This window comes from Trachemys scripta, chromosome 8 (genome assembly GCF_013100865.1).
Source record: "Trachemys scripta elegans isolate TJP31775 chromosome 8, CAS_Tse_1.0, whole genome shotgun sequence".
NCBI classification, from domain to species: Eukaryota; Metazoa; Chordata; order Testudines; family Emydidae; genus Trachemys; species Trachemys scripta.
The window spans coordinates 18,534,550-18,598,072 of NC_048305.1; the positions used below are offsets into that span (position 1 = coordinate 18,534,550).

Below are 63,523 nucleotides of genomic sequence, written 5' to 3' on the forward strand. Positions count from 1 at the left end.
ATTGGCTTTAGCGCTGTGTTCTTGTTTACTATTTTAAAATTCAAGCAGCCTCGTTACCTCTGTTATTTATAAACTCAATACATTTTTTTAACAACTCAGCTGAAAAATTTCACCGAGGAACAGCTCCCCCCATTGTTTATATAACATCCCCTGTCATATTAATTCCTAACAAAAATCAATACACAAATGCATTTCAATCATTTCCTTGGTTACAGCACATTCATTACCCACAACTACCCCGGCCTCTAACATAGGAGGACAATGCCTGCCTGACCCGGTTTCCCTCATCACTTGGGGCATTTTGCAGAGGCACCCTCTCTGGCTATCCAGAGCATTCTGAAAGTCTTCCCTTGCTCCCACCCGCCATCCAGGATTTCTCCCTCACTCGCACAGATGTTGTGAAAAATACAGCAAGTGCTTGTCATGCTAGGCACATAATGCTGAGAAACATCCAGCCCTGTCATGAGGCACTGCCACCTGCCTTTCAGTCTTCCAAATGCATACAGCACTGTCGTTCTGCAACTATGCAGGGGTTAGTCAAACTGCTCCTTTCTCTTGTCCAAGTGTCCGGTGTATGGCTTCATGAGCTGGGGAAGCAGAGAGTAAGCTGGGTCTCCTAGCATGACAGGAGGAATTAATGTTCATAGGGATCCTGGTAGCAAAAATTCCATTGCTCATTCCAGCAGACTGGCCTGAGTTTTTAATGATCCTGGCATCATGGACCTTGCCAGATTACCCAGATTAATATTGGTGAACAACCAGCCTTACAGTATCATGGAGAAATATTCTATCCTGTTGATAAAGTCTTTGGCCTGGTGTGGGGACAAAGAGTAGGCATATGTCCCCCATCAATAGCCCTTGCACAGTTCAGGAATCCCATCTGTGCAAAGCCACGAATAACCTTCTGTGCATTGCTATGACCTGCATCCTCCTCATAGCATCACAAACCTCCATGACAACAGCCTTAACTGTTAATCTACCAACACCAAACTGGTTAGCTACTGACCAGTAGCAATCAGGGATAATGAACTTCTAGATAGTGACAGTTCCTTATGCTGTGGGAAAGCATGTGACTGTCATGTTGGTATTCTGCCACAACACCCGTGAGGTGAGCTCTGCACTGATCTTTAGGAAGTTCTGAATCACTATCTGTGTTTTCCCCAGAATTTAAATTAGGGGTGTGTTCAAAAATACGGGGAGGTGAGGGGGGTGGGGGTTGAGGACTGGTGAGGGGTGAGACCATTAGGGCAAAAGTGGGCTGTATGACACCATGGTAAAAACTGAAAAATGTTTCACGACCATTTTATTAGATTTAACTCATCTTTTTATATCATCACACAAATTAAAGTTGGCTATGCAAGCCTACTGTGAAGCACTATATCTGCATCCTTCTTGGTTTCTTGTTGTAATTTTGCACCACTCTGTAAATGAACTTCTCAAATGCAGTGCATTCATGTGTTCAGTCCTTCCAGTCCTTCATGATATGCTCATGATCAGGCAGAAGGTGACTTCTTTCAGAACACAAAATTCTATTCAATGAGGAAAAAGAACGCTCAACTGTAGCTGTTGTGACTGGGAATAGAAAGAGATGAATTCCTACTTATTTCATCCCAGGAAACATAGCACAAAAATTGTATTGAACCACTAGTGATGATAAAAAAAGAAGTTGAAGTCAAATCTTCATTTGTTCATCGTATGATATTCCACTCTGTGTTCAAATTCTTTATTCTGTCCTGGTCACATGGCAGCCCCATTGCCTCACTCCACTCAACTGTTGGTGTTTTATGACAGGCATCTGTAAAAGCTACATAGAGGTTGATAGAATCCATAAGTTGCTGTTGTAGAGATGTAAGAATCAAGTCTGTGCACTTTACTTTTTCAGCTGGCTTAACAAACACTACTTGTCCTCTTCATTTAACGAGTTAATATAAGTGCCCCAATTAGTCAACTTCTGAACTGAAGTCTTTACTTCTTCCAGTACTTTTTCAGTGGATAGCTCTCTGGTTGATCTAAATGTAGCTTCCATTGCTGGATAGAGATCTACTACTGTTGTAGTAGATGCCTGGATGGTATTGTTTAATGACCCACGTGGTTTCAACAGTAGACTTACAGGTGAGAATGAACTTAGGCTAGGTCCACACTACCCGCCTGATTCAGCGGGTAGAGATCGATCTTCTGGGATCGATTATCGCATCTCATCTGGATGCGATAAATCGATCCCAGAAGCGCTCCCCCGTCGACTGCGGAACTCCTGCTCACTGAGAGGAGGAAGCACTGTTGACGGGGGAGCTTGCCTGCGCCGTGTGGACCTGCAGTAAGTAAACTTAGTTCGATCTAGGAAACTTCGACTTCAGTTACACTATCCTTGTAGCTGAAGTTGCGTTTCCTAGATCGATCCCCCGCCCCAGTGTGGACCAAGCCTAAATAGCAAAAGTAGTCCACCAGCCTCACTCCTGAGAGCTGTCCCATCTCAGTAGATACTTTCCAAAGCCAATAATAATGGTTGCAGTAATTTTAAGACAACAGCCAAGGAGCGCTCATGAGAAAGCCAGCGGGTTTTCCCAGGTTGGTCTAATTTGAACTTCAGTCTATTTTCCAAAAACATTCAATCCTTTTGGACTCTTGCTGAAAAAAGAGTATAATGAAGACATTTTAAATGCCCTTTGAAAATTCTGCAGCTCGTACTAATGCTAGTTGGAGTAGATGGCCTCTGCGCTGTGTATTGGAGAGCTTAGAGTTACACTTTTCTCTGAGTAAAGCTTGTACTCCACTTCCAGAGAAGTTTGCAGCTCCATCAAATGCACAAACAGCCATCTCTTTGGGGTTCAATTTACAGGCATTTAACTTTTCTAAGATGTGGGTTGTCAATGATGCAGCCAATGTGTCTTCTATAACCTGAACATCTAGAAATTAATCTACTGGCCTACTACTGACATCAAGATAACATACATAATGACTTAATACTTGACACCCATTTGCTATGATGCATTCATCAGTCATGTATGCACATTTTCTGAATGCTGTGAGAGTTTTTCACTTTTTCAATTGCTGGTTTACTGCATGCTTCTAACCAGCCAGTTGAATTTCTTGCAGAAAGATAGTGAGCATTTGCTAGTCTTGGTTGGAACCAGTGTCCAACTTCAGGATTAACAAATGACAATGTATTTAATATTGCCCTCCAGTTTGCAGTGTGTGGTATCTCTTGCTTAAAGAGAAAGTATGATGTGACAGCCATGTGTATTTGAATAAACTGTGTTGTGTCTCCAGCATTTTTAACAGCCTCATTAAGTACTTCCAAAATTGGCTTTGACAATGACTGGCTTATAAGGCTTTCTGAATGTTGATGAAGTCCAGAGGATTGGTGTTTTCCAGCCTTTTCACATAGTTTGTCAGCAGTGGCTTTGCTGATCAGTCTGGCAAACCAAGCTCCTCCACTTTTACTATATAAATGCATGGTATGCTCCCATCTTGAATACTGCGTGCAGTTCTGGTCGCCCCCATCTCAAAAAATAAAAATAAAAATAAAAAAAAAATATATATATATAGGAGTTGGAAAAGGTACAGAGAAGGGCAACTAAAATGATTAGGGGTATGGAACAGCTTCCATATGAGGAGAGATTAAAAAGACTGGGATTTTTCAGGTTGGAACGAGAGGACTAAGAGGGGATATGATAGAGGTCTATAAAATCTTGACTGCTGTGGAGAAAGTGAATAAGCTCCTTCACATTACACAAGAACTAGGGGGGTCACCCAATGAAATTAATAGGCAGCAGGTTTAAAACAAACAAAAGGAAGTACTTCTGCACACAACGTCCAGTCAACCAGTGGAACTTTTTGCCAGGGGCTGTTGTGAAGGCCAAGTCTATAACAGAGTTCAAAAAAGAACTAGATAAGCTCATGGAGGATATGTCCATCAATGGCTATTAGCCCGGATGGGCAGGAAGCAACACCAAGCTCTGAGCGCCTCCGTTTGCCAGAAGCTGGAAAAGGACGACAGGGGATGGATCACTCAATAGTTTTCCTGTTCCGTTAATTCCCTTTGAAGCACCTGACATTGGCCACTGTTGGAAGACAGAATTCTGGGCTAGATGGACCTTTGGTCTCACCCATATGGCCGTTCTTATGTTCTTATGAAAAAATTTAGTATAATAAAAATGTTTAGTACAGAAACTCCCAACACCAACCAAAATTGATCACTTGGGCAACACAGCTCTGTCTGCTCGATACCTAGGCAGAGTAGGTGAGTTCATGAAAATACCATCTGGTCCCGAAGCTTTCCCCCCACCCCTGGCTCATCATTAGCTGTCCAGGGGAGAGCTCATTCAGACCTTGCTTACAAATCATAATTTGAAATTATAAGGTTGGCCAACATCGCCAAAATGAATGCGCCAACATTAGCTGTTTTTTTTCTGACGTGTGACGCTAGTCTTCGTTCACACTTTTCAAACCTATTATACTTTTTCAGGTACAAGTATTATATCATACATTGTATCTACTTTTAAAGTGTGTATTAATGTTTCAATTTCAATTCAAATTTCCTACCAGGGCCGGCTCCAGGCACCAGCCCACCAAGCTTGTGCTTGGGGTGGCACCTGGAGGGGGGTGGCGCGGTGCTCCGGCTCCGCCTGCCGGGGAGAGCGGAGCCCCGGCCTGGCTTGCCGCCCTCCTCCCGCCGCTCTGGCCGCCGGGGAGAGCGGAGCCCCGGCCTGGCTCTCCGCCCTCCTCCCGGCACTCTGGCCGCCAGGGAGAGTGGAGCTGCGGCGGGCTCGCTGCCCTCCCCACAGAGCCCCAGCCGGCTCTTCGCCCTCCCCCCGGTGCTCTGGACACCAGGGAGAGCAGAGCCCTGGCCTGGCTCTCCGCCCTCCTTCCGGGGCTCCAGTCGCCAGCGGAACTGCGGTGGGCTTGCCGCCCTCCCCCCGGCGCTCCGGCCGGTTGGGGAGAGCGGCCCGCGGCCGGGCTCAGCGCCTTCCCCTGCCGCACTCCAGGGGGGGGAGGGGGGTGGCAGGAGGCTTTTTTGCCTTGGGCGGCAAAAAAGTCAGAGCCAGCCCTGTTTCCTACCAATGACTAAATTGGCAACACTGCGCTAGTTGACCATTGTGGGGGTGTTGGGGAAATGGTGTGTGTGTGTGTGTGTGTGTGTGTGTAAATCCTTGATCACTATTCTGTTCTGCTACTTGGCCGAGCCCAGAAGTGGCTCTCCACCAAGTGAAGCTGTTCCAGATAAACGCCTTGCAGAAGTAACTGCTCAGTTTCATTCTCTTGCTCCTCCTCTACCTGTAGTTGTATTGCTGCAGCCTTGAAAGCCAGAGCCAGATCCATCTGGTTGCACAACTGATAATTAATGACTGTCGCAACTGTGGTGTTCAGCCGTGGGTCCTCCATGCTGCCTGACAGCAGTTCAAAAATGGCACTGGAAAAATATGGGTAAATTATTGGATGCCAGGAGAGGAATCATGGAAGTTTGTTAGTCTGACCACAAGTCCCAGAATTCCTGCAGGTTCTGGCAGACAACCCACAATGCACTACCTGAAAACTCCCAGAGCTCTCTAGAGCTGAGTAGTAGAACATTGCAGCAGGGGATAAATGCCCAGAATGCTGCACAGTTAACTCAAACAAACATAGCACTCTGTGGACTTAATGATTAATAAGGACAGTGCCTCAAGCCAGCATAACAAAGTGGTTTGAGTGAACTTCAGTTCAATATAGTTCATTTGTTGCACTGGGTGTAAAGTAATCCAGTGTAACATCCTCACGTAGACAAGCCCTAAAATGTACTCAGAGCTGGATTACAGCTGCAGAAACAGATCCTATTTTAGCTGATTTAAGCAAGGTGAAAGCACCCCTTGTCCGCACCCCAAGGAGATGCTACTTTTTCAGAGGAAGGCACTGAGCTACTTGGTTCAAGGTTTTTAAATGCAAGTCTGGTTTGCTTTCTTCCTCCATCTGTCCTGCACTGTGTTCTCAAGAGACACTGCCCTTCCCTCAGGGGAGTTGCTTTTGTGAGGGTCATACTTTCTAGGGACCTGTAGCATTCTCAGTGATCCCTGTAAGTGAAAGCTTCATTTCTTTGTCTCTTTTATTTATTAGAATGACAGAAGACATTTCCATGGGTGATGGCATTCTGCCACTTGGATGAGTTCTCAAACAGCATGGCCAGAAACACACTATATATAGAGACAGAACATTCTTCATTCCCTCTAACAGTTGGTGTAGTGTGTGGCTTGGAAGTGTTCTGTGATTCCAGGGTTGACTGTAGGTAGGGGTGAACTTATTTAATTTTTCCTGTTGGTTAATTGTTTTCTTACATAAAGTAGGGCTGTGGGAAATATTTGCTTGGAACCCTGAATCATCTGAAATAGAGTGAACTTAAATTCTACTGATACCCATAAATCTTTGTGCACAGCATTAGCCTCACTTGGGACCCTTTTCTGAAGCTGGACTATATTATATCGTTCTCCTCACAAACTCCCTCCAGCTGTCTCCCTTCCCTATCACACCTTGGAGACCCTTACCCTCAACTTACTATTTGTCTCCTTGGGATATCCCTTAGCCGGTTTAGTCCTAGGGCTTGGGGTCTACTGCCACATGTGGCTTAGGCAGTGCCAGTTGGTTCTGTGTGCTAGAAGGGGTACCAGGTAAAGATCCCCTCAATCCTTAACAGCGTTCTAGGGGGTAGTATGTGCTTGCTCCTTGCTCCCCTAAAATCCTGCCAACTAGATCCTCAAACACCATCTGGACCAAAGTTGAAGCAAAGAACAGGTCACAAGAGTCACATAAGGACATCAAAACATGGAGAAAATGCTTGGCTGACCATTGGGGTGGAGCAAGGAAAGGGGGTTCTTGAATGTGCAGAAGGTGTAGAACTTGATCATCTGCCATGGTTAGGCTCACTGTTATTCTCATGGTACAAAGCACCATAAAATCACATTACAATGAGCAGTAAACAGCACATGGGATTATTGGTCAGCAATCTTTCTCCACGTTTCGTGATCTTCAAATAGCCTTGAAAAGAGTACCGTACTGCATCCTGTCCAGTGAGCCACATCATCAAACCACACCCGCTGCGGGCCTCCCCTGGGCTGGCGCCCGCCCCTACAAAGCTTGTTGCAGCAATCTTCCTCACCCGACCCACATGTGCTGCCAACTGACGTTTTCTTCATCTGACTGTCTTGATATCAGGTGTCGCTCCAGTTAATTTGGGAAATTACCTCTTAGCCATGTATGATGTAACATGGAGCAATCACTTGTGGCAGTTCAATTCAAAAGGCAGAAAGCCTCTTAATGCTCTGTTTTCTTCACACCCATGTCCCGCACGCATATATCAAGATGCTGAAGGCAAGAGACTGCAGCAACTTCATTTTCCACTTCAGAGTAATACATTTGCTTCTCTAAATGTGGCTGAATGTCATTAGAGTAGCAGTTGTGAGTCCAATTCTGTGTGAGATGTCCAAGGTTACGTCTACACTTGGAGATAGAGGTATGATTCCCAGCTCATGTAGACATCCTCTCATTGAGCTCGTGGGCTAAAAATAGTAGTGTAGCCATGGTACTATAGGCTGCAATGAGTGGCGGGCTAGCTGGCCCATGTACATACCCCATGGGGCAGCTAGTCCACGCCACTGCTTGCTACTGCCCATGATACTTCAGCTACACTACTATTTTTAGCAAGCTAGCTCTCATCGAGTTAGCGTGAGTATGTCTATGCATGCTGGGAATCACACTGCTGGCGCCAAGTGCAGGTGTAGCCTAAGGGATGTTTAGCATCCCTTAGAATCATGCTACCCAGATATCTGAAGGACTCAATGATTCCTCATATTTGGGTAGGAATATCTTCACCGTTTTAACAGACTTAGGGCTGGTCCACACTAACCCCCCAGTTCGAACTAAGATACGTGAATAACGTAGCTGAAGTCGAAATACCTTAGTTCGAATTACAAAGTACTTACCGCGGGTCCACCCACGGCAGGCAGGCTCCCCCGTCGACTCTGCATACTCCTCTTGCAGAGCAGGAGTACCAGTGTCGACGGCGAGCACTTCTGGGATCGATTTATTGTGTCTAGACAAGACGCGATAAATCGCTCCAAGAAGATCGATTGCTTACCACCGAACCCGGAGGTAAGTATAGACGTATCCTTAGATCTTTTGTCTTGTCTTTTCATGCGAACAGGCTGTATAGTGGCGGCTTTGTGTAGGCCATGCAAACTGAACACGTTAAGAGCAGCAGCCTCAGGTGTGGGACAAAGCAATACCACTGGGTCTGAGGATTTGGCCCATATTCTAGACAATGACTGTAATGTTCCAGGTTTATGAATACCTCTCACATTTGTTCTGTTTACAAGTAAAAAGACGATTTCTCTAGCTAACAGCACTGCAAACACAAGATGTGATCAGAAAGACAAGCGGTGTTCTTTGACAGCAGCAATGACAAAGGTTCTGCACCTGGAGCGTAACAATGGACAAATCATACTGGCATCTAGCACTTTTCCCACAGCACTATAAGATTTGCCATGTAAACAGCAGAAAAAATTTGCAAAGAATAATTTGTCAGAAAATTATACAGATTCAACTCAGTACACACCTGAAGAGCAGGTCTATTGAATAGGAAGTTGACATTTTATGTCCTATTTCTCCCAAAGCCACACTAAATAGAGGAAGTTAGATTAGGGAAATCTTAGTTTGAGGCAAAGGGGCTGTAGCAGTGCGCAGGTTTCAACTCTCTCTTTGGCCATAAATTTAATCATCTAGTTCATGCATATACACATCAGGATTTAGGACACTTTTATTGTTATGCTGCGGTAGCACATTAAACACCTACCTGAATCTGCTCTGCCTTACACCTTCTGTGTCATCAACAATTGTGCAGAAAGGGTCCAAAATGCAGCAAAATCAGAATTTTTCATCCACTTTGATGATAGCACCTTTGCATAGGAGGAAATGAAGGTGCAAAGCACAGGACTGTTGGGCCTTTCTTTTATTTGGATTATTAACTATAACTTTTTGGGGGGTGGGGAGGGGGAGCTTATTTTAAACATTCCAATGGAAAACATGTTGGATAGGCAGCGAAATCTGCACTAGCAATCCCAGCTCCAAGAGGCAGCCACCAGTCATTAAACGCTAAATTATCCTTTAGGTTTCCAGGGCAATATAACTTGACCTTTAACTAGAGCTCTATCTGTATTAGGAAACAAGGGTTTTGCAGGTCCCTGGAGGGATCTTCCAAAGGGAAGTTTCACTGCATTTTGTTTTTCAACGTGCAATGTGTGAAAGACATTTCAGACTATTTTGTTTCATAAAAACACTATTAAGCGACATGCTATTTAGATTTATTTCAGTTTCCTTTCATTTGATATATACCATTAATAAATGTCAGTTAGGGTTATTTTGTCTATTTATTGCACACGCTATTTAGGTCCTTTCCCTATCATAGCTCAGTCAATACACTTTATGCTTCCAATCACCTCACATTTCAACCTGCCCATGCAGAACCTAATAGCCATTGCTGGACCTATCCTCCATGAACTTATCTAGTTCTTTTTTGAACCCTGTTTTATTCTTGGCCTTCACAACATCCTCTGGCAAGGAGTTCCACAGGTTGACTATGCATTGTTTGAAAAAATACTTCCTTTTGTTTGTTTTAAACCTGCTACCTATTAATTTCATTTGGTGACCCCTAGTTCTTGTATTATGAGAAGGAGTAAATAACACTTCCTTATTTACTTTCTCCATACCAGTAATGATTTTATAGACCTCTATCATAACCCCCTAGCTGTCTTTTTTTGAAGCTGAAAACTCCCTCTTTTTAATCTCTTCCCATATGGCAGCCTTTCCAGACCCCTAATCATTTTTGTTGCCCTTTTCTGAACCTTTTCCAATTCCAATATAAAATCATGCCACCTGTTATTAAGCTTGCCTAACATTTCATATTATAAGACCTTATTTTCAATTGCTTATAACTTTGGCAAATTTTAGCTGAAAATTTTCATGGCAGGTGTCTGCCTCAAAATGTGTTTTTTTTTTTTTTTTTTTTTTTGGAAAATTTCAGTTACACAATTTAGCTGTTTCTAAGATTGAAGCCTGAGAAATGTACATTGTTTTGGGTATGTTAAAAATTTCTAGTGACCTTATCTTTGAATAGCTGTAGTACCCCCATGCTGTGGACTAGAGACTTGAAATTTGACAAGGGGGTGACCTTTGTGTCAGGGATGTGCCTTTTACCACCCATGTGAAAATCTGCCTAAATACAGCCAAGTTATAAACGTCTAAAAACATTGCAGTTTGCAAATACTCAGAGACTTCATTTTAGCAGCTAAAAACCCAGCCTTCAGTGAGCATGCTCCTAATGTTGACCAAAGTGAATATGCACCATCCCCACTGTGAGCAACTGAGCATGCTCCAGCCCAGAACTATATAGGTGAAGTTGGACTTTCCCTGTAATTGCATCTGCATGTGTAATGAGTTTGGTGAAGACAATAGCTAACATCAGGCAGTCTTTTCTTCCCCCTCCCTGTACCTCAGCTTCTCTTGTTGTTGTGGTACGGACCAGTCTGTTTCAGGACTATATATTATACAGAGTTAAATCTCTGATAAAAAGAGAGTTACAAAATCTCTAAGAGAAAGTTTACTAAATTTCTCTCTCCACATGCAGATGTATGTGACTGCATAAGTTTACTTATAACCCTCAAAAAAAAAAAAACCTATTATCAGTAATGCTTCTAAAGACACTGTCATGACTTCCCCCCACAAGTTTTAGTCTTGTTACTATCACAAGTTCAAATGCAAAATATAATTATGCATGTGCATGTACACATACTGGGCTCTTCTCTGGGAAAATTTATCCTTCTCAGTCTCTGTGGAATGGCATCACACACAGAGCTGGCTCCAGCTTTTCTGCCACCCCAAGCGGCAAAAAAAAAAAGACGAGCAGCGACACTTCGGCGGCAGCTCAATCGCGCCGCTTCTTCGGCGGCAGTTCGGCAGTGGGTCCCCCTCTTTTGCTCTTCGGCAGCAATTTGGCGGCAGCTCAAAGAGGAAGAGAGGGAATGAGGGACCCGCCACCAAGTTGCCGCCGAAACCCGGACGTGCCACCCCTTTGAATTGGCCGCCCCAAGCACCTGCTTCTTATGCTGGTGCCTGGAGCCAGCCCGGTCAACACACCATCTGTAAGGCATGCAAGCTCCTTAACATCTGGGAAACATGCAATAGTCCTACACTCTCCTTCAGACTCCCTTTGAATACATTCTGTTCAGAACCACCCTACCGCTGAGATTCTCAGCCTGTCTCCCAGTTTTCCTCTTTATAAACTCCTCCCCTTGAGTTCCCACTCTTTCAACATTTGGAGAGTGACTCTGGGTGTGTCCTGCCAGGCTGCTTGCCCACAATGGAAATCACCCAAGTAGCTTCAAACACTTAATGAGCATGCCCAGTACTGGCCATGCCCACTTTCAGAATGATTCTGGAATTACTGGCCCATCCAGCAACATCTGCAGGCAAAGTGTCTGCAACCAGACAATCCTGCACAAATCCAAACCAAGAAATTATATTAAGGAGGGTGGTGGTGATTACTCCTTTGGGGGGTCAGAGGGAAACATGAGGTGACATCATCAATAGCAGTACTGTAATTAAAACAAAAATGGAAAAAGTAAAAAAACAAAAACAAAAAAACAACCACCTTTATTTCAGAGCTATTGTCATAACTAAGCCCTGGAAAAATTAATGATGCAACTGAATGAGCCATTTCCTGGAGTCGGAGAGGTGGTTTTAATTACTTCAGTAAAGTATCTTTTCAGTAGCATTGCTGCCTTTTCACATGTATCCAGAGCTTCTAGTACTGTAGAGTATGGTCAGTTTCTAGATCAGTGGCTCTCAATCCTTCAGACTACTGTACCCCTTTCAGGAGTCTGATTTGTCTTGTGTCCCCCCCAAGTTTCATGTCACTTAAAAACTACTTGCTTACAAAATCAGACATAAAAATACAAAGTACACAATTAACGGAAAAATTGCTTACTTTCTCATTTTTACCATATAATTATAAAATAAATCAACTGGACTATAATTATTGTTCTTACACTACAGTGTATAGTATATAGAGCAGTATAAACAAGTCATTGTGTGAAATTTTAGTTTGCACTGACTCGGCTAGTGCTTTTCATGTATAGCCTGTTGTAAAACTAGGCAAATATCTAAATGAGTTGATGTGTCCCCCAGGAAGACTTCTGCATATCCTCAGGGGTACGTTTACATGTACCCCTGGTTGAGAACTGCTGCTCTAGATGTATGTATAAGTCACATGCTTGCAATGCAGCATTTACTGGTGTAAATATGGGAAGAAATAATGCCCAGTGGGGAGAATCCATAGTTTTCCCTTTCTGCTCCTTTTATATCTCCTGCATTCACCCCCCTCTTTTGCTTAAGAGGAAAAAACAATACATAATCAGTATGCTACATATTAGCTTAGTTTTGTGGAAGATGCTGCCCTCTAGTGGGCCTCAAGAACAAGAGAAGAACAGGAGTACTTGTGGCACCTTAGAGACTAACAAATAAATTTGTTAGTCTCTAAGGTGCCACAAGTACTCCTGTTCTTCTTTTTGCGGATACAGACTAACACGGCTGTTACTCTGAAAAAAGAACAAGAGAGAATTGCTTCTAAATTTTTTAAGTAGCAATTAAACTGAAATATGGGTAGATGCAATTGTGACTTTTTCTTTCTATTTGTGAGTGTGCTTAGAGCGTATCTTAGGGTTTTCTATTGCTGCCCATCACTGTGGTGTCTGTCTGCCTTCAGGCACAGGACAAATATTGCCCCCAAAGAGCTCTGCCAACACATTCAATCCTGACCTCCAATACAACTCAGCTAGGAGTGAGCAAGATTTTTCTGTTCCCACCCTGGGTGGTAGTTTTGTGACATGCGAATGGAAAGGGCGTTTGATTATTAATTCTTATGTGACCCGATCAAAGATTTGAGCCAAATGTCCAGAGAGTAAATGTGAGTGCTTACAACTTAGTCTCTGTGATACCCACTGTAATTTTTAAAAAAGAACTATTTATAATCCTTATATATACCATAAAGCTGCACGACATAGTCATGTAAACATTAAGGGCACATGTTGGTTTAACTCCACTTTAGTATTATGTTCTAACTGTAATGGCACAGTTCATGTTCTGAATGGAGAGTTATGTTGATTTTCTTTCAGCCTGTCTCTATTAAGCGTAAATGGAGGTGTTCATTGAATGTACAATATTCAGCATAAAAAGCGCTGCAAAAATACATGTAATGTGAATATAGATTTGAGTTTTTCCAGGTTTTATATTATATATATCATCTCTCTCTCTCTCTCTATAGATAGATAGATACAACAAAAAAGAAAATATAGAGGTCAGAATAAAGGAATGCACTGCATCAAACACACAAACAAGAGAGACTATAAAACTATAAGCAAGTCAGAAGTCCCAGTTAAAAGTTGTAATGTTGATAAGGTTCAACCACATATATTTAAGTGGGCTAAAGACTTCAACAGTCCAAGGTTTTAATCGTGTATAAAGACAGGATAGATTCCATCTAGCTTTCAATGTAACTGTGTGTAACCATGTCAAGAGACAACCGTTGTAAATGGATCATCTATCTTAGCCCTGGTCTACACTAGGGGGTGGGATTGATATAAGTTACGCAACTTCAGCTATGTGAATAAGGTAGGTGAAGTTGACGTATTTAGATCGACTTACCGTGGTGTCTTCACCGCGGTGAGTCGACTGCTGCCGCTCCCCCGTTGGCTCTGCTTGCGCCTCTCACAGCGGTGGAGTACAGGACTCAATGGGAGAGGGCTCGGGGGTCGATTTATCACATCTAGACTAGACGTGATAAATCGATCCCCGCTGGATCGATCGCTGCCCGCCGATCCGGCAGGTAGTGTAGACATACCCTTAGTTATAATTGCATTGCTAATGGAGCCAGAGAGAGAGAGAAGCCCAAAACAAAGTAATCTACCACTGGTCCTGAAGGAGATACCATTTATGCCCTCAATTTTACCATTTCCATGTGATCAATGAAAGGGGCTCTAGTTAACCCCTCTGGATGTCTAGGTGTGTTCTGATTTTTCTAGTATCTTAATAACTGAGATACAAAGCTGACTAAATTCTGGCAAAGGAAAGAAAAAACTTTCAAAAAAACCTATATACAAAGCTTACGAGTAAGTGGCAGATCCTATCCTACATTTGCCCTAACAGAGTATGTTCAGATCACTTTCAGTAAAGTCAGCATATCAGCAACAGAGACTTGCTGTTAATGAAGGAACACAAGCTAGTTTTCATGCAGTCTCTTCTAGATGGCACAGCAGAATTTATTTAACTAGGACACATCAGGTATCAGGACAGGCCTATTATTCACTTGTCCCCAAAAGAGAAGAGATTATTTTGTTAAAGAAAGCTGAAAGAACTGGAGGAAAGAAGTAACCGTACCAAATAAAATGACAGAAAATACTGAATATAGTGAATATTTATTACTGTTACTTTCTCTTGTGAATTATCTTTGGAAACCTCTGTAGTACAAGAGCCTACAATTTCATACCTCTCTAACACATGGTTAAGTATCACTTAACCTTTTAGCACAAGCCAAATGCATCCAACATGAAATTTTTTTGAAAGTACTATTTCAATTAAGCACCAGTCATTGCTATTTACTCTCACTAAACAGGTTCCCTGGTAGATGTCCTGATTAAATGGGTATGTTGTATTTAAGGCATAGCAGGATCCACTCAATTGGTAACCTAACAGCATGACATGTCTGTTTAACTGGATGTTTACCAGGGAACAAATTCACTTCAATGAATTTAAATTACTCTAAAAATGGCTCAACTTGTCCATTGAAATGGTGCAGCTGTGCTGTCTGAAAATCTAGAATATTTACAGAAATATATGGGCAAGAATGGGCCTACTAGCACAAATAGCCCATAAGAGTCTTTTTAGTTACCTCTTAATGCTTCACTAATGGATTGTTACTGCTAAATTATTTTTTAATTCTTTCCATGTGCTATTTTAAAAACTTTTATTTCATCAGTTGCCTCTCCCAACACAAATGATTTCTAAAATCCATGAATAAATGGGATAACTGGCAAATTTGTTTTGGGAGGAGCACCCACACACAGTGATTTGGTTTTACAAAGTTATGCAAAAGCCCTCGCTTTGCCTGCAAAAAGCTTCAGAAGATAGATATTTTCAAAATGAAGAGGGACAAAAGCCACAGTTCACTGTGATCTGAACGCAAGATTACCAGAGATTTGAAATTAAACAACTTGATTGTCTCATATATAGCCACTATTTACACATAAACAATGCATGCATCATACAAAATAGCTGTCACTGGTAGAGGGTCAGACTTGATGATCTGATGAGTGAGTTTTCTTCCATGGTAGCTTCTATAATTAAGGATTTATTTCGATTGTAAACATTTGGGACAGGGATAGTGTTTTGTTATGTGGTAGTCCGGTGCCTACAGCAGAAAGGCTCTGATCCATGATGAGGTGCCTCTAGGCCAGGGGTGGGCAAACTTTTTGGCCTGAGGGCTGCATCTGGGTATGGAAATTGTATGGTGGGTCGTGAATGCCGTGTGAGGGAGGGGGACTCTATGGGGTGTAGCATGGGGGGTGCTCTATAAGGTATGTTACCGAAGTGGGGGGAGAGGGGACTCATGGAGTGTGGTGCAGGGGGGGGGGGCTCTATAGAGGCGGCACTGGGGACTCCTAGGGACCCTGCCAACAGTGACACCAAGACGGCTGTAACAGGCACTGCCATGGGCGGAGGCACCCTAGCTGGGATGGGTGCGAGACTGGGAGGGGATTGGGTCCCGCTGCCACGTAGGGGTGGGGTTCCGATCCTAGAAACAGAGCGGTGAAGTCGTGCCTGCACAGCGTGGCTCTGCGCGTGCTGGAAGATGATGGAATTGTGAGTCAGGGGTTGGGGAGTGCCAGGTGGGCGGAACGGGGCAAGCCCCCGACCCTGCTCCCCGGAGGGAGCTCGAGGGCTGGATAAAAATGTCTGACTGTCCGGAAGTGGCCTGTGGGCTGTAGCTGGCCCACTTCTGCTCTAGGTACTATCTGCAATACAAATATATGCATCAGTTACACAAACACAATTTCTACCTCTTCATAAAATCATTTTCTTCCATATCACCAGATGGGAGAAAAGAGTAAAACCAAAAGAACAGAGTTTTCACTCCAGAAGTAAACCTACCCAAGTCCCTCCATCCATTGTTTGCATTCCTGCAGGACCTCCACCACCCAGAGCTCTGTGGAGGGGCTTCTTCAGGCTACCAGGAAAAGAGCAAGTTTGCGATGGAGATGGTGTTACTCTCACCATAGACATGCCCCAAATATGCCCAGGACCGGGACAGGTGCTTGAAATCACATTTAAAACATCTCCCTTCTGTACAGAGAAGGAATGATCAAGATCACGATCAAATTCATGAATTTTCATGAAATTTAGGATTAGAACTTCCTTTACCTTATGATCTCCTAGCAGATAAACAATTGTATGTCTTTGAAATAGGCATTTATGTACAGGATACAGGTTTCCATAGGAGAAATGCCACCAGCCATAGAAATTTTGCCTGCTTAAGGACTGCTTAACATTCTACAGTCCCGCCATCCATCCTATGCATACATATCAACTGCAAAGTCTACCTAAGGTACCATGCTATTAAGGAAGATTAAAATCCGAAGAAACCAAAGTGGAACATCTGGGTAACATCATGCAGACAGGAACTTTTGTTTAGTATTGTAGATGACTTCTAGTGCCCTAAATTTGACTTCATTTTTTGGTACTCAGAGATAAATTTTCCTGGGGCAAAGTCTGTTTGCACACGATGAAATGTGACAGATTGAGGTAGGAAAAGACTAGACATATCAGGAAACATGCCAAATTGGTACATGGTTATACAAAGGCTGCTATTGTAAACTGAAAGTTCCAAAATTTCAATTAATTGTGCCACTTGAAAATTTAGAACCTCCAACATGACAGCAGTAAATATGTGGGCTTTTTTTTTGGGTGCAAGTACTGTTGGCATGAAATGTTCTTATATATCGGTAGAGGGTTGACAGCCTGGGAACGAACGTCTAAGACTGCCTCTGAATTTCAAAGGCATAGCTGGGAGTTAGGCCCCCACTTCCTGGTGAAAGTCCATGGAAGTTGGGTGCACAACTGCCCTACATGCCTTTGAACCCCTCTCCCCCATGTGCTTTTACTGGTTAACATTGCACAAGTATGTTTTGTTTTTAAATATTAGTTAAATAAACACGTGGGATCTTTCAGCGATGAGTCCAAATATTGTCAATATAAATATTCAGTTTTTTTCCTATGACAAATTGACATTGGAGTTGTACCTGCCTAAGGCTGTTAAAGGAGCTGTGAAACAGTTATTTATGATGGCCCATGCCATTGTAAGCTTTATTGAAGCTTATCAATCAAGAAGCTTTATTGATTGCTTTATTATGAATTTTCAGACATCAGCACTCAAAACCTCTGAGGTGCAAAAGATGATGAGCTGGAGTCGACTGCACCATAAAATTCAATGTACAAAAATCTATATTTACAAGACAATACAATAAGAGAAAAATCAATTCATTTCAGTCTGAGTTTATTTAATATTGTATCTAGTTCACTTTAAATAGAACATGAACTCCATCAATACTGGAAAGACATTGTGATAATACTTAAATTAAAAATGTAGTCAGTCACTGCATCACTGAAAATTATATTCCCCAAGTGGAAATATAACTATTCTATTTTTCTAGTTTTAAGTAAGAGTTTATTGCACTTAAGTTGGAAATATTTTTTTAAAAACATTCTATTTCTAGCAGATCAGTATAAATTGTCTGATCTTTATACTATTTTGTTCTGCTTAATAATATCATGAAACTGTACAGATATTAGTTCTGTAGAAAAGCATTAATAGACTGAAGCTTCAAAAAAGAAAGTTAACAAAAAAAAATATACCCATGATTTTTTTTTCTCCTCAGATCTACACTTTGGTCACTGAAGAATCTCCTTTATTTAACTGAAATCTATCAATAATATTCTTTAAACTAGGCTATATCATTTTTACAGAACATTTGCAAATTTCAGAATTTTCCAAACTGAATAAGTGAGTTCACATAAAATATATCTGATTGCAAGAGTTCAAAAATCAATGGGTGGAGAAATGGCATGTTTAAAAATGAGACAAGCTCCTTTAAATAGGAGATTGTAATCATTAAATTAATTCCTTCCTGGCTTCTCTGCAGATGAGTATACACTTCTACATGTATTCCTAAAGCATTCAAGCATAACACAAATCTTTTGGCATTTATGTTTTTTCATTTCTTTTCATGCAGAACTATTTATTGCAATAAAATATATCTAGAGTCAGAATTCACTGGGGAAACCAGCTCACTCCCAACTAGAAAGGTTAAGACAAAAACGTGAAGGTAGGTAATTACAGAAGAAATGCAGGTAAGGCTCAGTGGCATTCACGGAGACTAAAGCTTCAGATCTGTTAATCCTTTCAGACCAAACATAAACGTTACAAGCCATCAAACAAATCTCTCCTTTATGAGAAAAGTCACTCTGATCACAGTCAAGCAAAATCTGCCACTAGACTGTTCTCTAAACTTCCAGACATTAGCTATGTTATATAGTCGCTGCAGAACAACATACTGTCAGTAAAACACTCACCAATCATTATGTATATTACTTTGAACATCTACAAATGTAGGACAAAATTCTCTGCTGGTGCAAACTGGCACGGTGTCAGTGGAGTTGCACAAATCTGTCCCAGTGGAGAATTTGGCTCTTTAAGTTTAAGCTCTCTAATGTTACATTAAATATACTATATATTAAATATAGGTGGGCCTTGGTAATACAACGGATGTGTACTGGATACACTGAGAATATGGTGAAATGTAACAGAAAGTGTTCAGTAATTTTGTGCAGGAATTGATTAAAACAGCAGCATACAACATGTTTCCTTTGTGCTTTTCCTGGAACAAAGAGGTTGGCCAAAAAACCATCATATGAAAAAGGGTTAGGCAGATTGTACTGCTGCAATATTGATCACTCAGAAAACAAGAGCACCCTTAAAAGACTGAACACAGCAGGACTGTATGTGCTGAATGTAGTTAAAAAGGAAACCGCAGGAACTTTCCATGAAGTTTGAAGATTATAAGACATAAGAAAATAAGGCAAAATAAAATTAAGTGCTGCTGCTATTTATTAGAAATGGGAAATGAGGCTAATGGGGCATGGCCACAATATAGCTGTTCTTTGGAGTTATTACTCTTATGATGTTAACACTGGACAGGGAGGGCCTGAAGAAAAAGATTTGTGGTCACAACTTGAACCATGGGGCCAAAGACATTTACAAAGAGACATTTGCCCTACATTGAGGGGAAAATGAAAATCTGGGTTCCTTCCCACTCTGAGTGGAACAGGTAGGCTGCCAACCCTCCAGGATTGTCCTGGTATCTCCAGGAATTAAAGATTAATCTTTAATTAAAGATTATGTCATGTGATGAAATCTCCAGGAATTCGTCCAACCAAAGTTGGCAACCCTAGGAACAGATAGCAAATCTCAGAAAAGATCATCTGATTTTCTTTGTGCGCTTGATTTTTTTTTTTCCTTTCGAGGAATTTTGTCTTTAGCTGCTTGCAAGCTAATGTAAACATGTTTGGATATGTGCGATTAAACTTTCAGTTAAAAAAACTGACGGCTACAAAGTGGGCAATACAACAGTAATGAGTTTGTGATTTAAGATAATTTTATCATAATTTTTTAAAATATATTTATATAAAATAACATGGATGGTCAAAATTGTTTAACAATAAAAGGATAGGTCAAAATAGAGTTATTTTCACCAACATTGGCACACAATTAAAAAAGGAGCTCACGAGATTCTCCTCGAAGGGTTTTCTACCTTCCTCGAATTATAATCCTTTATTAAAGTACACACGTTCTAAACCAGGGCTGAACTCTTGGATCTTGGCTCGCAATTCTGGCTCCAAGCGTGTTACGGACATGGAACTGAGCAAAAGAAAGATAGTCAAATGAGTACACAGAAAAATGCTGGGATCTAAAATAAAAAAGATGATGTATCTGCTCAAGGCTTTTTGGACTAGGAAAGGAGGTTCTGGATCTATTTTTTTCCCAGTGTGATGTTCTTAGATCAGAAGCAAAATAACTTTACTTGCTTGGAAATGAGATGTTCTGCCTATTCAAGAAATAGCTGCTGCTCTAGTATCTTGGACTTCAACCTTGATGGTTAGGTTCTCATGAAAATGTAGTGCTGGAAGATACAAACTATACCCTTCTACGAGACTTTCAAAAAATACTGTATTTGGCTGCTTTTGACGACTGTGTTATTTTATTCTGTTGAATCAAAGGAACTATTCTGTAGATGCAACATTTATTTTTCATTTGTAAAATGAATTCATCTGACAAGTCATGTAACAGCTGCAATTTCTTAAATACATTTTTTTTAATTAATTTCCCTATAAAATTAGTGAGTCAACTCAGGACACCTGAGGGTGAATTTCAAGAAGCACTGATCTGACTCAGGAATAGCAGTGCTCACTACACTGACTTGCCAGTACAACTGTGTCAATGCAACTCAACATAGCCCTGCCGTGTTCCTTGCTATTGCAGCTCTTCAGCCTGTTCTTAGCCAGGAGGGCAAACAATGTGTAATTGCATTGTTGGAATCAAGGGAGTTACACCAGTGTAAAAATTATGGAAGTGAGATGAGAATGAGACCTAGGGTTTCCAGAAGAGAAAAGCTAGTGAACTCACCCACTAACTTTGTTAACCAACTAACCTCCAGTTGCAACATTTAAATCACATTAAGTATTTTTTCCACTTGATGCAGTAATCATGACTTCCATTAATGACAAAAGGAAAGAATACATATCTGTGGAGTTTTTACACCAAGTTTACATAATTTATTGCATTTGAGCTGACCTTAATATTTAGCCTTCCCAGGCTCCTTTAGGATCTCATGGAAAATGAATGTCAGCTCCATGTTTATTTTCAAACAAAGCTAATGGTTCTGAGACACATTAACATGGATGAGGCTCTTACCTGGGGACAATCTTATTACCCAAACTACAAATAAAGCACACACAGTTCAGGTGGCGTCCATTCAGTGCGAGTTTCCAAATGAAAATAAATGGGATCTCACCACTTTTTTCATACATTAAAATGACGCCACCACCTTAAGGCACAAAGATGTATCCGTTTGACGTCATCTCCCCCTCTTTGAATCCCTCTACTGGCTCCTCACTGTGCTGTGTATCAAATCCAAGCTCCTTGTTCTGACATTCAAGGCCCCACATAATTCAACCCCAATCTGTATGTCCAACTGTTTCCTTTTTTTCCATTCACCCCATTCTCTCTGTTCCATCAATGATGCCCACTTTAACATCTCCTTTGCATCCCCTCCACTTCTGCTTCTGTATCTTCTTCAGAGCTGCCCCGCAACAGGAATGCCGTCTCAAACCCCAAGTCCTGCCCTCTCATTCAAATCCCTCCTAAAACTCATTTCTGACACCTAGCCTATCAGAAGTTAAACCCCGCTCCGCAACTAAACGGAACTATTAATATGCACACCTGCCTTACTGAGTAACTGTGGCAACTGTCTTTTCCTTCCTCCCTCATGTGTATGACCCACACTTGTCATATGTGAATTTAGATTGTATGCTCTTTGAGGCGGGGGAGGGAGGGAAGGAAGGAATGCCTTGCAAGCTTCTGGGCTCTCAACATTAAAAGAATAAAAAAACCCACATGTACCTTTTTTGAGGAAATAATGCACAGCACAGAGGTGTAGCAAACACCAAACTATAAAAGACAAAAATAAGATTACAATATTTAGGGTAGAATTGTACTTTTCTAAAAAACATTGCTAGACACACAAGTCAATCATTTTCTTCTCTTTTCTTCTCAAGAACAGTAGGCCCCAGTCCTGTGACATGAAGTCAATTCTCCACTGCCTTGCACCATGTGTAGTCATTTACACCTATGCAGAGTGCAAAGAGGGCGCGATCACCCATCTAAGGCAGTGAAAATCTGATTTGGTGACATTTCACACCCACTTTGCATAGATGTAAGTAATGCACAAGAGGTTAGGCAGTGAAGAATCAAGCCCCTTGTTGACTTCCATGTGAGTTGAGGGCATTCACAACATTACAGGAATAGGTTCTAAATTATCACCTGTTTAGGCAGTGGTCAAAACAACTTATTTTAATCAGTTGTAGGCCGGAGCCACCACCCGCACCCCCTTCTGCCCCCTTTCTATGCTGGTTATATCTATGTTTGTAATTTCTCCACGCTGATGGCTACCATAAAAGAAGCAATGGAAGCAAGAGATTTGTGATTCATTTTTAAAAAACGAATAGATAATACGATATAGAATGAGCAGATGTAAATAATATGATCTCGTTAACACCTCATCTCACAGAAGGAATGAATAGTTTCTGATGCTCATTGGCTTTACTGCCCAAAAACATACAGCCTTGATTTTTTAAAATATTTTCAAATTGTGCCTCTTTACATCTTCCAAGGAAGCTATAGTCACACCTGTTAAAAGTAGTAGAGAAGAAACTCACTCACCAGACTCCAACTAATCCAACTTGAATGGGGGCACTCATCCACGGGAACCGCTGTGTTAAAAATAATTATTACATAGTGAATCAAGTGTGCTTTTCCCTCCCCACAGTTTTGGAGATTTCATGTACTCATAAGAGATGGACTGACAGCTGTTAAGAGCTAAACATGGTGCAGATATACTGTGCAAGTTCTCCCCACAGTTTTGCCAGCACACTTCAATCCTGACCTCTAACTTTAATTGCTAAATTTGAGGGCCTGGTCCCAAGTCATCTGAAGTCAGTGGAAAGATCCCCATTGACATCAATGTGTATTGGATCAGATCTGAATAAATCTCCACTAGGAACTAGATTAATAGATGTCTGACAACCCATTTTGCTCATGGCTGGATTCTGATTTGAGTCTAGGGGCCAGTTCTATGGTGAGACCACTTTGTGCTGCACTGACTTCAGAATGTAGCAGCAGCATCAGTGTCTGGCCCTGAGAGGATCAGCCCAGTGAAAACAGAACCATATGGCAGAGTAGAGGTTCATATGCTGCCCACCTTCCTGCCATAAGGAATTTGGTCAAGACAGCCCTATGCTGTAATTGAATCCTGGCTATTGTTTCAATCTGTTGTGCACCCTCAGGTTGATCTAACTTATGCCTGAGGACTTGCCAGCAGCGGCTTAAGGATCATGGGAGTGCCAAGGTAAGGTTTTGCACCAACCTCTCTCCTCACTCCTTGATTTGCTCTGTATGCTTCTCAGCTATCGCTGAAGTTCTGGCTCTAAATTCCTATGGATAAAACTAGTACTGTGCAACCGTGTGAGGGCCCCACTCCTTTTACAATTAAAGAAGAACATAAAATAGAAGCTGTGATTTGTTTAGCAAAGCAAAATATTTTTTTTTTATACAAATGTGATATTTATGGCTGGTTCATCTCTATTGCACTTTCTTTTGCAAATCTCATCAAATGTATTTGGAAAGAAGACAAAACTTTTATTGTAGGTCTTTAGATGATTTTTAAAAAAAATACTATGTTAGAATTTTAGTTGAAATTAAATACTAATGAAATAAAACCAAACATTTTAATGAAACTCTGCGGTGATGGGCTTTTTCATTACCATCAAACGAAGGTCTCTAAAAAGCATGAAACACACAATTGCTATCACAACAACATGTTGATTTGAAACAAAGCAGTTAATTAGTTAAGATTACACACTACAGTAGGCAAGTATAAAGACGATGTGTCTACAAGAAGCATTCCTCAAGCTGTAGGAAACTGGTGAACCAACAACAAAAGTAAATGTCAGTATTTTAAAGGGGAAAATGGAAGCAATAGGGAATGAAGGCAAAAAGGAATTTAAGAAAGTAAGTACGACAAGGTTGGTGCTAAAAGATCACAGCAGAAACAAAGAAGTGGGAAAACAATACTGGAATTAGCTCTTTCCTCAGGGACAGAGAGAGAGGAAATAACATAGCAGACTGTGCCCTTCTTTGTTTGAGGCAGTCTGTAGTCCAGAAATGGCTGCAGGAGAGAACTGTCCAATTCATCAGTTACCTACAAAAGTAGACAACAGATGGAAAAAGGCAGTATCCAGGCGATAAAGGAGGATGAATTCAGTGGTGCTGCACTGTTCTGACATTCCACTAATGCATCTTCATCTGACCTTTGCCCCAGATAGATTGTTCAAAAGGCTTTGGTTTCATACAGTGGGAGAGTTAATGACAAGAGATGGTGGGAATAGCATCACCGGAGCAGAAGTGCTCGGAGACTGTATGCTTATCACAGCTTGTGTACCAGCAGCAGAGGACTGTGGGATTGCTATCCTCTTTGTGGGAATGTTAGTCAGATTCCTTACTGTGAAAGGCTATGATCAAGGGGAGGATTATGCTTGAGAGAGTCCAAGTATTGAACACTGAGGGAGTTGAGATAGTCTCATAATACAGAGGCATCAGGTCACTTGGGGTATATAAGACAGATCTGTGCTTTTATCACAGTAAAGCACAGTGGTATTTGGCCTTCTTCTGAGTAGGATATTACTCTGAAAAACACAGGTGTGTCTAACAGCCTAGGCAGCATCATTAGCATAAACTGGTTTGTTTAATGAAACGTTTTTTGTTTCATGTAGGATGTAAAAAACGCCTGTTAGGCAGATAAAGTCCTGACCTTTATTTTCCAAGAATGCTGCTGGACAATGCTAATATTAAAAAGAGTAGGAGGAAGAAGCCAGCATTAAAGATCAGTTTTAAGAACAAATATCTGGAAGGGTGAAAAAATTCAAACCAAACAAGGAGGTATAAGTAAAATACACTTAACTAAAAACAAGTTAGAGGCATCAGAAGCAGAATGTGCATCTGTCTGGAGAGAAAACAAAAACAAAGAAGCACAAGATAACAAAATAATTTGGTGAATACCAATTCTCTCATTGAACTCAGGAAGACAGTAGTTCTGAATGTATCAGGACTTAGCTTCCAGATGGTTTGTGTTGGATAGCGCACATAACGAGGTTGTAGAAATGACAATTAAATATGAAAACTTAGTATTTTAGTTATTGTTTCTATTCACTGTTAGTGCATAGTCACATTGGGAAAGATGGCAGATTCAAAAGTTCTTCTATTTGCAATTAGATAAATAAATAACATGACTGGAAGCAGTTAAGGAATTAGAGGTATATGGAAGGAACTTGAATGTATCATAGGATAGTTCTTTGAAGAGCAGAACTATATGAGAGAAGACTGCAGAACAGGCTTTCTTTCTAATTAGGAAAAAAAGTTTGTAACAGTTGTTACAGTTGCAAACTAAGAAAATCTGATTAGATGGTTATATTACATGAAAGGGGAAAAAATACACAGGAATCAACCGGAAATGATGTATAGCGCAATAGGAGAAAGTAGGATGGGAACTTGTATGAGAAATTATATGAATTTATGAACCACGTTAGAGTTGGTTTAAAAATCTCTAAGTTCAGGTGGCAACAGTGATTTTCAGAAGTTTGTATGGAAGAAGCATCCAAAGTGCCTCTAATGGAAGGGTTAGATGAGATGGAAGTGCACCTATAAACTCTGCATTTCTATGCTAATATAGTTTATGGCTCCTGCCACTGGCAGCAGCTATTGTGACTTGGTTTTCAGACATACATACCCAAGCATGAGTCAACAGAGATGATGAATATAAGTAATAATCATATAGTCATATGTCCTTTGTTTTTATTTCAAATATCAATGGAGTTTACCATGATACCATTAAAACTGTTAGACATGAAGAAACAGAAAATAGAAGATATTCTATGGTAGGCTATAAAGAAATGAAGACTTGCTGATTGACACGCATTTGTTTATTTTCAGGCTTTTTGGTCTCAAAGGTATGTCTACACTGTAATTAAAAACCGGCAGCTGGCCCATGCCATCTGACTTGGCCAAGGGGCTATTTAATTGCAGTGTAGATGTTCAGGCTTGGGCTGGATCCTGGGCTCTAGGACTCTCTAAGGTGGGAGGGTCCCGGAGCTTGGTCTGCAGCCCGAGCCCAAACATCTACACCATGGTTAAACAATCCCTTAGCCCGAGTTCTGCAAGCCCGAGTCAGCGGGCACAGGCCAGGTGCAGGTTTTTGATTGCTGTGTAGACATACCCAAAAGGGTTTTTACAGGCACATAAGAATTATTTTCTGGAATGCTGGTGTGCAAAGCAAAGACTGAGGTACATGTGTTAGTAAAGCAGATTGTAGGTGGTGGTGTCACAATACTGCAGGTGGAATGGTGCTTCTGGAAACCTCAAGAGGACATGCACAAGCTGCTAGTTAAAAAATGCAGCTCATTCCTTAATAGTTTTAGAACTAATCTACACCAAATGTTACCACTGACTAACTGCAGAGCAAGGTTTCACCTGAACTCACAGTCTGTGAGGCTGAGGGGAAGGAACAGGAGAGCATAAACGATCATGATGGTACCAAAGAACATTGAGTAGCCACTGAAGAAATCTCTCATGTATGCTGATCTGCAAAATTCACAACACCCTTATGTTGATTATACTGCACAATAAATACTTGAAGTTTGACTCCAAAGACACACTGATTCCTCCTTCACGCTTTTTGCCATAAATGTCATGTTTCTGCCATGCAAGTTGATATGACACATGACAATTCTTTCATGCTGTGCACATGTAAAACCATTTTTGCTCTAAATTTGCAACCCCTTGGATTTCAGAAAACCAATGTCCTTGCTCTTTATGGACAGTAAATTTTCAGGTGCACTGCTGTAGTTATCATGCCTCAAGTAGTCTAAAGGTCAAAGGAAGTCCATGAATAGGACGTAGGTCAAATCAATATATATCTCATTTATACTGGGGAAAACATGATGTGTGTACATGGGAGCTTCACTCCTATCAGTTAGGAGAACCATGCAGTTTAAGTCTCCTATAAAGATTTTCATTCCAAAATTCAACAGCTATATTCCCTGTTTTAGCACTGTGACGAACACAATTTTCTGAAGAAGTGAGCACTTCAGGAAAATGTAGTTTTCTAAATTTGGGGATAAAAGAAAATAAAAATTAAACAGTCTTAAAGAAATGCATATTTATGCACAAGTGTGAGCCTGTGCATGTGCACACACAGTGTATATTTCAGTAGTGTAGTTGTGAAATCTAAACTCAACATAAAGACTATGAAGAACAGAAATATAAGAAATAATTCCTCAGAGTCAACTAAACGTGTAATCTAAAAACCAGGGCCGGCTCCAGGCACCAGCCTACCAAGCATGTGCTTGGGGCGGCCCCCGGAGGGGGGCCGGCGCTCAGGGTTGGGGTTTATTTTGTTTTTTGTTTTAAACATACTGGGGCGCCCAGCGGCACTCCGGCCCGAGAGCGGGGCCGAGGCCGGGTTCTCCGCTCTCCTCCTGGCGCTCCGGCCGGCCAGGGAGAGCGGAGCCGCAGCTGGGCTCGCCGCCCTCCCCTGGCGCTCTGGCTGGTCGGGGAGAGCGGGCCCGCGGCCGGGCTCGCCGCCCTCCTCCCAGCGCTCCGGCCGGTCAGGGAAAGTGGGCCCGCGGCCGGGCTCGTCACCCTCCTCCCGGCGCTCCGGCTGCCTGGGGAGAGCGGGGCCGCAGCCGGGCTCGGCACCCTCCCCTGCCGCGCTCCCCACCAGGGGGCGGCGGGAGGCTTTTTTGCCTGGGGCGGCAAAAAAGCCAGAGCCGGCTCTGCTAAAAGCTGATAACACTAAAAATATACCTTTCCAAGGAATGTCGGTAAGTTTATACACAGTACTACTTTTCTGCTTCTAACAATAAGCATGTTCCTAACTCAACTTGTGTGTTCCCAGACAAAGATATGAGATTGTCCATAGCCACTCATGCAAAAGGAAGCCAGGGACATTAATGGGCAAAGAAATTCTACCTTTGTAACTAAGATACAGCCCTGGCTCAGGTCTTATGTGAAATCTGTATGATATTTTATTTACAATGTAGTATGTTATTACTGCTGATTACAACCTCATGCATACACACAGTGTAAAAGGTAAACCAAAAGACCTTAATAGATCAGTATTAGATTTATACTAACATAATATGAACAACTGGATAAGGATATCACACTACGTTAGCTTAAATAAAATATGAGAAACATATCATACTTATTGAAACATGCACACCCAATATTTGGTTTACCCATAATTCTAATGGGTCATTTTCAAATCAGATTTTTTTCCACTTCAAGATACTTTTTGACTCCAGCTAAGCTGAACCTCTCTTTATTGACCAAAACTTAAAAAATAAATTTAAAATGATTTGCATTGTATTTGTAACAAATTCAATGTTTACAATTATTCCACTGAAACAAGCAAATCTTGCTGAACAGAGAAGAATTGCATATTTTAGAATTTTTTTTAAAACATAGTTATTGTATTTTATAATTTGGTAGGCTCATTCATTTTTTGTGTGGGTGGGAGCAGAGGGAAGGCAGATGACATCATTCGAAAACAGATCGCAATCTGTGTGCAGCCCATTGTGTTAGCTGATTCAGATAAATGTTCCCTAGATTTTAACCAAAATATCATATACACATACATGATGCTATGCAGAGTAATCTACTCATTCCTTTCATAAAACTTTTATTTAGACAGTGCTGAGGTGAAGGACAGGGACTGTTCAAATGAATTATTTAAATAATTCATGATACTTTGATAGCACCTCTGATCAGAGCGATATATGAAAGCACTCTGCCAACCTTAAGCAAGCATAACACCCTATTATTGCTGCTTTACAGATGGGGAAACTGAAGCACAGGCAAGTTAAAGAGCTAGATTCTATTTGGTGCTGAGCAACTCATTTGAAGTACTTAAGCACATGCCTAAGACCCACTGACTTCAATGGGGCTTCTGGACGTGCTTAACGTAAAGCATGTTCTGAACTGTGTTCGTGAACTGGAGCTTAGCTCCCTCAACTCCCACTGTCTTCAACGGCAGTTGAGGGGCTGAATATCTTCAAGGAGCTGCTCAGGTCCTCACAGGATTGAGGCCTAAGTGACATGACAAGAGTCAGAAATTCTTGACTGGCAGACCAACCTTTAACCATTAGACAGCATTTCCGAACTATTCAGTAAAAGATTTAATAATTTAATTGGCAAAACTACATTACTGAAAATATTCCAAATGTTTCTTTATGCATATTCAGAAACAAAAATTTTCCTTTTCTAGGGAATATAATAGTTAGCGGTCAGATCATAGAATCACAGAAGAAGATGAGGGTTGGAAGAGACCTCAGGAGGTCATCTAGTCCAACCCCCTGCTCAAAGCAGAACCAACCCCAACTATATCATCCCAGCTAGGGCTTTGTCAAGCCGGGCCTTAAAAACCTCTAAGGATGGAGATTCCGTCACGTGCCTAGGTAAACCATTCCAGTGCAGATGTAGACTAACTTTATGTTTCTGTATGTATTTGCGGTTAAGTAACTTAAACAATGTTTTATGAAAACACAAATATTATTGAAAATATAACATTGTAATCTTTCTTCATGTAACATTTACTTAATACTCTGTATATGAAATACATGTGACTATGTCCTATATGCATATATTTAGCAACAGAGGCTTACCTTTAAAAAGGCTTTTTTTTCCAAAGTATTCATTATAAAGGGAGGAATAGCTGAAAGTGAGAAAATAAAAAACAAAACACAACAAATGCTTAAATCTTTGCAAACAACATATAGTTTTCCATAAACCTTTTTGCAGCAGTTTAGAACAGTAGTTGGAAATCTTATGCCACCTTTAGAATCTGGAATACTTTTCTGTGACTTCTTGAAGTGTGAACAATGACATCCAAATAGCTTAATTATGACAGTTTCAATATTTACACATATCTCTAGCAATGTGTGCAAGCATTTTGCTTGGACAATTCAGTCTATTGTAAATTTTCCTCATTCTGGAGCAGACTCATCTTCTCCTTGTTTTCCCCCAGTGCTCCTTTCCCATTGTGTAGGCTGTTCTAGTGGCACCTGCACTTTCCCCACAACTCCAGGTCAAAAAGAGCAGCTGACCTTCAGTAAGCTGAAAGTATTGGTTAGAAAGACCCATTAACAGCAGTAAGGAGGTGATACACCATAAACAACCATTGTCTCCTTGTACCTCTTGGCTTTTACCAGCCTGCACACAAATTTTAACATTCACATCCATTGTGAGATTACATTATCAAGGTATTAGCCTAAATTAGTGTAACACTAAGCACAGAAAAAACTATTTCCCATACAGTAGAATCATCTTAAGTCAGACATCTCAATGGATGACCTATCATACTAATTAAGCACCTGCCTTGAGTAAAAGGAGGACACTTTAAAGCAGCCAGTTAAGACTTTAAATGAACTGAGTACCATAATGAAGATTTCACTGCTTTTCATTTTGATTTGACTTTCCTTTTCCTGCTCCCCTCTGCCCTTCACAACCTCTCCTTATCTTTATTTGACAACTTGTCTTCTAACACATTGGAATGGAAAATTTCTCACCTATTTAAAATATGGTTAAGCACTCAACAACCTGGCACTGGTTAAATATGTCCAGACTTGTAGCTAATTCTGTTCCATTTGAGTAGAAGTTACCACCACTCGCTGACAGCAGCCTAAGAACCATATTCTCAGAAGTATTTAGGCAACTAGTTTCTATCGATTTCAACAGCAGTTAGGGAGCTAAATACCTTTGAAGATTTGGGCCTAAGGCCCTGTCTACACTACCACTTATGTCAGTGAAACTTATGTGAAAAAAACACCCCCCGAGAGACATAAGTTTTGTTGCCATAAGCTTCTCCCACCGACGTAGCTACTGCCGCTTGTTGAGGTACTTTTATGATGTCAACGGGAGAGCTCTCACCCGTCGGCATAGAGCGGCTACACAAGCCATCTTACAGCGGTGCAGATGCATTGGTACAGCTGTGCCGCTGTAAGATCCCTAGTGTAGCCATGGCCTAAATCTCTTTCTGGGGAATCATTCCAATAAATTCTGTTCCATTTAAGAGGAACACATAGCATGGTTCCGCCTGGAATGTCTCTACAGCCATAGCAGGGTTTGATCTATTAGAGAAACATTTACATAGAATTCAGCATCTCTCTAGCTGTTTATTCTAACAACTGTAGGGCAATCATTATGTTTGACTAAAGTTATACTAACCCATGCCAGGGGCAGCCATGAGAATCCTTGAGACAACCACCTGAGTAATGGCCTGCTGAGCAGCTTTGGCTGATTCACCTAACCTGTTCCCATTTTCGTCTGTAACAGGGATACCAAATTTGAGTTCCCTGTTGAATAAAAAAAAAAAGAAGAGTTTAATAACAATTAGTGGCACTCATTTTTATCCTTTTTTGTCATCTGATCCTAAATGATTTTTCCTCCTTTAACTATGTCAAATTGAAAAAATACTTCCAAGCAAGTGACATAGGCCATGTGTACACTGTTTTCGTTGTTAAAACTTTTGTTGTTCAGGGGTGTGAAAAAGACACCCCCCGCGAATGATAAACGTTTTGACGATGGAAAGTGCCAGTAGGGGCAGCGCTTTCCCGGTGACAAAGCTACCACCCCTCATTCAGAGTGGTTTTATTCTGTCGCCGGGAGAGCTCTCGCCTGGCAACAAAGAGCGGCTACGCTGTGCACTGTACAACAGTGTGGCTGCAGTGGCACAACCACTCTGTTGTAAGGTGCGCAGTATAGACACAGCCTTAATATTTTATGAACTTTAAAGTATTCACTTAAAGAGCTTTTAAAAAATAACTCCTTTAGTGCCAAACAAAAATATTTCTTTTGTAATCTTGTAGGCCAAATATAGGGATTTTTTTTTGCTGGGGATAGGGGGTGGGGGGTTAAACACACTAAAGAGTACTTCTCTACACAACGCACAGTCAACAAAAAAGAATTAGATATATTCATAGAGGACAGGTCCATTAATGGCTATTAGCCAAGATGGTCAGGGATAAAAACCCACGCTCTGGGTGTCCCTAAACCTCTAACTGCCAGAAGGTGGGACTGGATGATGGGACGAATCACTTGATAAATTGCCTTGTTCTGTTAATTTCCTCTGGAACCATCTGGCACTGGCTACACTTGGAAAACAGGATTCTGGGCTAGATGGACCATTGGTCTGACCCATTGTGGCCATTCTTATTTTCTTATAAGACTCTATATGTCAGGTCTTGAAGGACAGGTACTTGGCTTTTGAGATCCAAGAGCAAAGATCTAATGGGATACTTATCTTAGGGGAACAAAGATGTTCTATTTTATACTTGTGATATTTAATCAAATGCCTTTAAAACCTAAAAAAGACTGTCCTTGAAATGCCATACACGACATTGAAAACAACTAAAATAGGTAGAAACATTACAAAACGGATAAACTAACTAAACAAAACAAGTAGTTCATCTGCAAGTGTTGCCACAAAAATTACATTTCTTCTAGAATGAATGTATCGCGTTCTCTTTCTTACCTTTGCCTCATTAATGGAATATTTATGCAATTAGCAGCGGCTACAGCAGCAAAAGGAACAAAACGTCCTATAAGGGGCGAGACATGCTGTGAAAAGGGGAGGAAAAGGTTTTCAGGTTTCACAATCTTTTTAAAGGGTCTTCTTAAGCCATTTTTTTTTTTTTACATATAAAACAGATTGTTCTCTTTGACTTAAAATTCAGAGAGAAGCCACTGTGAAGTCAAGGGCAAAAAAAATCTGACGTAAAACTTTTAACTGACAAAACTGACAACCCTCTCTGTCAGGGTAAGCATTGGCAGTAAGGTTGAAGGGGAGACAGTCTTGACTATTAGCATCGCCGTTGCCTAGAAGTGTGAGCTTCCTGACATACCCATCAGCATAATAGCAAGGAGTGGCATCAAAGAGACCTTAAATTTAATTCCATTCACTGGCAAGGTTATATCCACCAGGCATCAATATTAATAGCTTTGTAACTAAGGACACTGACTATACAGAAGCTATTGATCAAATCAATATGTTGTATAATCTGTTATGCTCTACTTAAAATAAATTCTCTTGAACATTTCGTCATTACTGCATTTTATCCAAAACTGAAATTTAACAAAAATATGTAAGACATGCTATTATTATTTTGGGGTGGGGGGAGCGGGTAAAGGAAGAGGAAAAGGTAAAGAGTCTTCTTTCATGGTAAATTTGAGGATTTAGTTAAATAACTAGACAATTTTCAACCTGAAATCAATTTAACAGAAACATCCAGCCATCTCCATAGCAGCTTCATTAACTCTGTAATGGCAGTTTGGGACAGAATTGCAAAAAATTGCAAAAATCGCAAGCAAAGAAATGTGTATCATCACTCATCACTGAAGCATGTATTAAAATTAAGCATTTGGAGAACAAGAATATATAAGCTCAACAGAATCCCTTGTGTAGGATCAGGTGATATGAAAATCCAATTCCCTACATTTTAAAAGTGAAAGCAACATAAATATTAAAAGGGAGGTGGTGAAAACTGTTGCAAGTATTGCTATTGCAAAATATAGTATTCTTGCAAAGTTTACAAGTTTTAATCAAAGATTTTGATAAAAGTACTAAGTTCATTGGCAAAAACTTCTTGACATATTTTCAGGAGTTTTGACAATAACAATAAGTAATAATAAATAAATAGGTATATGAATAACTACATCCTACATAAATATTATTTTATGCTTAAATATTCACACTTTGGCTTTGTCTACACTGCAACTGAACTGCAATCAAAGGTGTGATTGCAACTGGAGGAAGCATCCCGACACTAGCTTTAATCTAGCTAACTTGGCTAACACCACAAGTACATACCCAGGGTCTCAGAAGGGCTCATACAGCCTACGCCAGGGTCTGTGGCGTCATGTCTTCACTGCTATTTTTAGCCATGTTATGCCTACTTGAGCCGCAATCACATCTTTGATTGCAGTTTGACTGCAGCATAGCCATAGCCTTTGACACTTATGGCCAAATTTTCAGCCAGACTGAGGTTCAGCCTCCACGTTTGCTGGTGCAGTTTTGCATCTACAAAAAACGTTCCTGCACATTTTGTTCACATGAATGGATGATGAGCATATATATCTTAGTGCTTACTGGTCTAATTTCCTGATTTTCTTCCAAAAGATACTTAGACATGTAACACTGCCAGTGTAAAAATGGAGTACATGCAATTTGCACTAGCAAGAGGGAGGGATGGGCCACTGAAAAATCAATCTGCAGTTCTAAACGAGCAGTAGGTAATTATAGTTCCATAATGGGAATTGTGTTTAACAAGATGTAGCGGTACCAGAGGATGACTAAGCCACTAAAATTCTACCAAACATAAAAGTTTAACTAAGAAAAATTCAATACCTTGGTTAGTGCATTAAGTCCTAGAGCTGTTGCTACAGCACCTGTAGTGGCAGAAACATAGGCTGTTCCCAGCTGGCTAAAACAAAAATAAAAATGATTGCACTTGCACAACCTGTATTTGTATTAACTTGCAAAATCTTCAAATTCTAAAACAACATGCATCAATACTGTACTAAAATAACTTAGTTTAAAAACAAAGCTGCATTTTATTAATGTGGAATCAAATTTCTCTCTGCATCTTATTCTGTTCATCGCATTTTAGCTTTCGCTCATATGTCCAACTCTCTGAACTGAGGCTGTGAAGGATCGTATGTCCTATATTTAATCTGTTGATGTCCTTAATTAAAGACATTAACCAAAGCTTCTGACAAGGTAACAAGCTAATTTAGCATTCTCAAATGATTGGTTAAACAGTGCAATGAAGATCTCTATTAGAGATTATGTTGGCGTTTAAAAGATTGCTTAACTCATAGCAGTTATATTCATTTTTAAAAGGTTAAACATAATTGTAATCTCAAATCATTCTCAAGCATCTCTTCGCAACTGTGCTAACTTGTTAGCACGCACTCACACTGATTTGTGCAGTGACTCATGTCCACATACTGCATCAGAAATTACTGAAGCTCAACCATCTTCAGATAGATGGCAGTGCTGGTTACAAAGATATTTGAACTATTTGGTTAAGCATCTGACCTGACAGTAATTGGGGCATCTCCACTCCTGTTGGTGTAATTTACAATAGCGTTGAAGGACTGGTTAATCCACTGCCAGAAGACCACTGCTGGAGTAGTTCTTAAAACAAGAAAAAGTGTTTTTTTTTTAAATGGACATTAACAAAAGAGCGATGTTATACCAAGCAAGGTGAGTATGAACCTGAAGAGCTGCTAGGCTGTTCTTATTTATCTGAGCAAAGTTATTCCGAAGTACTTCAGCCAATCAGAAACTAGTTTATTACAGTAATCAAAATACAGAATACATTTTTAAACAAACACAAAATCACAACTAAAAACCATATCAGCAGTCAGTATAATAAAGCACAACCCTAATTATTCACTCAAGATGGGAGGTGAATTGCAACAACTGAGACATTATGGCAAAAGCTTAACTTCTAAAAATTGAACAAAAATATACGAACTTACTTCCACCTTATATATAGACCACATTTACAGACCTGGTTATTTCTCGCCCAGCTCCACAACCACATGGATTGGTAGTTTTCTTTGGAGACCACACACAGACACACACACACACACACACAGACACACACACACACACACCCTTTTTAAATCTACTTACTCCAAAAGTTCTTCAGTCTGCTACTGTGACATAAAACATGTCCTCTGACCCTGAAACATTTGTTTGAGTTCAGGAGTCAACAGGCGATTTTTTCATTATTAGCTCAAAGTATAAGCAAACATTTCTGCATGAACTAACAATAAATGTTGTTGTTGTACAGGAATGAATGTAAAATCTGTTTCAATATAGGATCAATGACAGATTCATTTGAAAAGAAAGTCTCTGAGACGTCCTCTAAATTGTGTAAATGCTACTAAGGTGATGCCTCAAGACAGAAATCCTACCTTGAAAGTATTTAAACACTTTAGCTGTTGGGTAGCAAGAAAGCTAAAGATCATGCTCAAGTTTCAAAGCTACAGTCTGAAAAACTGATGTGACTGCTATAATATTATCAAGATGGGTGCTTTAAAAATGCCTATGTGGGGAGGTTGGGTGGGGGGTAACTGTTCTACTATGAATTCTGAGATGGAAAACAACCCATTAATGTGAACAAAGAATATAGATTAGAACATTCTTTCTATTAAATTCAAGTAAATTGCACTTGTGGGGCCTTTTTCAGATGACAAAATATTATAATTATCAGGTTGTTCAGTGGAAAAGCTCCAGAAGACAAGTCATTGACAGAGACAAAGGACAGAGATCAGCAAATCGTTTACATTTCTTAATATAGATTGCACTGATAATATTTGTTTTTGTTGGTTTTGATAAAGTGATAAGATAAAGTGAGGATAATTTTAGAATCACTGAATCAAATACAATAATGTTATTGCCTCTAACTTCTCCACTGGTTCTTCTAAGAAAAATAATATTATTTCAGAAATAAATAAATAAACTAAAATAAAATTCAAGTACAAAGACTGCTCACAGAAGATACTAAGACTGGCCTTTGAAAGCAGACTCCACTGAATTTGTGAAGATTTGGAATAAGGATAATTCAGGTGCTTTTGAGGAAAAGGGAGGTAATAAAAGGGACATGGGACTGGACGACTGATAGACTGAAGGATGTTTAACACTTACTTTGCAGAGAGCATCCTACATGCCAGATCTCTACAGTAAGAATTATCAGACAGAATCTCCTCCTCTTAGTTCTCCAGATAAATCTCCTATATGGATGGGATTTTGGAACATTCAACTTCCCCAGTTAAATGAGGAAATACAGGATATTTGGTGAATTATTAGAAGAGGCTAAAAGGCTCACCTCACAGCTACTTCTAGAGGAAACAACCAATAAATGCAGGTAAAAGGGATGCAAGGACAGAAGAGGAAAGGAGGCAACATTTTATATTTTAAAAAGTATTTATAAAACATCTTTTAAAATGTTCTGATGAGCTAATTACATTAAATATTACCTACTTAATTTACTGACAGTGTTTGTGTTATATTGGCATCACTTACCTATAAAAGGTCATCATACAACCTGTGATAGTCATGTTCATTGGTACCTGAGCTGACATTCGGCCAATCAAAATCATCTTTTCACCGGTGTCTGGGTGAAAAGCTGAATCATACACATATTTTGCTCTCCATAGTTCATCTTCTGTCAGCCCAGGGGCCACAATACCTTGTCTTGGAAACAAATAAAAAATGTTGTTATAAAATATAGCAATTAGTATAAAAGGACTTTTGGATCAACAGAATAAATGTAAAAAGATAGAAGTGAGTATTGTACTTTAGCTTCTATTGTACTGCATGTTAAGAACCCCATTGACAAGTACATTTGGTAGATTAGCCTTTATATAGCTTGCTGAAGAAAGAATCAAAATTCCCTGCAATGGTTAGGAACCTTAGCTGATACTGCCCATAACAAAATTCTACCTGTTCAAAAGAATGTAGATATTTCAGCTATATAACTTCCATTAAAATCACTAATAATCACATAGACAAAAACCCATGCCCAAGTCTGAAAATTTATCTTCAGGTATCTGAGAAGCTATTTATCTCAAATAATAGAACAAGTAGTCAAAGTTAGCTCTCAGTATTGCTGTCATACCAACTATTTATCGGAATTAGACAGCTCATCCATAGACCAGAGTGCTTTCTTAGCATGGGTTCTCAGACCGTCATTTGTTAATTCATAACTCTAGATGCTACTATTTTAAATATCACATATACTTGGCATTACAAGAAGATAAAATAGAATACCTAAAGGAAGCGATATTGATTTGAAAATGTTTTAAATATTTCATTAGATGGATATAATCACCTACTGATATGAGTGACACTTAGCAAACCACAATCACTTATGGTCCAAGAAAAAAAATTGTCATTATTACTGATGGCCAAAAATATCCAACTATCATACCTGTAATCATGAACAATTTTTCTTGCATTTTCTAGTTGTTCATTAGGTAATAAAATATTCCTGGGATCCGTTACAGTAAAGAAATGATTGGCTCGTCCAACAAAAGTGCTTTGATCCCAACGGGGTTCCTTGATATTAATGTCTAATGGTATATCTGCTGACATTTTCATGAACTCTGTGTGCAAAGAAAAAAGATTTCAATTTGATAATTCTTAGTAATACATAATGTACCGAGAACCTCTAAGGATGTAATCTTGCTAGGTGCCAAACACTCTAAAATTCCATTAAAAACCCTAAATGAGCAAGTACATACTTTGAATGCAATGTATTTATCCCATATGCTTTCTGCAAACAACAAAGTGATTGGCATTAGTCAAATTGTCATTCACATGAGGAACAAGTGCAAGTTTATCTGAACATACATATATATTTTTACATTCCTTCTCTTAAATAGTGCACAGTAAAAGAATGATTCTCAGAAGATGAGTAACTGAAGAGCAGAATTTTATTGATAATAGCCTCACAAAATAATGGATAACGCAAAATACTAATTCAGTATTTGCTTTGCTTGAATTAATTATGTATTCTCTCGACACTCCACCAGACTGGAATAAGGTGACTTAAAGCGAATTAAAAATTAAATTGAGAAGACAGGCTTTAAGTGAGTTAAACTATTCTTCTGCACCTGTATTTTGTGAGAAAGCCTGTAAAAAAATTCTGGCACAGCAAAACAAAATTAAAGTTAGAAACACACAATACAATATCGTTTACTGTAACAGCTGCATTTTCTAGAGCTTACTGTAGATTATCCTTTATTTTTAAAAGTGTTACCAAGCAATCCATTACACTAAGAAGGTGTGCCAGTTTTCCTAGGCATAAAGGCAGGAAAGAGCACCTCTGCCAGTTAACCTCACAGACCTAGCAGTGTTCTGTCACCTCAGTAGAACAGGGTGACTTATTCATAGTTTGCTTCCACACCAAGAACAAATATCATCTGTTCAACCATTCATTCTAATTACTAAATAAGTCTGTGGAAAATGCTAATTAATAATGATTGGTTGGGGGGTCAATAAACAATTGTATTTCAAAGGCAATGCTTCCCACAGCCCTCTAAAACAGGCAAATGGATGTTAAAATACATCTAACTGAGAAGTGATGTTAAAGACAACCCGCTGTGTTTCTTATGGGTTTAAGACCGAATGGGACCATAAAAACAATGTTTTTTCAATGCATTTCTAAACATTAATTTTTAAACAGTATGGTATTCTGTCTAGTATTGAAAACAATCACAGACTTACAGACTTCAGTGAAAAAGAAAAGTAAACACATAAAACCCAATATGTGATCAAACACAAGACCTTGAGAGAACGACAGTTTCACTGTAGACACTACAGCAAAAGCAGGCAAAAGATCATACCAGCAAGAGCACATGCTCAGCTCCCCCTGATGTCACTGGAGCATGTCCATGTCCATAGGGGTTAGGGCCCAGAAAATTAAAGGTTTTGTGACTAAAATAATTTTAGCATCCTGATGAAAAGGCAGTTCCTAGTATAATACCGGCTGTATCAACTATAGCATTGTATCAACTATGCATCCGAAGAAGTGAGGTTTTTACCCACGAAAGCTTATGCCCAACTAAATCTGTTAGTCTTTAAGGTGCCACCAGACTCCTTGTTGTTATTGTTAAAAGTGGATTTCTACAACATGTTCAAATAAAACCTGAAAGTGGATTTCTAGAACCCGAAACAAATAAAAAACCCAAAACAAACAACCAAAGTTAATTAGACTTAAGAAAGGGAAAAATGTTATGTGAGAATGATATTTGTACTGTAATATATTAATTGCTAATTTCATTATCTTTGTCAGGAGAAACCAATACACTGTGTACCAGTTCGCTACCATTAAGATCTAGTTAATAGTCCAGGAGAAGTTCCAAAAGTTAAGACTTTTAATTGTTAAAATGCCAAACTTAAAGATATTTGCGTTCCTGTTGGGTTCACTGTTATCTAACTGGAGCTTCATTTGGGGTGGTGAGTTGTGTGCATATTATTTCCATTAATGAACTAACGGACTTGATATAAACTTGTATTGTCCAGGAGAGAGCTGGGTAGTACAGGACATACATTTCTGGTGGAAAATTTAAGACCGGGAGTGTGTTGGGGTCACCCTGCATTATAACAAAGGCTAGTGATAGCCAGAGTGTAACCCATGCGTGGCTGGCAGGCTGCAGTTACACAGAAACACACAGGGAGTGACTTGCATGCTGGAAAGCTGTTTGGGAGCAGCCCAGGTTGGAACTGCTTCAGCAAGGCATCATAAGGCACCCAAGATTGCAGGGCAAGGGTGGCCCAGCTGCTCATTATTCTACATGTATGTCAAGTATGTCACACCTTCCACATGGCATTCTTTCATATTCTGATCAAAGACAAGTCAAATACTGTTTGTGAGAAAATTAGTGAAGACACTGGAGTTCAGCAATTGAACTTGAGTTGTTGTGTCACTGAACCTGGATAGTTCTTTGCTGTTTATGTGAACAAATTCTGATGAGTATTTTCATCTTAACTTAGCTTCTCTTTTTACTTGGTTGATGCTTGCTTGCTAATGGAGAAAGATCAGGCACAAATTATGAAAGCTGTTTGAATTGCGTGAGACTGATCAAAATTAGATGTGTAGAGAAAAAAGTATAAAAAGAAGCACTTTATAACACAACTTCTAAAAACATCTTCAACAAATGAATTTTACACCAAAACAGAACTAGTCCATTCATGAAAAATGGAGAGTTAACACATCCAATAGACATGAACCGTTACTCAAAGTCCTTTTTTTCCACCTCAAGAGCACTTTGGAAGTCTTTGGAAAAGCAATTAAGTTATCTACAGATAGAAATTTCTTGGTCTTCATATCCTAAGCAGCCCAAAACAGCAAAAGTTGTAAGAGATATAAAATACCATCCACATTTCATATTGGAGATTAGGAAGCTGATTTAGACCACTGATACTATTGGTAAAAAAACCCCCAGTTCTTGGAATCAAGAAATTAACCATTTGCAAAAGTCAGGCCCGGATCCACAAAAGGGACTTTTGGCACTAGAAAATCACTGGAATCCACAAACCCTGGATTAGGCACCTAGACTCCCTATACAATACATTGGGAAATATAGGTGGGATCCACAAACGCCCCAGCACTCTAGGTAGGAACTGACCTAAGCTGGCCAACGGGGGATACCTTTCCTTATAATCTTTAGCCCAATGGTCAGAGTACTCACCCTGGTTCAATTCCCCCCAGCCTCCTGCCTGAGAAGATATTTGAAAAGGCATTTCCCACCTCTCCTCCAGATGCCTCACTAAGGCAGCAGTGTGCATGCCCAGAGGCAGAAACTTGGGTATCTAGGTAACTTTTACAATGAAAATGTAGGCACTGACTGAGCTTTGGCCTTGGCTACACTTGCAAGTTACAACGCTGTAAAGCCTCCCCCAGCGCTGTAACTCAGTCCCCGTCCACACTGGCAGGGCACTTGCAGCGCTGTATCTCCCTGGGTACAGCGCTGCAGGTACTCCACAACTCCGAGAGGAATAACAGCTGCAGTGGAGTGGCTATGACTCACAGGTGTGAGTGTAAACGCTTGCAGCGCTGTACTAATCACCTTGTCAAGTGGCCAATCCTCTCCATTGTTGTGACCGGCTGCAGGAACGTGGAAGTGACGGTTTCAAAGCTTGTACCACAGAGAAAAGCAAACAGATTGCAGCTTGCTTTGAGTGAGTGAATGAATGAGCAGGGGGCCGGGAGTTTGGAACTTGCAAAATAGAGAGCTGACATGCTCCCAAAAGCACTCTTTCTCCCCCCACACTCCCTGTCACAATCCACCCCCCCCCCCGTTTTGAAAAGCACGTTGCAGCCACATGAATGCTGGGATAGCTGCCCATAATGCACCGCTCCCAGCACAGCTGCAGATGTTACAAGTGTGGCCACACCACTGCGCTGGCAGCTGTCAGTGTGGACAGACTGCGGCGCTTTTCCCTACTCAGCTGCACGAAGACAGGTTTACCTCACAGCACTGTACAGCTGCAAGTGTAGCCAAGGCCTTTTTTTGGCACCTAAAGAGTTAGGCAGCAGCCAAGTGGGGGTTTTGTGCATCACAGTAATACCTACATCTGGGGTTTAGGCCCCTAAATCCTTTTGTAACATATGTCATGGGGACCATAAATTTGTTTTGTAAACAAAGTTACTACTGAGAACTGATGGCTGTGACAAAGATATTCCCTCTCCATGCACTTAGGTCAGAAAAGATTTTTTAAACTGTAAGATATTGAGGGAAAGGGCTTTGCCTTCCTTTATGTCTACACAGCACCTAGAACCTTTTGAATGCTTTTATAATTATTTATTGTTTAAATTACAACGAAGGCCTAGTAGTCACACATCATGCATAGCTTACTACATTTCACATATTATGAAAGATAGCATAGTTCTCTAAGATGTTAATCCCCACAAGACCTGTCACTGAGATTCAGTTTGCCCAAATTTTGCCTCACGTTTATCTCCTACCAAAATCAATGAGTGTTGGCACACACATGAAGGCAAAATTGGCTCCAATTAATTTTACCAAGTATGCAGAGCAGCTGTGTTATGCATGACATTTAGTAGTGGAAAAAAAAGAATTGGCAAATACAATTCATTTGGCTTTCCAGAACACAATAGACAAAGTACCTCAGAAGAGGTTTTGAAGGAAACTAAGTAGTCAACAGAAGCAAAGTTCTGTAATGGATTAGAAAGAAACTGGTTGAAAGACAGATAACAGATTAGGAGTCATCGTCCAGCATAGTAAATGGTTAACAGTGGAATGACCCAATGATCCATACAAAGACCAACACTGTTAAATAAAACTTGCTAATGACCTTGATGAAGTCATATTTTGTTCCCACTTACCTTTATACCAGGGATCCCCCAATATGGTGCCCGCGGGCGCCATGGCGTCTGCCAGGGCATCTAAGTGCGCTTGCGTACTAGCCAGTGGACGAGCATCCGCCGAAATGCCGCTGAGAAGCAGCGTCATCCAGAGGCGTTGCCGCCAAAATGCCGCCAATTTTCGATGGCATTTCGGTGGCGACGCCTCCGGATGCTGCTGCTTTTCGGCGGCATTTCGGTGGTGACGCCTATTGACATTGCCGCTTGTCGGCGGCATTTCGGCGGATGCTCGTCTGCCGCTATGGTCCTCCATGCTTCGTTGTCTGGCACCCGCCAGACGAAAAAGGTTGGGGACCACTGCTTTATACTATCCCTTTATGCATGTCTCTGATAATTATACACTATTTCTTTCAGTTAAACAACTATTCTTTAGAAGAAAAAAAATTGAGTTTATTGTGTTTTCAATTAAAAAAAATCATCTGTCGTGATATTATATTTTTACATTTAGTCTATACTGTCAAACATAGAAGATTGAAATAACAAGGCCATTACATTAAAAAGATTTCTGTTTTCAGCCAGTTCCAAGATTATCCTTTAACAAACATTCTACTGCGCTAGACAACAAATCCTATTATTGACTTAAACATCAGTCAATACCTGATTGCTATCCTGCTAAAAACTCATAAACAAAGTTTACAGTATGTACACATATTTCTCCTTGTCAGGAACCACATGGATTTTTGTTTCTAGTCTCCTAATTTATTCTGGCACCAGGAAAACTGTACATTGTATAAATAAATTGACCCTTTTTTGTCCTGGAGGTGCAGACGTTAGTAGTATAAAGAGGTTGTGATGGGTTGGATCACAGAAACCCCTTCGAGACTGCCACCTGATGTGCTTAGACTACCTCTGAGCAGCGGCGGCTCCAGGCACCAGCGCGCCAAGCGCGTGCTTGGGGCGGCAAGCCCTGGGGGGCGTCCTGCCTGTCCCTGTGAGAGCAGCAGTCAGGCAGCCTTCGGCGGCATGCCTGCGGGAGGTCTGCTGGTCCCGCAGATTCGGTGGCAATTCGGTGGCGGGTACGCTGAAGCTGCAGGACCGGCGGACCTCCCGCAGGCATGCTGCCGAAGGTAGCCTGACCGCCGTGCTTGGGGCAGCAAAAAAGCTAGAGCCGCCCCTGCCCCTGAGCCTGTTTTCCCTGCCAGCTTGGGACTTCAGTCCCTTGCCTGGTTTGAGCCAGACACACTTGCCTGCTGCAAACACAGATCCAAGTCTGAACCACGTCCCCCACAAGCTACAGGCTTAATTGAAGACAGCTTAAGAAGCTCTCCTGGTCCACACTCAGATACCCAACTACCAATGGAGTCCAAACCCCAAATAAATCTGTTTTACCCTTATAAGCCCCTTGACTAAAGCTTATACAGCGTAAACTCATAAATTGTTCGCCCTCTATAACACTGAGAAGTATGCACAGCTGTTTGCCCCCCCCCAGGTATTAAACATACTCTGGGTTAATTAATAAGTAAAAAGTGATTTTATTAAATACAAAAAGTAGGATTTAAGTGGTTCCAAGTAATAACAGACAGAACAAAGTGAATTACCAAGCAAAATAAAATAAAACACACAAGTCTATGCCTAATACAGTAGGAAAACTGAACACAGATAAAATTGAACTCCGAGATGTTTCAATAAGCTTCTACCACAGACTGGATGCATTCCTAGTCTGGGCCCAATCCTTTCCCCTGGTACAGTCCTTGTTCCAGCGCAGGGGGTAGCTAAGGGATTTCTCATGACTGCAGCCTCCTTTGTTCTGTTCCACTCCCTTATATATCTTTTGCACAAGGCGGGAATCCTTTGTCCCTCTCTGGGTTCCCATCCCTCCTTCTAAATGGAAAAGCACCAGGTTAAATAAAGATGGATTCCAGTTCAGGTGACATGATCACATGTCACTGTAAGACTTCATTACCCACTTGCCAGCACACAGGTATACAGGAAGATTTATAAGAAACCAGGGCCGATGCTTCCATTTAGGTGACCTAGGCGGTTGCCTAGGGTGCCAGGATTTGGGGGAGTGGCATTTTGTCGCCCTCGGCAGCAATTAGGCGGCGCGGGGGGGGGGTCCTTCCATGCACCGGGTCTTCGGCGGCAATTCTGTGACGGGTCCTTCACTCGCTCCAGGACCCGCCGCTGAAGTGCCCTGAAGACCGGGAGCATGGAAGGACCCCCCCGCCGCAGAATTTCCGATGACGACCGGGAGCGCGGAAGGACCCCCGCCTAGGGCGCCAAAAACCCTGGCACCGCTCCTGAAGTAAACAGAGCCATCTACAGTCAACTGTCCTGGTTAATGGAAGCCATCAAAATTCCAAACGACCATTAATGGCCCACACTTTGCATAATTACAATAGGACCTCAGAGTTATACTTCATATTTCTAGTTTCAGATACAAGAGTGATACATTTATACAAATAGGATGACCACTCTCAGTAGATTATAAAATTTGTAATGATACCTTACAAGAGACCTTTTGCATGAAGCATATTCCAGTTACATTATATTCACACTTATTAACATATTTTCATAAAATCATATAGAGTGCAACGTCACAGAGGTATTAACTCAAAGGCTGCAAACATCTGACTAAACAAAAAGCACAATTCATGAGTGCATACTGCAGCCAGTGAACACTATTGTCTGATGTTTTAAGACTGTTTTCCTGGTTTATACTCTTAATGTGTTAAGATCATTTAAGCGTCTAAATGTTTCTCTAGACAAGTGTTATTAGCCTGGCTATTTTACTACAGGAGGTCTGTGATGCACTGCTTGTGCAATGCTGTTTTAGGAATGTTACTGTCTCAATAAACAGAAGCCTATGCTGTCACATGGAAGGTCATCTCAAAGATGCTCAAAGCAGTCCAGATTCTCACATCTTTTATTTTGACAATTGCATTGGATTAAGAGGTTGGATTATTTGGCAATAAAATCAAATCAGCTATTCTGAATGCTGGCCTTGTCAAAGCAAAGTGTGCTAAGGTCTTTCCAACAGATGGGACCTAAATTTGAAATAAAACACAACCTTGTGAAACCAGAAAAAATAAAGATGAAATAAGGACAAATAGTTTCCAGTAATGATTAGGGCACATGAATAGTTCCCACTGACCTAACTGGCTCACTTGCAGCAGAATGCAATATTGGTCCCCAGATAAAAAAGGGTTTATCTACTGCAGTTGATGCCCAATACCTATTAGCCCAAGATCTACATTTTCTTGCCAAGGTTAAAAGTACTAGTGCCACCACTCCTTTTCAGGCCAGTACCTTGCAATTTAAATGGCACCATTACGTGCTAAGTTGTTGTTGCAATTCAATATTGTACTGTACTCATGATAATCAACTTTCTATTTAATACAGTTTTATTACCTAGCTGAATAACAGAAAACAAAATTTGTTGTATATAATTATTCAATGAATTTCACAAGTAGTCATCAAATGATATATTCATTAAATAGCCTTTGATCAGTTAAGGAGTCAGTCTAATATTGCATAAGAGTATATGTCAACTGAATTATTCAATAATTACCAGTGAATTTTTAAAAATATAGTCACTTCTTATTGTACCAGCTCTACTTATTACCTCTTTCTTGCTTTTTGTCATAACTTCCTTCCATTACGAACTTCGCTTTTTCTTTCTCTGAAAGAGCTCCAGGAAAGTGGGGATTTTTCCAAGTACCGTAAATACCTTCAAAACTGCTGTATATTTACTAAAATAAGTAACCATAAACTAGGGGACTCAAAGAGCACTAACTCTGTTGTCCAAACTTACTGTAAATATAGTTTCAGTACATGTTAAATATACAGATAACTTACATTATCTCCCATATTTCAAAGTTCCAAAATTAGCTTACACAAGAGAAGCTCAAAGTCCCCCTGGATACTAGAAGAATAATAAAAGCAACTCAGATTGGGGGTGGGAGGTTGGGAATCTAGTTCTATTATTAAATCAAAAGGGTATCTTAGGAGATAGCAGTGTCTATTTGCATTTTTTTATAGAAAGTTGGCAACCTTCCTTCATCAAAAAGGGGAAACACTTTTCTAATTCATGGACTTCCAAAGAAACAAGTTGGCACAATGACAGGCTATTTATAAAGGTACTTTGAAATGCTGAAGATACTCTTCATGATAACTACGTAACTGCTAATAGACCAGTACAATCGAATAATACAGTGACTTTCACAAAGGCTCTCAAAAGACCTTTATTAACACTTATCAGGTTTCTCAACACCTTTGTGAGGTATCATTTCCCCCATTTTAAAGATAAGGACACTGAGGCAAAGCAGCAATAACTTGCTCATGGCTACAAGGCAAGTCAAAGCCAAGAACAGAACCCAGAATGTCTGAATACTAATCTTTAACCATCTCTGCTACAGCAGTTACTTACATTTTTTTTTTTTTTTTTAAATGGAGATATCCTATCTCCTAGAGCTGGAAGGGACCTTGAAAGATCATCAAGTCCAGCTCCCTGCCTTCGCTAGCAGGACCAAATACTGATTTTTCCCCAGATCCCTAAGTGGCCCCCTCAAGGATTGAACTCACAACCCTGGGTTTAGCAGGCCAATGCTCAAACCACTGAGCTATCCCTCCCCCCTCTACATACTCTATGATAGTGTGGTAAATAAATTCTCACAAATTATCCAGTTGGGGGAGGGAGGGAAGGAAGAAAAAGAATTCCCACTTGTCGTCTAATGGGCTTTATAGACTGTTAACTAGCACATGGAAATAAACTGAGTCAGCGCACAGAGTGCATCATAAGCATCTTATGCTCTCTTGGTCCTGCCTTACTCAAAAAGGGCTCACACATTAAGCGTTCGTTGAAACTTCCAAGAGATCTTCAAGAGGACCACAAGCAATTAAGCAAGACTCATTGCCATTGGTATCATTAGGCATCAATTTGATCTCTGGGAGATGTCCCAATTAAGCATAAACTGGTACTTTATCTTAGGAATTTTAGTAGGTAGACTATTGAACTGATGCAGGTGATTCTACCAGACCCACATAGGTAACGTTTGCTCACATGTGAGAAACTTGTCTGGCCAAATCGTATACAGTAGGGGAAGATACATTTTACTAAGAACAAAATACTGCTTAGAAAAAGAGAGGGGGAAAAAAAATAAACCCTGCTACTTCCAAATGTTGAGACCCAGCATGTTGTGGATCTTTCCAAGCTCCCTGGGGCATGTGCTGTACCTTCCTCTAAATTCTATATAGCATCAACAATGTTACCAGCACTCAAATAATAAAAGAAAATGTAAACCTGCATTTTCAGATTTTGTTAGCCTGGAATATACAATAAATTGAAACAAGCCAATATGACCTGTTTCATATATTTAAGGTAATGAACTTTTGCTTTGATACACTGTTGCCAATAGCCCATTTTTAATCTCTAACACTTAATGTGATGAATTCTTCCACAGTCCTATATAATCTTTCCTATATAATCTTTCCTATATCTAAGAAAGAGGTCCACAAAGAACTACTGTATTAATTTCAAAGTGTCATTTTGTTTTTAAAAGATTTTGACATTTACATAAGGTTCACACAGTACCAGGGACTGTACACAAAATCATACACTGCATGAATCCTGGCTTAATCATCAAAGCAATGCTAACACTGTAAAGTTATGCATTCATTTAAATATTAGTGTTTCTTCTGATCATAAAACCAGCACTAAAGTGACAGGAAAATATCTAGAATTTCCTTGAGAGGTGTGGAGCATGTAAAATTTTAAGTCAGCTTCCATCCTGCCAAATTTAATAGGCCACATTCAGAGGTGAACTGTAAGTTACTGACTGATAAGTGAGAATAAGCAAGCCTGAATTGCTGTAACTTACACGAGGAGGGTAAGATCTATAAAAGAAACTAACAAGGGGTGTAAAGTGTCTGTTAAAGTAGGACCCTCTCTCTGTAAATTACACTGACACTTTTGCACCCACATACAGAGGTATAATTTTCACCATTTTACATAACTAGAGTTGGTAGAAACTGACTGATGTTACAATCATTTCAAGTTTTCCACTACATTTTTCATTAAAAATCTGATTTTTTTAATTAAAAGTATTTCTCACAAAAAATGCAGGTTTTCAATCACTTGTGGAGCTGGTTGAAATATTTCAAGAATTGAAATATTTTGATGAAATTTTAACATTTTTACAATTTAAAAAATTCCCCGGACATTTTTAATTGTTTTTTCAACCAATTCTACACATAATCTATGAACTTCTCAGCCTCATCACCTCCTATTTTCTTTTTTGTGTTCCTCTCCTACACTTTCCTGCATACCCTCTCCACACAGAATTCTCATTATGACTTCAATGGCGGGATCATACTCTTGGTAGTTACAGGAGCATACTCTTGATGGTTACTTTAAAACAATGTCTTCATTAATTAACATATTAGAGCCTTAGATTTAATGACCGTCCATAAAAAATAAAAATGGCCCACAACTAACGGATTTGCAACTGTATGTTTTGTCATTTTAACTATTAAAATGTGAAGTGCATCAGTTCAGCAAGTTTTCAGCAGCAAAAGACTGATAATTTAAATATTAATTTTACAGAAGTGGAACATGATACGGATAATCTGAAATATGGGAGTAGGTGGGAAGCAGAAAAAGGTCATGGAAGCTTCAACTGCAAGACAGGATGGAGAGGATGCACTATTAAGTCAAGCAGCTGTTGAAAGGACTGGTATTCCTTCACATGGGAATGAGCCATTTCTATAGAAAACAAGCATTTACATTTTCCTTGAGGATGAATGTTCAAATGACTAAAAATTAAATAAGATGAAGAGGGCCAACAACATTGTTTCATCGGATGGACTGATTTAAATCAAGGCTATTGAAATTGTGATTTTAATCATTAAATGGAAAGCCTCGATAAATCATCAACTGGAAATGGAAAAGTAGATTACTGTAAACTTATTTTCTAAAGAAAGATGCATTCTCATTGGTTGATATGACCATTAAAACATATTGATTTGCAACTAAACAGAGCTTTTACACTAGATTTGGTACATCTTTTTGCCACCTAGGAGGGTACACTATAACTATGTACATTTATTTAAGCAATTATATAGCTTAATAGTTTCAGATTCTTATTAATAATACATTTTTAGTATGTTAGAAGATGGCAAATGATACATTGCCTATTTACTAGATAATTAACTTTCTGATCATGATTTGCACCAAGCTGCATTAGGACGGTAACTGGAATTTAATTAAACACACAAAACAGCATATAAAATTATTTTGATTAAACCAACTAACCTTAAATATTTTGGATAGATAAGCTTCAGTATTTTTCCATGTGCTGGAGAGTAAGTTTCCATGCTGGGTGGGGTCATAAATATTCATAATTTGAGAAGTGAGTCAAATCAGAGTTCCACTAAGGCAAAGCCAGAAAAAAACAGGAGTATGAGACCACCCTTTTGGCTCAGTGGATTATCCTGATGAGACACCTGATGATGTTTCCTGGAGTCAGAAGCTGGGCTCCTCTGATGACATCAGACTCTTGTACTCACTAGCACAGGATCAAGCCCTACTGTCTATTGTGCCATATTTATAAAGTTTGACCTCAAAAGTTAAATATTTCCCCCCCGATTCTTTCTTTACATAGAAAAGCAGCCTTGTATTCAAAGTTTTTGATAGATGCTCATGGATTCAGCATATTTATTTTTTATTTAAAAATTTTAAGAAATAATAATATTAGGCCTTAGCATATTTTAAAGAGGTTTATTTTTAAAAAGAAAAAATAATTTAACATAAATTAAAAGAATTGGATTTAATAAAAAAATCTGATTTTTATGATTTTTTTCAAAAAAATATTGATTTTTATCCACCCTGTCACATTAACTTAATGCACCAAGGAAAGAATGATAAATGCCATGGCAGAGAATGTTCATTACTTATCTTTTAAAAATTATTGTAACCCCACATTTTTCATTACTACAGTTAAAATATTTCAAAATATTAAATGATTCATGAAGAATGAAACCCAACGACAATCATGTTCACCATTTTTAGGACCCAATCCTGCCTGGAGCTCTGTGTGGGCACAGCTGTCAGTCCACATGGAATTCAGTGAAAGATGGGGACCTTAATTAGTAGCTACCAAAGAAAACAAAAGGTTTTCTTCCTCCTCTAGATTTTTTCTGCATATGGTATATTTGGCAGATGCAGAAATCTTGAGAAAATAAAAGCAAGTATGAAAAATCTAAAATACATCGTATCATCCATTGAAGTGATGGATACAATCCAAGGAGGAAAGAAAACAGTTTGTATCAAGTGAAAATGCAGTGATTCAAGATCATTCTATATACTTCGACAATAAATTTAATTTCTCTGAGTGTAATGAAACCCAAGTGCTCTGAACACATAAAGAGTAATAGTGTAAGGAGCCCACAATTTGCAGTCATCTGAAAGTTGAAAAAAAGCTGCTAAGCTTTCTGATTTCACAGTGGAAAGCACTGTTAAAATGGTACATATCTAACAAACAGCAAGGATATTTCCTTGCCTTGACAAAATTACAAACTTTTCACAGAAATATTTTTTATATAGAAGTATTGTCCTTGGTACTATTGGGATTGTAAAATCCCAATTTTTGTTTTGTTTTGCTTGTTGGTAGACCATCTGTTAACAGAGAGGTAGGTACCAACAGTCTGAATGGAAAAAAACAGTTCATGTATTTCTTTCCTGTTCTGCATAATTTATCATCCACTATCAGTAAATAGTGAAGATGTATATAAAATCCCATACAAACTAAACTATACAAGCAAACATCAACAGAACTCCATTGGCCATCACATACAGTCCCCAGCTAAAACCTCTCCAACGCATCATCAGTGATCTACAACCCATCCTGGACAACAATCCCTCACTTTCACAGGCCTTGGGTGGCAGGCCAGTCCTTGCCCACAGACAACCCGCCAACCTGAAGCATATTCTCACCAGTAACTACACACCGCACCATAGTAACTAACTCAGGAATCAATCCATTCAACAAACCTCAATGCTAACTCTGCCTACATTGCTACACCAGTGACACCATCACAGGACCTAACCAGATCAGCCACACCATCACCGGTTCATTCACCTGCACGTCCACCAATGTAATATACACCATCATATGCCAGCAATGCCCCTCTGCTATCTACATTGGCCAAACTGGACAGTCCCTACGTAAAAGGATAAATGGACATAAATCAGATATTAGGAATGGCAATATACAAAAACCTGTAGGAGAACACTTCAATCTCCCTGGACACACAATAGCAGATTTAAAGGTAGCCATCCTGCAGCAAAAAAACTTTAGGACCAGACTTCAAAGAAAGACTGCTGAGCTTCAGTTCATCTGTAAATTTGACACCATCAGCTCAGGATTAAACAAAGACTGTGTATGGCTAGCCAACTACAAAAGCAGTTTCTCCTCCCTTGGTGTTCACACCTCAACTACTAGAAGAGGGCCTCATCCTCCCTGATTGAACTAACCTCGTTATCTCTAGCCTGACTCACTCTTCCTTGCATATTTATACCTGCCTCTAGATATTTTCACTACATGCATCCGACGAAGTGGGTATTACCCACGAAAGCTCATGCTCCAATACGTCTGTTAGTCTATAAGCTGCCACAGGACTCTTTGCTGCTTATACAAGCAAAGTGTTTTAAGAAATACTTCGGAAACTGTCCCTATACTTAAAGATACTCCTATATATAAAAAATACTTCAACTATGAAACAAGAAATGGGAACTTGCACAAAGGTATTTTTATCATGGCTATTTTTAAAATGTATTGAAGACGCCCTACTTAACTGGAAGGCATAATTCTCTTTTCTGGTGAAATAATGAGCCTGCAGTCAAAGATCCCTGGAACTGGTACAATACCTTGTATTCATGTGGTCTTGTAACAGTATTTTAATCAGCTCTATCTTAATCAGATACATTAATTTTCAGAGGGCTAGTTTTAAATTGCCCTAGAGGAATGCCACAGCTTACTTAATGAGTCTGAAGGCACAAAAATCCAACACCAGAAGCGATCAAATAAATTTTATAACAAATTATGTAAGACCTGATTCTGATCTCACTTACACTAGTTTTCCATTTGTTTAACTCCACTCACTTCAATGGAGTTATTCCTGATTTATACTGTGATCAGAACTATATCCTTAGTGATACAAAATCTGTACCTGAATATTACGACTAATAAAATGGTAAGAAAAGAAAAATTATGGACATTTTGGTTACATAAAATTAAGATAACTCAGGAAATCAGATAAATTTAATGAAAAGTTTTTAAAGGGAACATGCATGGGAAGCAAATGAACAAATCTTGTAAAAAGATTTCAGCAGCTACAGCCATCTGATGAAGCCAGAGCTCAACAGCGATCAAATCATTTATTGCTCTTTTTTGGCATCTTATTTTATCACTTCCAGAGATTACATTATTTAATAAACACCACCAGAAGTGGAATAATCTATTTAATAAGAGTTTTGAATCAATAGCGCCACAACATTTTCATCCCTGGTGCTTCAAAATCTGAGAAAATTAAACACAAGCAGCACAATTATCTCATCAGTTATTCAGCTTCCAGGTATTGTCAGCATTTCTTTTCAAACAGCTCAGTAGCAGAGATGCTGAAAAACAAAATTAATTATGCAGACATGTCAACTATTAACATAATTCACACTGAACAGTCAAGCTGAAGTGACTGTCACAATGCAAGGACACGCACTATGGGAAAGTATTAAAAACCCCAAAGATATTTTTATATAACACAGTTAAACAATTGTTTCTGTTGTGGATATATAAGCATATATATTTTTTGTTTGTTACTTTTGGACAATAATTTTTTTTCACTGATTCCAGTAACACAACACATCCACCACTTGAATTCAAAGTATATTTACTTTTTAATAAAACTTGTACATATAGATCCAGATGGTTCTAATCCAGAATTCAAGATTATGAGGAAAAATATCTTAAACAACAATATTTATAAACCACTTTTCACTTATAGATCTCCGAATGCTTCATAAAAGAAGGAATCATTATCCTGAATGTACAGATGTGGAAATTCAATCACAGAGAGGTTATATGGCTTGTCAAAGGACAAAGAGAAAGGCAATGACAGAATTGGAAATAGAAACTAGGTCTCCTACAACAGCATCATCCAGTGATCAGGTCCAATGTTCTTATCCATTGGACCGCAGTGCCTCCAGATTAAGTTAGTTGGGTAAAAAAAACAACTGTCCTATGTCAGTTTAGTCTAACTTCAATACAGTCTTGTTAAGAAAGAAGTCAGATGCATAAAATTATGTATAACTTTCTCTCCTGCATCTCTTCCTCCTCCTTTGTCTGCATTATGTTCCATTTAGGCCCAGGTCTTGCAAATACTGACAAACATGGATAATTTTAAGTGTCTGAGTAGTTGGAACTAGGGATGCCCCAGTCCTGCAATAAATAAATAAATAAATAAAACCATGCCTGTGCTTAACTTGATGCACTGTGAGTAGTCCATATGCAATTCTAAGCAGAAACATGGCCTGAGATTAGACTCCTCAGACCAGGGTCCTTATCTTCATATATAGTTAGGTGTGCATGGCACTTTAGAAGACATTATAAAAGATGTTTGTGCATAACGGATAAGAACTTATTTTTTAATTGACTAATTTTTTTAAATCAGTTTTTGATAGAAACTTTATTTAATAGTTTTTATGTCTTTTCTGCTCCCCTTCTGATATTTAGGAGGGTAATTTGAAGGGGCATCTAAAAGAAATACTACCAAACACACTCAAGTTTGCCCCTCCTTACTTACTCTTTGATAAGATGGAAACATTTGCAATTTTTTTTCAAGTGTCCTGTACTCCTGTTCTTTTTGCGGTTACAGACTAACATGGCTGCTACTCTGAAACCTGTCTTAACGGGAAATAAAGTTTATAAATATCATAAGAAGTGACAGTATCCTCCCCTGAAAATTAAATCACAAACCAGAGCAAAGTCTAAACAGCAGTTTTTAGTACAAAGGCTACTGTTAGTTTTACCATGGAATCAGCAGCAGGGGAAGACTTTAAACTTTGTTTAAAGGATAACAACAGTAGCTGCAACGCGTCTGAAAACTGCACGTTCAGAAGTCATCAGGAATTAAACTCTCAACTGTAATGTTTCAAAGTTCACTTTTTTCTTTATTAAATGTAAAATGTTCTACAGCTATTTTGTAACCTGACGCAACAGTCACAAATGAAGCAGCAACTACATGTGATACAATTAGTCACAGATTAGATGAGTTTTCGAAGGGCCCATACACTTGGTAACTTTTTTACTCACATTAAAATACAAATGAACAGCACTGAAGTTAGCTGTAGTCAAAATTTAAGGTTTTAGAACATTTTAAATTGTACTGGTTACTAAAATCACAGTGACAAATTCATTAACTCCTGGGTGAATAGAAATCTCTGTACAAGTGTTACCAGTTTCTGCAGAATCTAAGCATTCATTGAATAAAGTAAAAATAAAATAAAGTTTCTAGACCTTATAATTGTGAACATAAACTTCTAAAAGTGAACCAAGTGTAAACGAGGCAGTGATGCCTTCCTAATTCTACAGATGGACATCTCTAGCGCCAGAGTGAAAAGGGGACAGCTAATGTTCTTATGATGGGTGGGCAGGAGGGTTCCAACACTGCTAATGATTGAGGAGACAGCGTTTATGTACAATGGGAACTGCAACTTCCAAAACCTCAGGCAAAGGCACTAGGGCGGGAGGGTGGGAAATCCCAGGAGAGGACTCTGCTGAGTCGATGTCAGCAAAGCCCTCCCACTCCCAACCCTTCTGCTTGGTAGGGAGTTCTGTTGTGCTGGCAGGCAGGGGACCCACCATTTCTCTCCTTCACTCTATCCAACATCTCTCTGATCCTCAGCCTGATGATCCCTGTTTCTGGGCAGGTTGAAGTCCAAGAGAATGGCCCCAGATGCCTGTCACCATAGCAGCAGGCTATGTTGGTAAGACAAGGGTCCTCCTGCCACTCCAGTAGAGCACTCTGTGTGTCTGACCAGCATAAATTGAATGAGGAGGAGGCAGGTTGTGTGGGAGGTCCAGCTTTAACTGCAGAAGCAGAGTGCTTCCAGAGAAAGACTAGCAGGGATGTATTTAACCTGCATGAGACAGGGAAAGAGGTTTAGCTCAGGAGGGGTACTGATGTTATTTCAGCCTGCTGAGTAGGCTTAGTGTTTGGGCTAGTAGATGCTGGGCATGGGCAGTGGGTCAAACCCCACTTTGGGGAGGCTAGCCCCTGGCTCCGCCCCTTCCACCCCCACCACTCTTCGGCTGGAGCCTGAGCCCCCCTGTTCCCCTCACGGCCGGAGCCTCGAGACCTCCTCCCCCTGGCAGCCTGAGCCCTGCAGTGGCCGGATTCCCAAACCCCTTTGGCCCCCTTGCAGCCCAAGCCCCTCTCCGTGGCCAGAGCCCCGAGATCCCTGCCCCCCTCACAGCCCAAGCCCCCTCCACTGCCACAGCCCCCCTTCCCCTCCGCAGCCGGAGCCCCAAGATCCCCTCCCCCCACTGCCCGAGCCCTGAGCCCCCCTCCCTGCAGCAGCCTGCGACCCCCTCCGGGGCTAGAGCCCTGAGATCCCTGCCCCCCTCGCGGCTGCAGCCCCCCTCCGTAGCTGGAGCCCCAATATCCCCTCCCCCCCACAGCCTGAGCCCCGAGCCCCCCTCCCTGCAACACCCGAGAGCCCTTGCTCCCTCCCCGTGGCTGGAGCCCTGAGACCCCCTGGCTCCCCTCCACGGCCAGAGCCCAAGATTCCTGGCCCCCTCTAGCTCACCCCCATGGCCAGAGGAGCATTGGGCCAGCTGAAGCCCTGAGCCCCCCAAAACCTGCTCAGAGGAGCTCTGGGCTGGCCGAAGCCCCCGCAGCCACACCTCCCCTCCACAGACCCCAAGCCACCCCTCAAAAATTCAAAAGCTCTTTTCTTCTTCCGGAAGAAGAACCTGAGCTTTTGCTATGCCCCATGCAGGTTCCGGGGCGGCTGAGGAAGCGGAATGTGTTATTCAGACAGCAACCTGGGTTCATCAGTAATCGCCCTGGAGTCCACGGAGAAAATTCTGAGGATCCCAGGAAGCTGAACAGCACATACTGCCTCCTCAGCCACCCCAGAACCTGCATGGGGCATAATAAAAAGCAAAAATTTCCCCCCTAGAACCTGCAACCGGGGTCCAGCGGCAGCGCTAGGGGAGGCAGAGTCTCCCCTGGCCTATTATACCTGCCACCAATGATGTTGGGTACATTTTTCAAGCCCTGTGCAACCTTGCCTATCAGAATGGGAGATGGCATTAAAACAAACTGCTGTGATGCAAAAGCTCATTTAAGCGAATGGCAGTAACTATTAATTTAAGCCGACACCCTTATAATTTATTATGATGCGCCAAACATCACAGCATGATTTATGAGGATGCTAATGCTATGAAAATTTGCTAACCATTCTCAGTTGCTTAATTTTGAAATTAACACACTGGCCTTTTAAGAACATAAGAATGGCCATACCGAGTCAGACCAAAGGTCCATCTAGCCCAGTATCCTGTCTTCTGACAGTAGCATTGCCAGGTGCCCCAGAGGGAATGAACAGAACAGGTCATCATCAAGAGATCCGACCCCCGTCACCCTTTTTGGGTCTAGAATTAAAGACCTGCAGCATGGCCATGGCTGGCCCGGGTCAGCTGACTCTGGCTAGGGCTGCAGAGATAAAAATCGCTGTGTAGATGTCCGAGGTTGGGCTGGAGTCCGGGCTCTGAGACCCCTCCTCCCTACCTCATGGGATGCCAGATCTTGGGGTCTGGCCCAACACAGCAATTTTACATCCTTGCAGCCTGAGTCCGAGTCAGCAGACTCAGGCCAACCCCGGGTGTTTAACTGCTGTGTAGATGTGCTCTTTTTGAGTAGTCTCAGTCTTGTCCCCAATGGATATGGATTTTCCTTCCCTCAGACCTGAAAATGCCCATCATAATGACCTGTCTTTTGACAGTTTCTGTGGAGAAGCCAGGGACTGAAGACCTTGGGGACCAAACTACTCCCTCCCACCTGGAAAAGATGACCCCTCTACCTCAAGGCTGAAGCAGTCTGACAAGGCAATGATGGGGCAGCACACATTGCAAATACTCATACTGTAACTGTTCTGATGATAAAAAGACTTCAGGCTCCAGAGACATGAGGCCAACACCTCTCATTATAATTAGTGCTAGATTGTTTTAAATGATAATTTTGGGGAGAGGAGCATCTTTACATGATGCCAAATTTTCAGCATATTTCAGATTTATCTTTGTCATTTAGCAGTACTGTTCCCTCTCTGCGTTATGCTGGCAGCCCCAGCTTAAAAGATGATAGCTGGGAGTCAGCGGCATTGCAAGATAGTGATACAGAAAATTACAAATGAGTTGCCAAATTTTTTCTACCCTAAAATAGCATTTGCTGGTAACTATCAGTTGAAACCAGAAAGCTTTTACTGCAATGTCTACTTTTCCAACGGCATTAATAAAAACACATCACATGCTAGAACCAGCCCCTCCGATCACAACAACACTCCCAGATACATTTATAAGGCAAAAAGTAAGTCCTGTTTGTAGCCTAGCAACAAAAGCTATAGTCTGTGTTAAATGGATAGGGCCTGCTGCTGAGACTGACTCTTCAATACAGCAGCCATCTTTGGTGTGTAACTTAAAGGGAGATTTCATCATTCTGCACTGAAGCCACCTCCAGATGCTAGAGGTTTGCAGCAGCAGCCAACTCAGCAGTGTGCTTTCAATTTACAACCTCTCCTCGGATCTCTGCCTCCCCTGAATTACACATGGGCATTCACCACACATTTCTCCCCTATTTTTTCAAAGAGCTTCTTTGCTAACGAACAAGTATCAGAGGGGTGGCCGTGTTAGTCTGGATCTGTAAAAGCAGCAAAGAGTCCTGTGGCACGTTATAGACTAACAGTGTATAGGAGCATGAGCTTTCGTGGGTGACTACCCACTGCTAACGAACAGTTATTTCAAGCTTTTCATTTCATCCCCAAAAGCAATTGCTTCAAACTTGCCTCCTCTGGAGGGTTAATGTGTTTTCTTCCCCTTATCTGTGTCAACAGGAAACTGAATGAGGAATTATTTCTTTTTAACTAGACACTCTATATGGCCCTCATCATGGTACTTTTTCTCATTATAATGCATCTTTTCCTGAAAGGATTGAAACTGAGGGTCTTTACTGTGCCTAGGTATAAATCTGCCCCACTTGCCTCCTTAATGCCCTCATCTTGATTATACATCGCTCCCCAAACCGGGTGCATTAGTCAAGTCACATGCGTGTACAGGTTGGGGGTACACGAGGAGCAGGAGGAACCCACCGGTCACCCAGGGCGAGTGTGCATGCTACTAGCTAGCCTATGAACCGTGGAGGGCACGGGCCAAGCACAGACACCCCCACTCTACAATCTCATGCCTGTTTATTAATTGGGGGGTTAACCTGGAGGGAGGTTGCTGCATTAGGGGATGACCCCCAGGCCTCCCTCTTGCATAGGGGGAGGGACTCTGCAGAAGGACTTAACCCCCGGGGGAAGCTGCCACCCAGTCACCGGTCTTTTGGGGATGCGATTGCCCGGGAGGGGGCTCGCTGCAGAGGAGTACCCAGTTCCCCGCGCGTGGAGGGGGCTGCGGCAGGAAGCCTCCCGGAGGCTGCCCCAGGTCCCCGGGGGTGGGGAGGGCAGGTGGCGTTAACCCTTGCGGGGTTCCCGCTGCCGCGTACTCACAGCGCCCGCCGCTCCGCACAGCCCGCCGCCGGAAGAGAGTCAGCCAGTGCCGGGCAGGCGGGAGCGGGAGGCGGGCGCCCGGCCCTGCGCGGCCCGCCGAGGGGAGGAGACAAGACGAGCGGGGGAGGGGGCAGCACCCGGTGGAGACGAGGGCGGGAGAGATGGGGAGGGGGTGGGCGGCAAGGCCGGATCAATGGGGTAGGAATGGGGAGGGGGAGCTGAGAGCGGGGAAGAGATGGGCGGGGGCAGGCAGCCGGGTGGATGCGGAAAATCATTGGTATTAGCCTGTTCTGTTCGGGTTCCGCTTCCCACCAGGGGGCTGGAACAATGTGTATCGTAGAGGTGCTGAGAGCCATTGAACCAAACTGCAAACCCGGTGTAGGATGGAAACAACTTCAAGCCAGGGGGTGCGGTGCGGTGCGGCAGCACCCCTAGTTCCAGCACCTATGCTGCCCACTCATCCCTGTGAGGGCTGAAGTGCCTGCGGGGTGCCAGGCTCTGAGAAGCGCCTCATTACAATCATCCTTCCACAATTATGTTTTGCAGTTTTTAAGGTGTAATTTCAAAATCTGACACTTGCCTCCAAAGCAACGCTGGCCCGGGAGACCTGGAGTTGCCAGAAACCTCACTAGTTTGTTATTGCAAGGCATGGCTATCCACATAGCCACACCGCGTAGTGTAGGAGTGCTATGAATGGTGAACTATCTGTCTGCCTAGCTCTACCACACATCAGCATGGTAGCTGTGTGCGCTGGTGTGACAGTCTAAGGCTGCTCAGGAGGAGACATGTTCTGTCTGCACAGATTTCCTATTTTTGCTCATAAGGCCTGCATTGCATTCACAAGCTTATTATTGAATTCCTCCTTGATATTAAGTAGTCTGAGATTCTGGGTATGAAAAGGGCAAAGGGAACATCAGGACAATTCACGTAGGCCAGTGTTCACCTTGTGGCAACCCTGCCAGGCAGAATACTTAGAGGCTAGCTGATTTCAGTTTAACATAACTTGAAGCTTGATATCACATGCCATGTGTAATACTCACCCAGAAGTATTCCCAATTGTGAGACACCTCACCACCTGCTCTTAGTGTGGAGAGTCTTGCCTAAATGCCTGCTGTACTTTGGTTCCCTGAAACCAACAGACTCTGGTCACAGCCAAGCACCAAATTGCAGGTCTTTGCAGACCTAACCCTCATGCAGGCTAGTGACAGACACATATCAACATCCTAGCTCCCCTGTAGTGTCCAGCTTGTGTCACAAGACACTCACAGCAATAGCCATGTAAGCTGTCTTCAGAGAGAGAGTGTACACACTGCTTAGTTAGCACAACTCAGGATCATTCCTTTATAACAGCACAGCACTGGAATCTACTTAAAGTAAAAACAAATATGAGTTTATGTACTGTGACAATGCACCTCTTTCATCACATGAGGGCTCAGCATTTCTCCCTCTGGCATTGCTGTGGTAATACTTCACATTGGTTTGTTTAGGGTTGGCCCAAGGGGCTTCTTTAAACAAACAAAAAATACATTTTCCCAAATCCCACTGGAGTATTGCCTCTTATTAAGCTGGCTATTAATTGCCAGCCACCATCTGTAACCCACTCTGGGCCCAGCTACACTGGGAACCTCTCCAAACAGAAACAAACACAAGATTTCTCCATATGGTGAACAAAACAGCTGTTTACCTAGGGGAAGCCCTTTCCCCCTCACTGCAAACAACCCTTCTGTAGCTTGCTTCTCATCCTTCCTCTAACCCCCCACTAAAAGAGGTTTTTAAAGGTCATTGTATGCCCTTCATTAGATGCAGATGTCCATAATTTGCACCCACCCACTTCCCAGAATCCAACAGGACCACTCTTCTAGATTGAGGAGCAGTGGGCTCTCTGACCTTCACACCTGTTCTTGCTTTTCTTCTGTTGTGCCTCTTAGTTATTGGAGTCCCGGGCTCAGTGGCTCCTCCCCTAGGCTGAGGGAGGGGCATTTAGCTGTGGGTGGGCATGGGCCTACCCACCTCCCAGAACCCAACAGGACCACTCTTCCAGAATTGTCAGGTGTGACTTCATCACATTACAAAGATTAAAATGTAAGAGATTGTAAGCAAGGATAATAACAGGTTACATGTAAAATACAAGGGATAATATGCTTCTTAGAGTCCAAACTTAACCGTAACACGCTAAAGCCCTTGTCCAAAGCAATTTCTCACCTAAAACAATGTCCCAGCATTGCAAGCCCACATGGCCAGAATGCAATTTTCATGAACACAAAAAACACCCTCTGTTTTGCTTTCCTTAGTGAAGGATATGTAAAGGGTCCTTTTTTCTTCCTCTAATAGTCCAGTAAAGCTTTTTGATGCCCCTCTTAAAGTTCACCCCCAGATAAGACTCTTCTCCCCTGTGGCTTATTCTCTGGTGTGCTTCCCACGTTGGTTTCAAATGCCCTCCCTCCTATTTTTTTGTTGTTGACTTCACATGCAGACAGGATTTCCATTGTGTTGGCTTTACAATGCTTTATTTACATTGGATACAGAGATAGGTAAATAGACATGATTTTGTCTGGCAGAAGATTTGTTGGTCCACTCTGCCTTGTTGCAGACTTTAAAGCATGATTTCAGTATATATATATAATTCTTTATATAGTGTCAGTACAAACAGTTCATAATGATATAATGACCAGTGTGACATAGGCTTTCATTTGCAACCTTACAAGATACTTTTGGGATAAGTACTATGAAAGCAGTGTGTTGAGTGTAGTGAGTTTGTCAGGCCTGATGGGAGTTGCTGACACAGAATAGTGAACTCTTTCTAGGTGGCACCAATGGTCTTCTGGGTCACATCATGAAGCTAAGTGTATAATGAAAAAGCTGACATAACACTTAACACGTCTGTATTACTGGTCACGTCTGTAACAGGATACTTCATCTGGATGACGAGCAAATTGGATCATCAATCAATTTCATGAAAACTTCAAAGGCAAAAAATGGGTGGTTCAAAGGCCAATCCTGACAATAAAGATGGACTTTTAAATTTACTTTCTCATTTTCACTTCTGCTTTTATAAATATTGCAGAAAAAAGGAGCAACAGGTAAACGCTCACAGGAAAGCACAAGGAAAGAACCCATGACAGGAAAGAAATTTACTCTCAGTGCCTGGTCCTAAAATGTAAATGAAAACAACTCAACATCACTGGATATTTTTGCACAGTGGCTTCTTCTAAAAACAAAAATGACAATGTTTGACATGATTATGTATGAATTAATTGGCTGCATCCGATGAAGTGGGTTGTAGCCCACGAAAGCGTATGCTCATATAAATTTGTTAAAACAACAAGGAGTCTGGTGGCACCTTAAAGACTAACAGATTTATTTGGGCATAAGCTTTCGTGAGTAAAAACCTCACTTCTTCGGATGACCGAAGAAGTGAGGTTTTTACTCACGAAAGCTTATGCCCAAATAAATCTGTTAGTCTTTAAGGTGCCACCAGACTCCTTGTTGTTTTAACAAATTTATATGAGCATACGCTTTCGTGGGCTACAACCCACTTCATCGGATGCAGCCAATTAATTCATACATAATCATGTCAAACATTGTCATTTTTGTTTTTAGAAGAAGCCACTGTGCAAAAATATCCAGTGATGTTGAGTTGTTTTCATTTACATTTTAGGACCAGGCACTGAGAGTAAATTTCTTTCCTGTCATGGGTTCTTTCCTTGTGCTTTCCTGTGAGCGTTTACCTGTTGCTCCTTTTTTCTGCAATATTTATAAAAGCAGAAGTGAAAATGAGAAAGTAAA

At 40.9% G+C, this 63,523-nt stretch overlaps 1 protein-coding gene across 5 annotated transcripts; it reads right to left on the reverse strand.

Moving 5' to 3' along the window:
- Positions 1-17,606: 17,606 nt before the first annotated feature.
- Positions 17,607-59,871, reverse strand: SFXN1 (sideroflexin 1). 5 transcript variants are annotated; one of them, XR_004646824.1, is made up of 12 exons: positions 46,544-46,631; positions 38,017-38,191; positions 37,110-37,280; positions 35,112-35,210; positions 34,419-34,494; positions 32,547-32,632; positions 31,241-31,368; positions 29,680-29,729; positions 26,496-26,596; positions 22,625-22,674; positions 21,806-21,853; positions 19,953-20,044 (listed from the first exon to the last, which is right to left on the reverse strand). XR_004646824.1 is itself a non-coding variant. In XM_034778916.1 (11 exons), the coding sequence occupies exons 2-11, from the start codon at positions 38,184-38,186 to the stop codon at positions 19,948-19,950; spliced, it is 975 nt and encodes a 324-aa protein (XP_034634807.1). In that variant the 5' UTR covers positions 38,187-38,191; positions 59,738-59,871; the 3' UTR covers positions 17,607-19,947. The 5 variants fall into 5 exon arrangements, 3 of the variants coding, with proteins under 3 accessions (XP_034634807.1, XP_034634809.1, XP_034634806.1); XM_034778916.1 differs by lacking the exons at positions 26,496-26,596; positions 46,544-46,631 and adding an exon at positions 59,738-59,871 and having other exon boundaries at positions 17,607-20,044; XM_034778918.1 differs by lacking the exons at positions 26,496-26,596; positions 46,544-46,631 and adding an exon at positions 50,231-50,333 and having other exon boundaries at positions 17,607-20,044.
- Positions 59,872-63,523: the final 3,652 nt, after the last annotated feature.

Excerpts from the sequence above, each read along its gene's own strand:
- SFXN1 (XM_034778916.1), bottom strand. The coding sequence starts at position 38,186 with ATGAAAATGTCAGCAGATATACCATTAGACATTAATATCAAGGAACCC. Across the intron at positions 35,211-37,109 it reads TGTATGATGACCTTTTATAG|AACTACTCCAGCAGTGGTCT; the intron begins GTAAGTGATGCC and ends TCTTGTTTTAAG. Across the intron at positions 21,854-22,624 it reads GTTGGATTAGTTGGAGTCTG|TTTGGTGTTTGCTACACCTC; the intron begins GTGAGTGAGTTT and ends TGTCTTTTATAG.